General features: G+C 42.1%; 1 pseudogene; it reads left to right on the forward strand.

Annotated features, from left to right (window-relative positions):
• The first annotated feature begins 24,436 nt into the window (after positions 1-24,436).
• Positions 24,437-33,203, forward strand: LOC122674366 (annotated as a pseudogene).
• The last annotated feature ends 38,886 nt before the right edge of the window (positions 33,204-72,089 follow it).

The raw sequence follows: 72,089 nt of genomic DNA on the forward strand, positions 1-72,089 counted from the left end.
TGGGAGTTGGATGCCATGAATGTTGAGTATTTTTTTGTGAATAGTTTTTTGGATGTTGAGATTTAAGTCAATTTTTGCATCTCCTCTCATCAAGAGGCTCTTTAGTTCTTTGCATTCTGCCATTAGGTTGGTGTCATCTTCATATCTGTGGATGCTGATACCCAGCAATCTTGATTCCAGCTTGGAATTTATGTAGTCCAGCATATTGAATGATGTGTCCTACATAGAAGTTAAATAAAGGGAGTGACAATGTACACCTTGTCACGCTCCATTCCCAATTTTAAATCTTTCAGTTGTTTCGTGTCTGATTCTAACTGCCACTTTTTCGTCTACATACAGACTGTTCAGGAGACAGGTAAGGTGATCTGGTACTCTGCCAGGAGCCATTATGGGCGATTCCACCCATGACCAGGTCATGAGGAGAAGACCTGAAATGCAAGGCTGTTCAGGCTACAAGGGACCCTCCAGGTTGACCCCGGCCTCTAGCCCACCCTGTATCCTGCCCGTCTTGCTGTTGTCCTTGTTCATCCTGTTGCAGATCTTTGCGTTCCCTGATGAGAGCTCTCCTGTTCCTCTTTCACTCAATAAAGGCCAACATAGAACCGTAATTAATAAATCTCCTGGATGCTGGTTCCCTATGAAGGGGCCAGGAATGAAGGAAACGTTTCAATTAAAACCGTTTTGCTGGCAATCTGGCTTGTTCGGCAAATGTGTACTAATGCACATGACTGCTCACAACACCTTAATTCATGAACTGCATAAAGAACCTGACCACACAAAAGGCCCTGATAGGCCCAGAGCCCTTCAGGGGGTGAAAAAGCCCTATTAGAAAACACAAAAAATATAATTCTAAAGTGGTTATTGGATCAATGTTTTATTGCTGTTATTGTGCTGAGGTTGTGCAGTAGAAAGCATTGTTAATATAGTTAAGGATTTAGAAAAATTAGAGTTTAGCCCTAGTGTAGAAACAATAAGATAATTGTTAATTTTAATCAAGAGTGCTAAAACAGAGGCTGCCTCAACAGAGTGGCAGAGTCTTTGTGTGGCAAACTGTTTTAGATAAATTTAGCTGAAAACTTCTGCAAAAAGACTGACCTTTGTGTTAATAGGATTGTATTTCTACTATGTTGCAACCTGCTATACCATGGGACTGCAACTTTTCTGTTTTCTCCTAAACTCAAGGCAATATAGAACAATAAAGAATAGACTACAGAAAACAGCTTTGCCTTCACCTAGGTCATAAAATGTTAATAGGCCCCAAGGCTAGATGATAATGTACAAAGATCCACTATGAAAGAAGATGTTCATAAAAAAAAAATGCAGAAAACACCCTGGTTTCATAAAGGACAAACTGACATAATGTTAACCTAAACTTTGTATGCTTATCTTTCACCTCCCGTTAGAAATGTACTATATTTAGGGTATAAAAGCTATGGTAAAAATAAAGCAATGCCAGACCCAGCTGCACACACCCCAGTCTGATCTCTCTCTCTGTCTCTCTGTCTATCTGTCTCTCTCTCTCTCTCTCTCTCTCTGTCTCGCTGATGTCGTTTATCCTGAAAGTACCCCTGGATCCTGCTGAGGCTGGACCATGGCAGTACTCCCATTTCCTTAAGAATTTTCCACAGTTTGTTGTGGTCCATACACACAATGAAAGGCTTTAGCATAGTCAGTGAAGCAGACAGAAATGATTTTCTGGGATTCCATTGCTTTCTCTATGATCCAATGGATGTTGGCAATTTGTTCTCTGGTTCCTCAAACCAGTTTGTACATTTGGATGTTCTCAGTTCATGTACTGTTGAAACTTAGCTTGAAGGATTTCGAGCATTTCCTTGCTAGCAAGTGAGATGAGCACAATTGCATGATAGGTTGAACATTCTTTGAAATTGTCTTTCTTTAGGATTGGTTGAAAACTGACCTTTTCCTGCACTGTGGTCTCTGCTGAGTTTTCCAAATTGATGGCATATTGAATGCAGCAGTTTTAAAGCTTCATTCCTTAGGATGTTTTAAACAGCTCAGCTGGAATTCCATCACCTCCACTAGCTTTGTTTGTAGTGATGCTTCCTAAGGCCCACTTGACGTCATGCTCCAGTATATCTGGCTTTACAAGAGTGACCCAAGCATCATCCCTATCCCGAATTTATGACCATTTTTGTACAGATCCTCTTGGGATTCTTGCCACCTCCACTTACTCTCATTTGCTTCTAGTAGGTCTTTGACTTTGCTGTTCTTTATTGTGCCCAGATTGCAGGAAGTGTTCCTCTGGTAGCTCCAATTTTCCTGAAGAGTTCTATACTCTACAATTCTATTATTTTCCTCTAATTCTTGCACTGTTCACTTATGAAGACTTTCTTATCTCTCCTTGCTTTTCTCTGGAGGTCTGCATTCCACTGGGTATATCTTTGCCTTTCACTTTTCTCTTTAACATCTCTTTTTTTCTCAGCTATTTTTAAGGCCTCCTCAGGCAACCACTTTTCCTTCTTATATTTGTTTTCCTTGGGGATGGTTTTGGTGACTCCCTCCCATAGAATGTTACAAATCTCCATACATAGTTCTGCAGGCTACCAGATCTAACCCCTTGAATCTATTTTTCATCTCCACTATATAATCATGAGGGATTTGAAACGGGTCATAGCTGAATGTTCTAGTGGTTTTCATTACTTTCTTCAATTTAAGCCTGAATATTGCTTGCTTCTCCCTAAGCATTCTGCCAGATCACCACCAACCACTCCCAGTGGGTGTGGAGCAAAAACACACAAATTGAGGACTGGGTTTTTGCATGGCGATTCATGTGTATAGGTGTGTGAACTTGATCAACTCCCTTAAACTCAGTTTTCTCATCTGGAAAATGGGTGCCATGATGATAATTGCACCTTCTGGATTGCATGTGTGCCTGCTGAGAAAAAGTGGCACTGAGAGGGCTTTCTGGGTTCCTGAGTCTGGAACAAATATGAATTATTACCCCACCCGGGGAGAAGAGATTCTTCTGTTTAGAGGTTATGGCTGACATCCCCAAGGCTAAATATTTATTCAAATAAAATGACCTCTATTTCTGAAACATGACACAGAAGTCTGACTGAGTCGATGCTTCTGTTTTTTGGGCTCCAACAAGAGCTAATGATTACTGGCTCAGATTACTCCCTTACAGCCTTACCTGTCAGCATTTCCTTGCCAACTACTCCTAGCCTGAAATTGCAGTGCACAGAGAGTTTAAGGTTTTGGTATCTTGTCAGTTTCCCACATCTCCAGCATAACAAGTACCTGTTATGGCTACTTGTCATAGCAACAACTATGGCAAACTGTGCAATCCAATCTCAGCCAGTTAAAGGAAACTGTCCCCATTTGGCCCCTCATGTTGAAATTACCTACAGTTGCCTTAGAAACCTTCTTATGCTTGCAGTTTAACGAAGAAATATGTGTGGACCTCATCTCATTTTCTTTCCCAAGCATAATTCCAACCATGCAGTGAAGTAACCAGACACTGACTCATATAACTACCCACAGGAATTGACAAAAGCAAACCACCGATTGTGCATTTCTTGCTTGCCCCAAAACACCACTGAAGTAATCTGCTGCAACAAATGGATATGTAAGCATGTACACTCCAGAAGGGACACTTTTCCTGGATTTGTTTTCCACCTAGTGCACACCACATTCCTCGACCTCCAGAAGATGGTCACCTGCAATTTGCAGACTCAGCCCACTCCAGTTTCCTTCCACATCTCTCAGTAAAATCTAGAGCACAACGCCATCAAAGCTCTCACTCCTGCAAAAAAAACAGTTTCTTGTTTTTTTTAAAGAACAATGTTTGGTAACACATTCAATACCTTGTGCTCCTTACCTTGGATTCAAGGACATGCACCAGAGTATGGGAAACCTCCCCTTCCACCTAAATCTTTCTCCACTCCTACCAGGGCCAGAGGCTTCACTGGACCCTCTGTTCTCATTGGTATTGTTCAGTTGCTAAGCCATGTCTGACTCTTTGTGATTACATATTTGGCAACAGAACAGGCTTCCCTGTCTTTCACTATTTTGTGTAGTTTCCTCAAACTCATGTCCATTGAGTCGGTGATGCCAATGCACCATCTCATCCTTTTGACCCCGTTCCTTCTGCCTATAATCTTTCCCAGCATCAGGGTCTCTTCCAATGAGCTGGCTCTTCACATCAGTTGACCTAAGTGTTGGAGCTTCATCTTCAGCCTCAGTCCTTCCACTGAATATTGCTCTGCCACTTCCAAAAAAAAACTGATATTTCCAATCGTATAACAAAATTGAACATTGATAAAGTTTACTAGAAAAGGGATATTGTCCTCTGGGAAATCCCAGCATTGCTGCCCCACCTTTCTCTTACCATTCTCTTCACCTGGCATAGAATTGCTTCCCCACAGCTTCTCCAGCTTGAACCGGCCTGCCGACACATCATTGTCAGCTATCCAGGAATCGTTCCTTCCTCCTTCCCCAAAGACTTCTGCTGCTCCCTGATTGCCCTCTGTACATCAGTTCAGTTCAGTCTCTCAGTCATGTCCAACTCTTTGCTATATCATGGGGTGCAGCATGCTAGATTTCCCTGTCCATCACCAACTCCCACAGCTTGCTAAAACTCATGTTCATCAAGTTGGTGATGCCACCCAACAATTGCCTCTTCTGTCTTCCCCTTTGCCTCCTGCCTTTAAACTTTCCCATCATCAGGGTCTTTTCTAATGAGTCAGTTTTTCCCATCATGTGGTCAAAGTATTGGAGGATCAGCTTCAGCATTGTTCCTAACAAAGAATATTCAGGACTGATTTCCTTTAGGATGGACTGGTTGGATCTCCTTGCAGTTCAAGTGACTCTCAAGAGTCTTGTCCAACAGCACAGTTCAAAAGCATCAGTTCTTTGGTACTCAGCTTTATTTATGGTCCAACTCTCACATCCACCAATGACGTCCGGAAAAAGGCATAGTTTTGACTATACAGAGGTTTACTGGTAAAAGAATGTCTCTGTTTTTTAGTATGCTGTCAAGGTTTTTCATAGTTTATTTTCCAAGGAGCAAGTGTATTTTTTTTCACAGCTGCAGTAACTATGTGTGGTGATTATGTATCCCAGGAAAACAAAGTCTGTCACTGTTTTCATTGTTTCTCCAAGTATGTGTCATGAAGTAATGGAACTGGATGCAATTACCCTTGTTTTTTGATCTCTACCTACTACATCAAAGCCATCCACAAGAAAATGAAATGCAAAAAGGCAAAATGGTTGTCTGAGGAGACCTTACATGTAACTTAAAAAGAAGAGAAGCAAAAGTCAAAAGAGAAAAGAAAGACATACCTTGTGAATGTAGAGTTGCAAAGAAGAGCAAGAAGAGATTTTTAAAAAGCCTTCCTAAGTAATCAGTGCAAATAAATAGAGGAAAACAATAAAATGTGAAAGATTAGAGATCTGCTCAAGAAAATTCAGGTAGGGAAGGAACATTTCATGCAAGATGGGCCCATTGAAAGCCAGAAATGGCATGGATCTAGCAGAAGCAGAATATTATTAAGAAGAGGGTGAAAGAACATATAGATGAACTATACAAAAAAGATATTAATGACCCAGATAACCACGATGATGTGGTCACTCACCTAGGGCTAGACATCCTGAAATGTGAAGTCAATGGGGCCTTCAGAAGCACAACTGCAAGCAAAGTTAGTGGAGGTGATGGAATTGCAGTTGAGCTATTTGAAATCCTAAGATATGATGCTGTTAAAGTGCTGCACTCAATATGCCAGCAAATTTGGAAACCTCAGGAGTGGCCACAGGACTGGAAATGTCGTTTTGATTGCAATCCCAAAGAATGGCGATTTCAAAGAATGTTCAACTACCACACAGTTGCACTCATCTCACATTCTACCAAAGTGATTTATCCAAGCAAGTCTTCAGCAGTACATGAACTGTGAAATTCTATATGTTCAAGCTGGATTTAGGAAAGACAGGAACCAGGGATCAAATTGCCAACATCCAGTGGATCATAAAAGAAGCAAGAGAATTCTAGAAATACACCTAGTTCTGCTTTATTGACCATGCAAAAGCCTTTGACTCTGAATCACAACAAACTGTGGAAAACTTATGAGACTGGAATACCAGACCATCTTACCTGCCTTCTGAGATATCTGTATGCAAGTCAAGAAGCAACAGTTAGAACTGAACATGGAACAACAGACTGGTTCCAATTGGGAAAAGAGTACATAAAGGCTGTATATTGTTGAGAGAGTCAATTCCTAGGCAGATTGATAAGAAGTCCAGGGGTCCCCAAAGAGAGAGGAGTCTGGAATTCTCAAGGAGGAAGAAAGGACAAACTTCTTTTATCCCTCTACATTCCTTAGGATTATATAACAACAAAGTATCCTCCTTTGGGAAAGTCTATGGAAAAAAACCTTCTGGCTAATCCTGTTATATTAAGGTGTAAATTATGGGAGTAGGTCTATTGAGGTATTTACAATGTCCAGACATTATTTTGATTCACTGTAATAACTAATTAGCGAGTATATAACTCCATGGCTAACACTAGCAAGGGGGTACTCTTTCTGTCCACTTCTGATGCCTATGTCAGTAGCTTTCTCTATCTACTTTACACTTTAATAAAGCTTTATGACACAAAAGCTCTGAGCTAACAAGCCTCATCTGTGGCCCTGGATTGAATTCTTTGCCTCTGGAGGCCAAGAATCCCAGAATCACTGTGTGGTTCAGCAACAACTTTTTATTGTCACCTTTCTTATTTAAATTATATGCTGAGTACATCATGCAAAATGCCCAACTGGATGAAGCACAAGCTCAAATCACGATTGCTGGGAAAAGTATCAATAACATCAGATATGCAGGAGACTCACCCTCACGGCAGAAAGTGAAAAGGAACTGAAGAGTCACTTGATGAAAGTGAAAAAGGAGAGTGAAACATCAGGCTTAATCTCCACATTCAGAAAATGAAGATCATGGCATTTGGTCCCATCACTTCATAGCAAATAGATGGAGAAACAATGGAAACAGTGAGAGACTTTATTTGTGGGGGGTTCAAAAATCACTGCAGACGATGACTGCAGCCATGAAATTAAAAGATGCTTGCTCGTTTGAAGAAAATCTATGACAAAACTGGACAAAATTTTTAAAAGGAGAGACTACTTTGCTGAAAATGTTCAGTACAATCAAAGTTATGATTTTTTAAGTTTTCGTGTATGGATGTGTCAATTGGACCATGAAGAATGGTGGGTGATGAAGAATTGATGGTTTTGAACTGTGGTATTGGACAAGACTCTTGAGAATCCATTGGACTACAAGGAGATCCAACCAGTCAATGCTAAAGGAAAACAATCATGAATATTTGTTGGAAGGACTGATGCTGAAATTGAAGGTCCAATACTTAAGCCAACTGATGTGATGAACATACTCATTAGAAAAGTCCCTATTACTGGGAAAGATTGAAGGCAGGAGGAGAAGAATACGACAGAGGATGAGATGGTTAGATGTGCATCATGACTCGATGCACATGAGTTTGAACAAGCTCTAGGAGTTGGAGAAGGAAAGGGAGACCTGGCATGCTGCAGTCCATGGGGTTGCAAAGAGGCGGACATGACTGAGCGACTGAACTGAACTGAACATACCCCATAGCAAATGCTATTTGTAATTGGCATGTTTCTCCAGCAAGACTGGGTCTCCCCAAGGCCCCAAAACATATTCCCAATCAAGTCTGCACCCAGGCACAGAAGCCAGTACCTAGCATTCACAAGGCATTCAGTGAGTTCTGATTGCAGGGTGACCTCCATTTTAGTCGAAATAAAGAAATAAAGGAGACATTTATCCTCCTGTCTCAAACAACTCCAAAGTAGACAAATGAAAGAGCAGTTTGTTACATCAAACATCAGGCAGCAGAGAATGGATTCTTGAGTGGGGGAGCAAGCAAGGTGAGTTCTACAATTGCCCCAACTCTAGAAATTATTTCCAACACATCCATGAAAGTGGTATCTAGGCAGAGACAAACGGTCTCCCCAAGAAGAGAGATTTGAGACTCTAGATAGTTAGAGTTCACAGGAGAGAGCTACATACAGAGATCTGTGGCAGAGTACAGGGGATAGCCCTCCAGTTTTCAGCAGAGAGTTGATAGTACTGGTCAGTATTATAGGGAGCAATCCTTGAGTCTCAAATTGAACCAGGTCTAATTGTGTCCCCACCGACCAGCGTGCAAATTATTCATATTCCCATGATACCAGTATGGCCCTGAAGACAATATTGCCTTGCTAGTGGGGAAGAGTAAACCTGGTCTAAAGGCTGGTCTCATCTCAGCTAAAAAAAACAAACAAACAAACAAAAAAAAAACTGAACAGCAAGCCTTCAAAAATACAATTGTTTCCCAGAAATTAACGGTGTTTGCAAACAGTGCCAGGAGTAATTTATAAAAATTAAAAAATATCCAGCAACCAAATGGTAAAAATGACCATATCCAATATCCAATTTAAAATTTCCATATGAATTGTGAAAGTATTTGTCCTAGTCAATCACAATATTGTAAAGTAATTATCCTCTAAGATAAATAAAAACATTTAAAAAGAAAAAAAATTCTGATATACAAAGAAGCAAGAAACTATCTATAATGAGGGAAAATCAGTTAGTAAAAACACAGTTAAAATATACATTACATAATCAGCAGGGAAGGACATTAAAATGCTTACTAGAACAATAATCCTTATATTCATGAAGCTGAAGAATATTGAGTATGTTAAATAGAGACATGGAAAATAGGAATGGAAAGACTTTGGGAAAAAATTAACTGTCCATCACAGAGATCTAAAACTAAATATATGTAAAATATATATAAAGATTACTAAAATATATGTAAATGGAATCCCACATGAAGTGAAAGCAGAATAGAGAAAAGAACTTCATAACAACTGGCTGAAAATTTTGCAGATATGATGAAATTTTAAACCCATTCACACAGAAGCTCACTTAATTCAAGGACAAGAAATATGACAACTATTCAAAGGCACATCATAATTCATTGTTTAAAACAATCAACCAAAGAAATGTAACCAAAAGGAAAAACAGATGCAGTAGAATTAAAAAATGGGAATGACAGCAGATTAGGCATAGGAAACAATGTTAGCCAGAGGACAAGGGCACCACACTTTAGAGTGCTGAAACACATATAATTGACTCAGAATTGTATACCCAAGAAAAATACATATCAAAAACAAGACAAAATACTTTCTCAGACATACAATGACTACAAGACTGCATCACCACCAACAGACCAATCTAAAAGATGTTTTATAAGAGGTCTCTAGTCAGAAGGAATTTAAAAGGAAGTGGAAATCTGGATCTACAGGTGAATGAAGAGTACACAAAATGATAAACATGTAATATATATTAAAAGGTAAAAATAGGGACATCCTTGGTGGTCCAGTGGTTAAGGAACTGCTTTGCAATGCAGGGGATGCTGGTTTGTTCTTTTGCCAGAGAACTAAGATCTCACATGCCACTGAGTAACTAAGCCTTCATGTCTCAAATAGAGTTTACATGCTGCAAGTACTGAGCTTTCCCTCCTTCAATAGAGAGTCCTACCACAAGGAAGACCTGCATGCCATACTAAGACCCAACACAGCCAAAGAAATGACAAATAAATATATACTTTAATAATTATTCATAATTATCATAATTAAAAATAATAGATAGGCAAGGTAAAGATGCATACCATGGATCTTAAATCTATTTGAAAAACAGTTATTCTTAATAAGTGGCAAACGATAGAAAAGGGAATCACAAAACTACTCAGTCAGAAAGAAGTCAGGGATAAAAAGAGAAATGGAAAGAAAGATCATTTGACAAATTGAAGATAAAGAGCAAGATGATACAATTAAACCCATCTAGAGTTAACCGCTCAGATGTGAACCCAGACTGAAGATATAACCCAGGGCCCAGACGACAGCAGATCCCCATACACTGCAATCTGAAGCCGAAACAGAGCCTGCCAGTCTCCAGGGCCCCATGTGCCTGGGCACAGAACAGCCCCAAAGGTTTGTATGGGACAATAAATTAGAAGTCTTCCATCATACAAAGTATATGCTCTGTTTATAAAGAAATTGCATTAGAAATCAGTGTTCACTGGACAGAAGAAGAATTAGGTGATAGCATAGTGTGGACCTTCCCTCTTTTACTACTCTAATTCTTCTCAGGAGGGAGCAGATAAATTAACAGGACTTATGTCTCTTCAATATTACACATACTTTACCTGGGATACAGGTTGGATTTTCACGGTTCAGTCTCCTCTCTCTTCTCTTCTCTTGCTCATCTTGGGCAACTCATCTTGGGACTGCTCCCCTAAGCCACAGCTGAATCACCACAAACAACTCAGGATGATATTTGCCAAGTCTTTCACATACACCAGTGAAAACTCGTTTCCTCCTATTTTGCACCTCTGGATCTTTTCAACCAACCATGTCTCTTGTCCCACATCCTGATATCCATGTCCTCTCTCACTTGCAGTGATGTTCCCATACACAGGGCCTCAATTATACTCAATGGAATTCCTGCTCAGAGTGGCCATAATACATGGAAAAAGGGAAAGAAAAGGCAGCTCCTTACTCTCCTCTCTTGTTCCTTCACTACATACATTCACTGAAAACCTGTGTAGTGAGTCTGTTACATACAGACCTCCAAGTTGAAAACTTTCAAACATGTAAAAGTGCATTTGCATGTGCAATCCCATCAGTTAGTTCACAGATCTGACACACATTGTCGTGGGCACATCCCAGACAAGTGCGTGTGATTTGTGTACCTTATTTTACAGAAGATTATGGAGTACAATAGTGCAGTGTTTTTACTTCAAGCCTACGCTGTCTGGACAGAAGCATAAATGCAGTGGTGATGTAGATGGTACTACTACTCTAATATTAAAGCTGTGCTTAGTAGTTCAACTGCATCTGACTTTTGCAACCTATGGACTGTCGTCCGGCAGGCTCCTCTTGCCATGGGGATTATCCGAACAAGAATACTGATGTGGGTTTCCATGCCCTATCCAGGTACTGTTTGTTTTATTGTTTGTGTTTGTTTTTTGTGTATCATTTGTGTGAAAAGTGTCATAAAGCTATTAAACTACAGTAATACATAGCCAGTTTTCTTAGTTTGCTACCTAAGTAACTTTGCTGGACCTATGAAGAAATTGGGATTTTTGAACACCCTTTTGAAATGTAACTTGCTCATATACAGGGGACTTACTGTTCTGCTAATACCTATGGATGCAAAAGTGAATGCATCCCCACCAGGTGCAAGGAAGTCACATTCTTGTTTGGAATTTTATTTTTTATTTATTTTTTTTTTCTTTGTTGGGATTTTAGGGGAAACATGGCATCTCCATAACTCTAGCCATCTCAGTTCTTCAAAAGACCTTGATAAGAACAAACAAATACTAAAGTAGAAACTGTCATTGTGTTTCTACCCACTTTTAGAAAGTATTGCTAACTCCTCAGTACTAGAGCTTGCAATGCTGGTGGACTAGATGGAGAAGTGATGTGAACAGAAATAAGGAAAGTGAGACAGGTAGGTCAGAATGTGAGGTAACAAAGACAAGGTATTTAGAAGCTGAGAAACTGAGAGAGATTTGGGACCTGAGTTGGAAAAGCAGTTTTCAAAACTAATTGCGACACATGCCATGTATAATCCTCACTTAAGTCCTTAGAAGCTCTCTACTGCCAAGACTGTCTCTTTTTTCTGGAGCACAGTCCAGACCCATCTAGCTGTTTCTCATTGCTTCTTCTTCCTCCTGCTTCCCACACTGTGCCCAGCCATTCAGCCTCATCAACTCAGAAAAGGTTTGCTCTTTAAGGCATGTGCTTGTGGCTAGCTACAAAATGATCTATTTTCTGCTTCTCTTTCAAAACTGAAAATCGTTTGTTATATAGCTATGAGCCCAGTATGAGCCCTACTGGACTGCATTTCCTGCCCACCCATGCTCTTTGTCATGACCAGTGACTTTGAGATGCAAGCAGACCTAGAAGAGGGATTTCTTGGAAGACTGCTGTCAAGGAGCTGATTTAGCTGAGAGATGAGACTCTTCCCTTCCCCACCTATTTCCTAACTGTTGTCTGCATTTTAGTTGTGATAGCTGGAACTCCTGTAGTTGTATTGGACAGTCACGTAAGCTTGGAGATGGATACCACCCAAGTTCTGGCTGGACCACCTTCAGCTTTGTTTCAGTGGGAGAGAAAAATCAAGTTTATCTTGCTAAAGTTATGGTTGTTTCAGTTTTTGGCAATGTGCATCCAAAGTTAATCCTGATACTACTATGTGTTTAATATGATATAACTTTATTTTGTTGTGTTTAGGGAATATATTTATATTTTACATTTCTCATATTTTTTATTTTATAAATTGATTCATAAACCCCAGGTATACCTAAATTGCATAAATGCAAAATTATGATTACAAGCATGCTTTCCTATAGATTTTGCATTTTTATAGTTTCTTAGCTTCTTTCTTTTCTTGTTTTCTCCATATTTGTACAGCCTGTGCCATTTCCTCTCTTATAACCTCAACTGTATCCATATCTGTAGGCCAAAACAGACAGAGCTTTGTGTGAAAAACGAAAGAAGAACGAATTATGGGGATATGACTGAAGGATTATGGCCCATGTTACTCATCATGAATGCTCTGTAGTAGGATCACATTCCCCTGCCTTTCTGTGGACCACCACCTCCTGGTTTGCCATGACCATGCAAGATACTTTGGCCAGTGGAGTTTGAGTAGAGTTGATAAGTCACTTCCAAATGGAAGTAATATTTTCTGTCCCACGAGCTGGGATGCAGATGTAATGACAGGAGCTCGAGTAGCCATTTTAGACCAGAGGTAAGTAGCACAGGTGGAAGATGTGACAAGAAAGAAGTGGGCCCCCATCTCTCTGGAGAGACCTGCACTACTATTATATGAAAGAGAATAGAAATTGTAATCTATTTAAGACAATGTTATTTAGGGTTTGATTACAGTAGTTGAACCTGTAACCTGACACTCATAATAGAATAACTGATCTTTGTGTTAGCCTTGTCTTGACATTAGAGTCTGGTAAATTGAGACAAGATCTACTGACATATACTTACAAGTGAGTCAAGTGACAGCCCTGCCCTCTGGAAGCTGTGGTCTAGTGTGGGTTTCAGAAACTCAAGCAAGATCAAAGCCACATTGCAAGACAGTCAAGATGCTGTAGGAACACTTGGGAGGGGAACCTAAATCAGTCCTGGTCTCAGGACGTTGCTTGAAGCAGGGGACAATCCTTTATCAGTCTCCTCATAAATAGACCATGGATGCAAGTTTCATATAAAAGTGATGCATTTCAAATTCCTTCCAGAGTATTTTCCCTTTTGATCCAGTGCTTACAATATGTGTTTGAGACCTGATTGGGGAAGATTGCAAATGCCCCAGGGCAACTAAGCTGGTTGGCCAGAACTACTGAGTCTGAGTGCCATAGAGCCTGTGATCTGCTCAAGAGAAGCACAGGATTGAAAAACAGTGTGCTGAAATTACAGAGTACGCCCTGCATGCTGCAAATAGAGGAATCCTGAGAAACGGACATATTGCAACAAAAAAAGAAAAAGAAAATTTCTCCCAGAGAAACCAGTGTGGTCTCAGGGAAAGCAGGACATGACAAAGGATGAAATCAGTCTGGGTCTGATTTCATGCAAGTCATGGAGAAGGAAGCTACAGTCTCTTTTCACATGGAACTTGGGACATAAGTTGTGCCTCAAATGTGCCCCAACCCAAGGCTAGGGAGCTGGGATTTCACTCTCCTACTAGCATCTCCCTCTCTTCCTGAAACTACACCCAGCTGATGTCTCCAAGCCCTTGTATGAGATCCTCCAAAGACAAATCAAAGTTGACACTAGAAGCAGCAGACACCAAACCTATGGAAAATGAAACCTCAGATCATTTCTAGATGTCTGCACCCACTCTGCCATCTCCAGCATCATATCTGGAATCCTGCGTGTCTAAAGAACCCCATGGGTCTCTACAGGTAACATTGTTTTTCTAAATTGAGCTTTTAATTTATATAGGGGTATAGTGTATTTACAGTATTGTATTAATATAAACTGTATGGGAAATTAATTCCCTTATATATACATAATTTATCCATTCTTTCTTAGATTCTTTTTGCATACAGGATATTACAGATTACTAAGCAGAATTTTTGTGCTGTACAGGAGGTCGTTGTTGATTATCTTTGAAATATAGTAGTATACATATATTAATCTCAAAGTCTCAATTTATCCCTCTCCCACCTTTCCACTGTGGTAACTATAATTATCATTTTGACCGAGGGAATCGTCTAGGCACTTTTTGGATCAGAGTCTGTGCTTGTGAGAGTGCAGTGGCCAGGGAAAGCGAACCTGAGAGACACTCATTTGAGATGATGCTAAATGTTCAGAAGGACCCGGTCATGCAAAAAGCTGGGAGAAAAGCATTATAGATGTGGGAAGTAGCCACTGCTAAGAACCAAGGTAACCAAGCTTAATAAATAGCTACCCTTCCACTGCCAACCATCCTTCCATGCTTGGAACATGGCCGGCAGCTCAATCACCACGGCCTCATCCTGTACTTCAGTTGTGAGTTAGCAGCAATGAGCCATATCAACCTTCCCAAGAAGGAAGAACCTGGGGCTATCACAAGGCTGAATCCGCTCTGGACTCAGGGACATGTACACAAACTGGTTATCACGAGGAGCATCAGGTGCCAGGGGCACCACCAATGCCTTGACTATCTCCATGTAATTGTTCTCAGGCATAGAAACTCCAAGGAACTGATAGAGCAAAAAAAAAAAAAACCAATTTATCACTCTTGTTTCATCTTGCCCTGTGTGATGCCCACGGCCCTTTGACCACATTGCTCTCTTCCCAAAAACTTTTCCCTCTATTCCTTACACAAAGGTGGCTTGTGAATAATGTCAGCCCCTAACTCTGAAGCCTGGTGTGTGAAACTCAACTCACATTCAGCTGGACCCAGAGATATCCAACCTTGCCCTGTGTTTCTGTCCTTTGTCTCCAACCAGATTCATAAAGCAAAGTCCCTGAAAAACATAAATGTGATTGTAACCTACTCAAGGCATTTGATGCTCCAACGTCTCTTGGAACATCAAAGAGGGAACACATCCCCTTCATCCAGGCTAGTCAAACCCCAACTTCGCTCACCCAGGGGTCCCTGAGGAAACATAAGACACTTATCTAAGTTGCCAGAAGGATGAGAAGAGAATGCTTCTCTCTGTGAATGCAGGTTCATGTTACCCAGGCAGCCAAGGGTCTGTGTTGTGTGAATGAGGTGCAGGTGTTCTTTGGTTTCTAAGATGGGAGTGAGTCAGTCACCACATGCATGACTGCCTCCTGGGATCACTACAGCTGAGGTTTCCCCACTGTTCCTTGAACACAGTAGAGATAGCCCTGATATTGCTTTCATGCTGCTACACGGATGCCGGTCACTGATAAAATCAGAACCAGACTTGAGGGGAAATGGGAAAAGAACTTTCACTTGGTACTTGCAGACATCTGAGAACTCCCCAGTAGTGGAAGCAATTGAGTTTTCTCTCATCTTGCCCTTCCTGAAAGTCTCCTAGCCTAGAACCAGAGTTCTTGGGTCCCAAGTCTTCACTGACTATGACATGCCATCTGGGGCCACCCAAGACAGACGGGTCATGGTGGAGAGGTCTGACAGAATATGGTCCACTGGAGAAGTGAATGGCAAACCTCTTCAGTATTCTTGCCTTCAGAACCCCATGAACAGCATGATAAGGGGAAAAAGAAAGGACAGTGAAAGATGAACTCACCAGCTTGGTAGGTGCCCAATATGCTACTGGAGATCAGTGGAGACATAACTCCAGAAAGAATGAAGGGATGGAGCCAAAGCAAAGACAACACCCAGATATAGAATGGACTGGTGAAGGAAGCAAGATTCGATGCTGTAGAGAGCAATATTGCATAGGAACCTGGATTGTTAGGTCCATGAATCAAGGCAAATTGAAAGTGTTCAAACAGGAGATGACAAGAGTGAACATCAACATTCTAGGAATCAGCGAACTAAGATGGACTGGAATGGGTGAATTTCACTCAAATGACCACTATATCTACTACTGTGAGCAGGAATCCCTTAGAAGAAATGGAGTAGCCATCATAGTCAACAAAAGAGTCTGAAATGCAGTACTTGGATGCAATCTCAACAATGATAGAATGATCTCTGTTTGTTTCCAAGGCAAACCATTCAATATCACAGTAATCCAAGCCTATGCCCCGACCAGTAACCCTGAAGATGCTAAAGTTGAAGAGTTCTATGAAGACCTACACGAACTTCTAGTACTTACATCCAAAAAAGATACCCCTTTTCATTACAGGGGGCTGGAATGCAAAAGTCAGACGTCAAAAAACACCTGGAGTAACACACAAATTTGACCTTGGAATAGAGAAAGAAGCAGGGAAAAGGCTAATAGAGTTCTGCCAAGAGAACGCACTGGTAATAGCAAACACCTATTCCAACAACACAAGAGAAGACTCTACACATGGACATCACCAGATGGTCAACACCAAAATCAGATTGATTTTATACTCTTTTCAGCCAAAGATGGAGAAGCTCAATACAATCAGCAAAAACAAGACTGGGAGCTGACTGTGGCTTGGATCATGAACTCCTTATTGCCAAATTCAGACTGAAATTGAGGAAAGTGGAAAAAACCAATAGACCATTCAGGTATGACCTAAATCATATTCCTTATGACTATACAGTGGAACTGAGAAATAGATTTAAGGGACTATATCTAATAGACAGAGTGCCTGATGAACAATGGAGAGAGGTTCATGACATTGTACAGGAGATGAGAATCAAGATCATCCCCAAGAAAAAGAAATGAAAAAAGCAAAATGGCTGTCTGAGGAGGCCTTACAGATAGCTGTGAAAAGAAGGGAAGCAATATGCAAAGGAGAAAAGGAAAGATATACCCATTTGAATGCAGAGTTCCAAAGAATAGCAAGGACAGATAAGATAGCCGTCCTTAGCGATCACTGGAAAGCAATAGAGGAAAGCAATAGAATGGGAAAGACTAGAGATCACCTCAAGAAAACTAGAGATACCAAGGGAATATTTCATGCAAAGATGAGCCCAATAAAGGACAGAAATGACATGGACCTAAAAGAAGCAGAAGATATTAAGAAGAGGTGGCAAGAATACACAGAAGAACTGTACAAAAAGATCTTCATGACCCAGATAATCACGATGGTGTGATCACTCACCTAGAGCCAGACATCCTGAAATGTGAAGTCAAAAGGGCCTTAGGACACATCACTACAAACAAAGCTAGTGGAGGTGATGGAATTCCAGTTGAGCTCTTTCAAATCCTGAAAGATGATGCTGTGAAAGTGCTGCACTCAATATGCCAGCAAATTTGGGAAACTCAGCAGTGGCCACAGGACTGGAAAAGGTCAGTTTTCATCCCAATCCCAAAGAAAGGCAATCCCAAAGACTGCTCAGACTACCGCACTATTGCACTCATCTCACACGCTAGTAAAGAATTGCTTAAAATTCTTCAAGCCAGGCTTCAGCAACACATGAACTGTGAACTTCCAGATGGTCAAGCTGGTTTTAGAAAAGGCAGAGGAACAGAGGTCAAATTGCCAACATCTAATGGATCATCAAAAAAGCAAGATAATTCCAGAAAAACACATATTTCTGCTTTACTGACTATGCCAAAACCTTTGACTGTGTGTATCACAATAAAATGTGGAAAATTCTTCAAAAGATGGGAATACCAGACCATTTGACCTGCCTCTTGAAAAACCTGTATGCAGGTCAGGAAGCAACAGTTGGAACTGGACATGGTACAACAGACTGCTTCCAAATAAAAAAGCAGTACATCAAGGCTGTATATTATCACCCTGCTTATTTAACTTATATGCAGAGTACATCATGAAAACGCTGGGCTGGAGGAAGCACAGGCTGGAATCAAGATTGCCAAGAGAAATATCAATAACCTCAGATGTGCAGATGACACAACCCTTATGGCAGAAAGTGAGGAAGAACTAAAGAACCTCTTGATGAAGGTGAAAGAAGCAGGTGAAAATGTTGGCTTAATTCTCAACATTTAGAAAACTAACATCATGGCATCCTGTTCCACCACTTCATGGCAAATAGATGAGGAAACAGTGGAGACAGTGGTTGTCACCATTTCTATGGGCCCCATTATGACTGCAGATGGTAATTGGAGCCATGAAATTAAAAGATGCTTACACGTTGGAAGGAAAGTTGTGACCAACATAGACAGCATATTGAAAAGCAGAGAAATTACTATGTCACCAAAGGTCCATCTAGTCAAGGCTATGGTTTTTCCAGTGGTCATGCATGGATGTGAGAGTTGGACTATGAAGAAAGCTGAGATCCAAAGAATTGATGCTTTTGAACCATGGTGTTCAAGAAGACTCTTGAGCGTCCCTTGCACTGGAAGGAGATCCAACCAGTCCATCCTAAAGGAAATCAGTCCAGAACATTCACTGGAAGGACTGGTTCTGAGGCTGAAACTCCAATACTTTGGCCACCTCATGTGAACAACTGACTCATTTGAAAAGACCTTGATGCTGGGAAAGATTGAGGGCAGGAGGAGAAGTGGATGACAGAGAATGAGATGGTTGGATGGCATCACTGACTCAATGGACATGAGTTTGTGTGGACTCCACTAGTTGTTGATGGACAGGGAGTCCTTGCGAGCTGTGGTTCATGGGCTCACAAAGAGTTGGACACGACTGAGTGACTGAACTGAACTGAAGTTATTGAATATAGTTTCAGATTTCTTTCCTTTTTTTCTTTTGGTTTTCTTTGGTTTTGTTTTTGATAGGCAGTATTTTTGTTTTTCCTTAGAGGATATTCCATTCTGAATGTAGTCATAAGCCTGAATTTTAAAGCCACTTAAGTAACGTGTTGTTTTAGGCAACTAGTCACAAACTTGATGCCATTAGATTTATTAGTCTTTGTTATCAATTTGTTCAGTTCAGTTCAGTCCTTCAGTCGTGTCCGTCTGTTTGCAATGTCATGGACTGCAGCATGCCAGGTTTCCCTATGCATCACCAAAACCTGGAGCTTGCTCAAGCTCATGTCCATCGAGTTGGTGATGCCAACCAACCATCTCATCCTCTGTCTTCCCCTTCTCCTCCTGCCTTCACTCTTTCCTTACATCAGGGTCTTTTCCAGTGAGTCAGTTCTTCCCAACACGTGGGCAAATAATTGGAGCTTCAACTTCAGCATCAGTCCTTCCAGTGAATGTTCTGGACTGATTTCTTTTAGGATGGACTGGTTTGCTCTCCTTGCAGTCCAAGGGACTCTCAAAAGTCTTCTCCAACACCATAGTTCAAAGGGAATATATGTGTGTCATTTGTCAGTGATGTCATATTCCCCCTGTTGGGATTTAACCACCAAAACTGAATTTAAACAATATGCAAACATGAGGATTAAGTCACAGTGCCTCATCTATACACATGTGGCAACCAGGAGAGGCTCCTCTTGTATTCAATGGACAGGCATGGATAGATCTCATGCAAAAATAGGCCCTGGGAGTCCTAGATGAGCCATTAAACACCAATGTCTTTACTGTGGCTGCCACAGCTGTTTTGTCTTCTTTGATTGGGAAGACGTTTCAAAATTATTTTCTGTATGTTTGCTTTCAGAGAAAAAATTTTTCATGGCATAGACTATGGGGATATTATATCAGAAATATATCCGTGTATCTTGAGCAGTTAAATTTGTTGGTTTGTATGTCCCCACTAGTCTTTCTCTATAAATAGAAAGGAAAGAAACATGTTCAGTATGCATTCAGTCTATTTTTTTTTTTCATTTAATTTTATTAGTTGGAACCTTATTACTTTAGAGTACTGTAGGGTTTTTTGCCATACATTGACATGAATCAGACATGGGTTTACATGTATCCCCCATCCTGATCCCCCCTCCCACCTCCCTCTCCACCCGATCCCTCTGAGTGTTCGCAGTGCACCAGCCCTGAGCACTTGTCTCATGCAATCAACCTGGGCTGGTGATCTGTTTCACCCTTGATAATATACATGTTTTGATGCTGTTCTCTCTAAACATCCCACCCTCGCCTTCTCCCACAGAGTCCAAAATCTGTTTGATTCATGTGTGTCTATTTTTCTGTTTTGCATATAGGTTATCATTACCATCGTTCTAAATTACATACATATGCGTTAGTATACTGTATTGGTCTTTATCTTGCTGCCCCACTTCACTCTGTATAATGGGCTCCAGTTTCATCCATCTCATTAGAATGGATTCAAATGAATTCTTCTTATTGGCTGTGTAATATTCCATGGTGTATATGTACCACAGCTTCCTTATCCATTTTTCTGCTGATGGACATCTAGGTTGCTTCCATGTCCTGGTTATTATAAACAGTGCTGCGATGAACATTGGAGTACACGTGTCTCTTTCAGATCTGGTTTCCTCAGTGAGTATGCCCAGAAGTGGGATTGCTGGGTCATATGGCAGTTCTATTTCCAGTTTTTGAAGAAATCTCCACACTGTTCTCCATAGCGGCTGTACTAGTTTGCATTCCCACCAACAGGGTAAGAGGGTTCCCTTTTCTCCACACCCTCTCCAGCATTTATTGCTTGTAGACATTTGGATAGCAGCCATCCTGACTTGCGTGTAATGGTACCTCATTTGGTTTTGATCTGCATTTCTCTGATAATGAGTGATGTTGAACATCTTTTCATGTGTTTGTTAGCCATCTGTATGTCTTCTTTGGAGAAATGTCTGTTTAGTTCTTTGGCCCATTTTTTGATTGGGTCAATTATTTTTCTGGAATTGAGCTGCAGGAGTTGCTTGTATATTTTTGAGATTAAACTTTTTTCTCTTGCTTCATTTGCTCTTATTTTCTCCCAACCTGAGGGCTGTCTTTTCACCTTGCTTAGAGTTTCCTTTGTTGTGCAAAAGCTTTTAAATTTCACTAGGTCCCATTTGTTTATTTTTCCTTTTATTTCCAATATTCCAGAAGGAGGGTCATAGAGGATCCTGGTGTGATTTATGACAGAGTGTGTTTTGCCTATGTTCTCCTCTAGGAGTTTTATAGTTTCTGGTCTTACATTTAGATCTTTAATCCATTTTGAGTTTATTTTTGTGTATGGTGTTAGAAAGTGTTCTAGTTTCACTCTTTTACAAGTGGTTGACCAGTTTTCCCAGTACCACTTATTAAAGAGGTTGTCTTTTTTCCATTGTATATTCTTGCCTCCCTGTCGAAGATAAGGTGTCCATAGGTTTGAGGATTTATCTCTGGGCTTTCTATTTTGTTCCATTGATCTATATTTCTGTTTTGTGCCAGTACCATACTGTCTTGATGACTGTGGCTTTGTAGTATAGTCTGAAGTCAGGCAGGTTGATTCTTCTAGTTCCATTCTTCTTTCTCAAGATGACTTTGGCTATTTGAGGTATTTTGTATTTCCATACAAATTTTGAAATTATTTGTTCTAGTTGTGTTAAAAAATACCGTTGGTAGCTTAATAGGGATTGCATGGAGTCTATAGATTGCTTTGGGTAATATAGTCTTTTTGACAATATTGATTCTTCCAATCCATGAACATGGTATATTTCTCCATCTGTTAGTATCCACTTTGATTTCTTTCATCAGTGTTTTATAGTTTTCTATGTATAGGTCTTTTGTTTCTTTAGGTAAATATACTCCTAAGTATTTTATTCTTTTTGTTGCAGTGGTGAATGGTATTGTTTCCTTAATTTCTCTTTCTGTTTTCTGCTTGTTAGTGTATAGGAATGCAAGGGATTTCTGTGTGTTAATTTTATATCCTGCAAATTTACTATATTCATTGATTAGCTCTAGTAATTTTCTGGTAGAGTCTTTAGGGTTTTCTATATAGAAGATCATGTCATCTGCTAACAGTGAGAGTTTCACTTCTTTTCCTATCTGGATTCCTTTTTCTTCTTTTCCTTCTCTGATTGTTGTGGCCAACACTTTCAAAACTATGTTGAATAGTAGTGTTGAGAGTGGGCACCCTTGTCTTGGTCCTGATTTCAGCGGAAATGCTTTCGATTTTTCACCATTGATGGTAATGCTTGCTGTGGGTTTGACATATACAGCTTTAAATATCTTGAGGTATGTTCCTTCTATTCCTACTTTCTGGAGAGTTTTAATCATAAATGGATGTTGAATTTTGTCAAAGGCTTTTTCTGCATCTATTGAGATAATCATATGGTTTTTATCTTTCAATTTGTTAATGAGGTGTACTACATTGACTGATTTGTTTATATTAAAGAATCCTTGCATTCCTGGGTTAAAGCCCACTTGGTCATGATGTATGATTTTTTTAATATATTGTTGGTCCATTGTTTCCTTTTTTTGTGGCATCTTTTTCTGGTTTTGGAATTAGGGTGATGTTGGGCTCATAGAAACAGTTTGGAAATTTACCTTCTTCTGCAACTTTCTGGAAGAGTTTGAGTAAGATAGGTGTTGGTTCTTCTCTAAATTTTTGGTAGAATTCAGCTGTGAAGTCATCTGGTCCTGGGCTTTTGTTTGCTGGAAGATTTCTGATTACAGTTTTGATTTCTCTGCTTGTTATGGGTCTGTTTAGATCTTCTATTTCTCAAGGGCACATGGAACTTTCTCTAGAATAGATCACATCCTGGGCCATAAATCTAGCCTTTGGAAATTCAAAACAATTGAAATCATTCCAGTCATATTTTCTGACCACAGTGCAGTAAGATTAGATCTCAATTACAGGAAAAAAATTATTAAAAATTCAAATATATGGAGGCTAAATAACATGCTTCTAAATAACCAACAAATCATAGAAGAAATCAAAAAAGAAATCAAAATAAGCATACAAAAGAATGAAAATGAAAACACAACAACCCAAAACCTATGGAAAACTGTAAAACCAGTGCTAAGGGGAAGGTTCATAGCATTACAGGCTTACCTGAATAAACAAGAAAAAACTCAAATAAATCACATAATTCTACACCTAAAGCAACTAGAGAAGGAAGAAATGAAGAACCCCAGGGTTAATAGAAGGAAAGAAATCTTTAAAATTAGGGCAGAAATAAATGCAAAAGAAACGATAGAGACCATAGCAAACATCAACAAAGTTAAAAGCTGGTTTTTTGAAAAAATAAACAAAACTGACAAACCGTTAGCAAGACTCATTGAGAAACAAAGGGAGAAGAACCAAATTAACAAAATCACAAATGAAAATGGAGAGAACACAACAGACAACACTGAAATACAAAGGATCATAAGGGACTATTACCAGCAGCTCTATGCCAATTAAATGGACAACTTGGAAGAAATGGACAAATTCTTAGAAAAGTATAACTTCCCAAAAGTGAACCAGAAAGAAATAGAAGATCTTAACATTCTCTTTTTAGATCAACCAACTTAAATTCCTCTCTGTCCCCACTGCACTCCCAAGTCTAGGCCAGATATAAAATCCTGCAGAGACTGAAGGCTGATTCCAGCACATCTTTCTGGAGACTGTGTTACCACTGTTTTTAGGGAAAAGAAAATTATTTGCTAACACAAAATCAATAGATTGTATATAAATATCCAACCTTCTGATTCTCTTGAAACATGGCCAACTGGCCTGCTTTCCAGCATGGTTGAGGGGGACGAAAGGCTGCTCCCAGTGGGCAGGCCTGTGCTGCCCAGGATCCAGCATGGGCACCTAGTCCTACTATCATTTTTCTTGCCTCCTGGGGCCATGAGTTTGTGAGAACTAGACTGCTAGCTCTCTTATGATAAAGATTTCTTTTGTCTTTATCAACTTTGACTTTGAAGCCTTTAACCCAGAACCCAGAACACAGTTTTGCCTTGTATGTTTGTTACATGATATAAAATATCTTGCAGATGCATATGACATTTCTTCTGATACTGAAACCCATGCAAGTGATGTACAACTCTGCATAAATCTTTGATGCAGACTGGCATCTAATGATCTCTGCCATTAGACCCATTACCTAAGGCCAGTTGTATGTCCCTGGGCTGTCCCTGAAGTCTTCACTTTGCCATTTTACAACTTATTCCCCCAGCAATCTCGTCTCCAATGAAGACATCAGTGCATATCTCATGAAGTGGCTAGGAAGATGACATGAAACCATGAATGTCGAGTATGGCCCCTAGTTACCATTTTCATGATGTTCTTAGCAGATTTTTCTCCAAGTAGGCAAGGTTCGCCATCATCTTAGAAGTCCATGCAGATCAGTTTGATTTTCCAGCCAAGATTTAAGGAAGAGATTACAGTTCAATTGTCTGTATTCTGAGAAGCTTCAAAGACCACTCGCCAAGGGCACTGATGAAGGTACAGATTTAGCAAAAGCTTTGAATTTTTATCAGATCTATTAGTGGCATAAAGGGGAAAACTAGGGTAGGTCAGAGCATATATAACTTGGGGCTCCTGGTCACCACTACATGCTAAGAACCCGAACTTCCCTGAGTACTTGGAGCCAGGAAAGAGCGTGAAGTGGCTTGTGCTCCTCGGGCTGGTGGCCTTCTCAGACTGCATAGTCAAGTAAGTATGTGGACTGTAAGCTACATCATCTTCCTTTCTCGGATTTTTCTTTTCATCTGATTATTCTTCCAGCCATCAGGTTTAGATGGGAATGAATATTTCCCTGACAGTCTTAAAGTTCAACCCTTACTTATTGATAAGTACCTTGCTTTAGGAACTGGGGATCCCAAGGGTCTTGGTGTAGATTTGCATGGTTGCACAACTCTTGGGGTCCAGTCATGACCTACTGAAAATGCAACTCCTTACAACTGTTCAGTGCACAGTCTATGCAGATGTAGGTGTGGTCCTGTGGAATAGTACTTTTCTACATTTTATTCAACATGTCCTCTTTGTTCCCTGTCTACTTCATTGTGTATATGTCTGTGTCTGCATCTCTGTATCACTATCATTTACCTCTCCTTCTCTTTGGACATCTCTGTGAGTGTATTTCTCTCTGTGTTGTTTTCTTTTAATTTTTCACTTGACTCATTCTTCCTTCTTGAGCCTCTGAATTTCCCTTACTTGTTCCCTATCTCCTGGATTCTCCTTTCAACTCGCTCTTCTCTTTCGACTTGGAGAAAGATACACTGCTTTACATACAGTTTTATATCTGATAAGCAGTGTGACCACAGCAAATTCAGTAACCTCTTGCATTTCAAATTGCTCCCTTGTAAAAGAGCATAAGAGTCCCCCTTCTACCTCTTCCTTGAGGTTCTATGAGAAGGATACAGTGGGATGGCAACAGCAATGCTAATGCCTGTCATTGTTGAGATCTTCCTATTTATCAGGTACCTTATATCCATCACTTCACTTATCCCCAAGAAATTCTATTTGGAGGGTTTGTATTGTTACATTTCACCATATTACCAAGGGGGAGATTGAACACCACATGGTCATATGTCTTATCCCAGATTGCAGAACAGAACCTGTAACCAAACCTATGTCTTTGCCATGGTATATGCATGAAATTCTGATAATAATATGCCTCATAAAAATGATTAGAAAATACACAGGGCCATTACAAAGACAGTTATACATGAACACTGACAGCTAATTGTAGCTTCTTCTTTGTCAAATGCTTGGTAAAGTATGCCTCTAACCAGAGGGAAGATCATGAGAAAAACCCTCAGTGAAGAAAACATGCTGAACAATTTCGTGAAGGAACATGCTTACAGACTGTACCAGACTTCTTCTCCTGGCTCAAATATAGCTACACACCCCCTGAGAAACATGGAGGATGTGAGTATTTGGCGGTGATGGTGCTTCACAGCGCCCCCTGGTGCTCTAGCCTACCACCGGGGCTCATCTGGAAGTGCCAGGTGGGATGTGGGGTTGGGGTTCGTGTAGGAGGCAGAAACACTGGAAAACGGTGACCCAATCCAGAGGAGAAGACACTCTCATCCTCAACTGTTGGTCTTTGTGACTGGGCCCGGCAATTACCAGGTGGCAAGTATATATCCATTTCTGTGTCAAAGATGTGTCATTAGTTTGAGGGAGATTGTTCCTTCTGAAATAAGTGAGTCAGTCAGTTACAGATGAAGAGTGAACTGTCACTGATCAATTGATAGAACCAAAGGCAAAGCAATTGTCAATCCCCAGGCAGAGAAATTCAGGTTCCACAGATGCAAGAACCACAGCTGTAAAAAGTTCCTGAACCTGTATTCCGTGTAAGGCCATAAGTATTTAACACTGTGGTTACTGTTTTTAGATTAGAGAAAGGGCTTATTTAGTCTTCAAGAATGCTCATGCCAGCCTGAGAGACAGGCATATTAGTAATAGATGTAAAATGAAAAGGTCACCTGTGTGCTGTTGATTGGATGTGTTCTGAGTTTAGAGGGAGTGGCTGAGGTTGATCAAGAAGGACGTCCTGGAGAAGGGGGTGTTAAGCCTATGTTTGAGAGACTACAGAGCTTCTCAAATGAAGGCACCAGGACTTCCCTGGGTGTCTAGTGGTCCTGGAGGTCCAGTGGTTATGCCTCTGTTCTTCCAAAGCAGGTTGTACCACTTCAAGACCTGGTCATAGTCAATATCCTGCATACCACGTAGCACAGGAAAAATATATCAAATGCAGGCACCTCTGTGACCAACGTCAGTGAGCTGCATGGTGGTTAGAAAGTGATCTCAAGTGATAGTGACATCCAGAGGGAGGCCTGAGTGTGGGAATAGAGGGTAGCCACTTCTGCACTAACCTACTCCCTCCTTTCCCCTGTAGATGCTCTAAGTGGGTGACATCACCATTGGAACACCCCCTCAGGAATTCCAGATGGTCTTTGACTCAGCCTCATTTGACTTGTGGGTGCCATCCGTCTTTTGCACCAGCCCAACCTGTTGTGAGTACAGACACCCCTTACCCGGACCATCTTTCCCTTGCCCTGCCACCCTGTTTTGCACCCTTGGCACCTGATGACACTTATCTCTTGTGTCTGCAGCCTCACACGTTATGATCAGACATATTGAGTCTTCCATCTTATGGCCTATCAGAAACACCTTCAGCATAGAATACTGTTCTGGGAGTATGAAGGGAGTTCATGCTCCTGACAACGTTCGGGTAACAGTGTAACAAATGCTGAGTCAGGTCTGGCTGTGGGGTGACCACTGCTTGCAAAACTGATGCAGGACCATTGGCAGGACGTTCCTAGCCTCAATCCGTAGACTGGCCATCTTACCCACAGGATCCTGTCCCTGGGGAGGCAGTGCCCATGGGGACACACAAGCACATATTTTAGCGAACCCAGAGAGTGGCTTGAGATGGGGACTTGCAGCTTCTCTGCCCATGAGCACGTCAAGGTTCATTTTGCTGGGAATCAGAAGAGGGGACAAAAGCACCCACTTTCATATTCACAGACTCTTCCAGGCACTTTCAGGTGCTAACTGGTTTAGTTCTGCAACAACCCCACACAGCAGTTACTCTGATTAGTTCATGTGGCATATTAGGAAACTGAAGTACAGACATCAAGGGCCTTGCTGAGGACACACATGTGGTAAACACTGGAGCTCGACTGGCTTTTCAGGACTGAAGTTGCAGTGGGGTGTTTGGGGACAGAATAAAACTGATCTGGGTACGCTCGGGGCAGTCAAGGGCTTCAGGTATCCAGACTGGGAAACTGGAGGCCTGAGAAGTTAGGGGGCCTCATAAATGAGTTCTCACTCTAGGGGGCCTTTGAGAGTCTAATAAAACCTATGGCCTGCCTCCCCCAAAGTACTTGAGTAGTTCCCCTCTCTCTCTTTTTCTCTCATATACACTCACACAAAGACACACATATCCCGAAAAGTGAATTCCCCAGGCAGTAATTTCATAGATCCCTGCAAGCAAGATTGTGTTTTCGGCTTTTGTCTTCCTGGACAGACGCAGAATCCACAGTACCTTACAGAGAGGGCAGTCCATTCCTGTCATTAGGTCACAGTGATGCCAAAGAGAAGGCTACCTTACTCTCGGCTCATTTTGTCCACAAGGGGGAACCGATGGGACCTGGCCTGACTCTTAGTTGCCCCACCTGTACAGAAGCCACCAGGCCAAATTGACTCACTCAGTTGGTGTTTTTCAGAGGGGCAGATGTTTTAAAATTCATAGCCTCTCTCAAATGGAACCCAAATCCCCCTCCCAGCATGGTCTAACTGTCTGAGTTCCACCGAAGACACAGCCCAACCTCAATTCTTCTCTGAGGATCTAATGGCAATGCATCCCAGCCCAGTCCTAGCCTCACCTCACGTATCTGTAAGTGGGATCACTCTTCTCTCCCACAGATTGGGGACCTTGTAAGGACTGACCAGCAATTCGGCCTAAGCATGGAGCAATCCGGGTTTGAGGGAATACCTTTTGATGGTGTCTTGTGATTGAACTACCCCAACTTATCTTTCACTGGAGGCATCCCCATCCTTGACAACCTGAAGAATCAAGGTGCCGTTTCTGAGCCTGTTTTTGCCTTCTACCTGAGCAAGTAAGTCTGAGATGGACAATCCATTTCTCCAAATTAGCTGTAATTTGCTTTCAGTTGCATGAAATTTATAGAACACTTGAGAAAGAAGTATGCTGAGAGATAATCTAATCCAAGATAACTATGGCCCCAGGGCCCTACCTGGCTTCACCACCTGCTTTTATAAATAACGTTTTATTGGAACATAACCCTGCTCCTGGGCTCAAGATCAATAACTTGGTCTAGGGGGATGAGTGAGGAGGGAGACTAATGAGAAGCAACAGGAAACAAGTTGAAGGAAAAGTCATTAGGATTTGACTATGAATTTGATAAGGAAGGAGAATGATGGTGGATAGCTTTCCTTCCTCATTAGCATTTTACTGGTAATGAAGGACCACTTACCCAATTTGCAAGAGCCAGTGAAAAATAAAAGTGTGGGACACAAAACAAAAGTGTGGGACCCCTTGTTCATGAAATATTAGGCATTTCAAGACACAAGAGCAGAGGTGGGGTTGCTTCTGAGTGTGGGGCCCTTTGGACAGTAGAGGTCACAGGCTAGTGGAGCCAGCTCTGGGTGACCTGATCCCACACCCTTAGCACTCCCAGGCCTTGATTTTCCTGAAAAAATGACAAAGTGGACAAGGGGAAAGCCAAAATGCTTCAGCACCCTGTCCTCTGAGGGTGTCTGAGCACTCATGTCACAGGAGGTCCAGGGCATCTTCAGCAGATATAGTGGGTAGAGCCCAGCCAGGTGACTCAGCTTCTAACCTCCTCTGTGCCACTCATTAGCCAGTAACCGACCTCCGTCTGGTTCCCAGTCGCTCCTAGCCTCGATTCCTGCATCTGTCGAGGAGGACATTATTAGGGCCTTGATGGGTGGAGAAGCAAAGCTCTCAGACAGTGCTGTTGTTACCGTCCTCCAAGGATCCCCCCCACTGTCTTCTCTCTACAGGAGCAAGCTGGAGGGCAGTGTGGTGATGTTTGGTGGGGTGGACCACCGCTACTACCAGGGATGGCTCAACTGGCTACCATTGACCCAAGCGGGCTACTGGCATGTCCACATGGACCGGTGAGCCTCTCTCTCTGAGGGTCAGCCCAAGGGATGCTCCACATCTGTACATGGACACAGGCAGATACTCACAAATGGATTCTCAAACACACAGTCACACAAATATATACACCATCCTCAATGACACAGACAGACACACAGACATATGGAAACACACAAGCAGACACATATACACATACACAGAGACACATATAAACATGCATAACTAGTCAGAGACACAGAAGCACACACAGCGACACATACAAACACACATACAAACAAACACACAAGCACATAGATACACAAACAGCCCATGGATTCATAATCCCCAGGCCTCCTGACGAGCGCTCTGACCAGGGTCCTCACAGGGTCCAGAGAGGTCTGTGCAGCTGGGAGAGCGCTGCACCCGCTGCCCTGTGAGGCGGGGAGCACGGTCAGAGGACTCTGCAGTGTGGTGAACAGGATCAGGGAGGATTTCCCTAGCCTGGACAGTGCTATAAGATGACCAACTGTGCAGGGCCACCTGGGGCCAAGCAAGTTCTCAGTACAGATAAGTCTCAGTTTGCAAACAGGGAAAGTCCTCAGCAAATGGGGAAAACTGGTCTCCTTATGGAGAAGCTACCCAGCAGTGGAAAGAGGTTGGCTGCAGTCTTAAGGCGTGAAAGCAACTAATAAAAAGGACACCCCATGTACCTGGGCATACAGTGGGGCAGGGGCTATAACAGAAAATCAGAAAGGTGGGATCCAGGAGTGACCTGAGGAAAAGAGGTTTCTGTCCTCTTGGATAGGATTCTGTGTGATACCCTCAGACAAAAGCTGACCTGTTCTTTTGAGTTTCTGTGGGCTAGTCATGTATTTCCTGGCCAGGGTCTCAGGGTCTGAGCTGGCTGTAGGAGCAGTGCTGGGAGACACCCTCTCCCAGAGCAGCCCCTCTCTCCCTCCACTATGAGAATCTGCTGCCCCTGTGAATCTCCATCTTCACTCTGTTTGACCCATTATTTGTTCCACACCGGATATAGCTCTCTGGATGTATCTCATTATTTTCACAGTTTTCATTCACTCATTCAACACACAAACATTGGGCACCACTGTGTGCCGGCACTGAATGGAGGCAATGAGAATAAAACTTGCCCTCACATCTAAGAAGGCAGATACACAGAAATGACACACACACTTAGTGAATTGTGACTTTGGTACGTGCTAGATGTGAGGAAGGGTCTACAGAGAGTGGCCAAGAGAGGAGACTGATAAACACCACAGGAAAGACTTCCATGAATCCATGACAATTAAGCTGGAATCTGGAAGATGAGAAGAAATTTGCTAGTGAAGGAGGAGAGAAGTCTTCTAGGAAGGAAGACCAGCTTGTGTCAAGGTACAAAAGATCCTGGTGTATTCAAGTACTGCATTCAAGGATGTCAAAGGAGGTGCTGTGTCGAGAGCAGATAAAAAGAGTCAGGGCAAGAGACAAAGGGCTGTTTAGGAGACAGTCAGGAAGGGGGCAGCTCTGGGGAGACTCAGAGTGACCTTGATGCCCATTTTCTTACACTGTCTCTCAGCATCTCCATGAAAAGTCAGGTTATTGCTTGTTCTGGAGGCTGAGCCCCTTGTGGACACTGGGACATCACTGACCCTTGGCCCAAGAAGACTGGTCAATAATATCCTGAGGCTCATTGGCGCCACACCACGGGGTTCCGAGGTGAAAGGTCATGCCCTAGCGTCACTCCCAGTCTCCACACACAAGTATCTCCAGGGACAGCCTCTCTCCCTCTCACTCTAGCAGCACTATGCTTCATGTTTTGTGGTCCATAACCTGTCCTCTATTATCTTCTATCAATGGCATCAACTACTAACTGCCATCTCAAGCCTACACCATTAAGGTGAGGGGACAGTACTGAGGGTTGGTTCTCAAACTGGAGCTTGCGGGAACCTTTGGACTGCTGCTGGGAGGAGGGCGACATCTGCAGGCCATGTCACACCATTGCAGATGCCTCTGAGCCTTGTGGCTGGGCCAGTGCCTTCCACAGAACCAATGACTTGAGAGTAAAGGGCCGTCTGGGACACTGATCATCCTGAAATAAATGTGGACACGCCACACCATGCTGCATGGTGGGAGTCACAAGGCGAGGGGAACACTGAGGCCCTCAGTCCTCAGAGAGCTTCGGTTCAATCTGAACACTTAGGTGCATGAACATGAATGTGAGTGCTAGCAGTCCCTGAAATAGGCCATGTTACAAGGAGAATGTCTGGGGACAATCCCAGTGTGATGTCCCAGCATAAATTAACAGTCTCCCTTCCCTTCTCAAAGTATTTCTGCTTTGGATGATAAATTACATGGTCACCATAGTTCTCGGCTGCTTCTTCCTCTTGCTCTTACCAGATGCTCCCTTTGTGAGTTGGGGTACCCAACCACTACTCGGACTGGGGATGTTGAATACTAAGGTGAATAAAGGGTGCACAGTGACTGCTCACCTGGAACAGGGTGGAGGCTTCATGTCAGCTCCCTGTGGGAGTACATAGCAGGCTGATGGGCTCAGAGAAGGCTTTGAGGAACAGAAGGAATGTCAGGAATTCTAAAACCACAAACTCATGGAGCCATATGGAGGGTTGCTTGGTTCTAGGCAACACTGCACTGGATTCCATGCAAATGGCATCCGAAGGTGCTCTGTATTGGGGCACTGGGGACTTGCTAAAGGTGATGACGGCTACTGACTGACCGGTGGGAATGGGAAACCAGAATAAGTTACCCAATCAAGCCTGGAGTGGCCAAAGAGGGTGAGTGTGGGCCAAAGGAGGCTTCCCACAGTTACTGAATTAAGTCTTCAAGAACGTGTTGTGGGCACTGCTATATTTAAGATGGATAACCAACAATGAGTTACTGTGCAGCACAGGGAACTCTGCTCAGTTATGACAGCCAGGATGGGAGGGGTATCTCCGGGTCCAGGAGACAAAGGTACATACAGTTGAGTCCATTTACTGTCCACCTGAAACTCAGAATATTGTTAATCAGCTATACTCCAATACAAAATAAAATTATTTAATAAAGGTTGGATTGTGGGGATGCCAGAGGAGGACCTGCATTCTCTATAGAGAAAACAAATAGCAGGAGTCAGAAGGAAAGAAACAGGGAGTGAGGAGAACCAGGGGACACTCCTGTTCTTTTCTAATAATTGTACTGAAGTGTGGCTGATCTTCAGTGTCACCTTAAGTTCTGCTGCATAGCAATGTGACTCATTTATACACATAAAAAATATATATTTTTCCTCTTATTCTTTTTCATGTGGTTTATCACTGCATATTGAATACAGTTCCTTATTCTCTACAGTAGGACTTTGTTGTTTATCATTCCACTGTTTCCTGAACTCCCAGTCCTCCACTCACCACACCCTTCCTCATGGCAGCCACATGTATGGGCCCTTTTTGGTTTTGGATGAACTCTCACATGCCCTGAAGCTCATAAAACCACTTGATACTTACCAAAAGAGGAAAATAAAACCAAGAACGCTGCTTGGTCTCGATATTGGGGGGAGTTGCTGATAAGGATTCAGGCTGACTGATGTGTGTCTCTGACTCCCCCAGGATTCTAGCGGCGACTGCTATACCACCTTTAAAGAGAACACAGCGAGTGCATCTGCAGAGACCTGGATCCTGGGTGACGTCTTCCTGAGGCAGTACTTCTCGGTCTTTGATCGAGGAAATGACAGAATTGGCCTGGCACAGGCAGTGTAAACGCTTGGGGTGATTCAGCAATCAGTAAGGCCACTCCTAACACACACTCACTCACACTTAGGACACTCCTGCCCAGGATGGTGATGAACTGCATTTGGTGGTCTGCACACCCTATTCTCAGTAAAGAATGAAGTGTTTCACTCATAATGGTGCTGAAACAAATGGGTGCCTCTGTTTGTGTCTGGGAGTGAAGGATCTAGTACCAAGTCTGAATCAAAATTGAGAGGAGCCCACTCCAACTGACTTCAAGGAAAAGGGAGACTCATTGAAATGATTCTGGGAATCCAGGACACAAGAATCAAGAGTAAATACAAAGATCTGTGACTGGACCCAAGAAATCAGAAGTCATGAGTTCTCTCTTTCTCACCCTCGCTCTTTCCCTTCCCTCTCCTTTGGGGGTCTTAGCCTGACAACTTTCTTCCTTAAGGCTTCTACACCTAGTGAGGGACTCCAAGCTACCTGCCTTAGTATTTTGTATACACAAGGCATCACCTAGTAAGAAAAGAAGCTTGGGGATATCAGAGTTCAATGGTGTTCTCTGAATGACCCACCTCAGATCACCTGAACAACCCCAGATCAGCCATCCTGGCAGGGCCATGGGGTCCTATGACTGGCTTTACATGGTCATTGGCCCTGAACCAGCAGCACACAGTATTCTCAGTTTCCTTCAGAACTACATGCATGAAGCTGGGGAGAGGCAGCCCCAAGGATAGCGACTGGGGAATGGTCTAAGCCATGGAAGAGTTCATGATGACCCACCAACTCCACCACCTCCTCATTCAGAGGAATTCTAAGGGGTAATGAAATAGACTCTCTTCGTCCCATCTCAGATGATCTTATCACTGGGCTTCTCCTCCAGGGGAGTTTGGGTGAGGTAGTTCCCGCAGAGCTGGTTCCCTCTTGTTCCCACACTCCACTCACCAGCTCTCTGCCACATACGCCTGCTCTGTCCTTTCCAGTCCTACTTGGTAAGTGATGGCCCCAGGGGATCCCTGAGCCATCCCCCTCCTCCAGGGCCCAGAATGCCCCTTCCTTGGCCTCCAGTGCTGCTGGGGAGAATGCAACATATGTTTTGGGGCCCCCAGGGTACACAGAGCCTTCAGCCTTTTTGAGCTTCCTCCAGGGGTGGAGCTACAAGTTCTTTGCTTGGAACTGCCAGGTTAGGCACTTTTGCAGTGGAAGCATCCATTCTTTCCACCTGGAGGCCCTCAGTAGATGCCTCAGCTGAGACAGCAGGGGTCAGAGGTTGATTTCCTTTCAGAATGACTGGCTTAATCTTCTTGTTGTATAAGGGACTCTCAAGAATCTTCTCAAGCACCACAGTTCAAAAGCTTAATTTTTTGGCATTCACTCTCTTTTTGTCCAGATCGTACACCTATGCATGATTCCAGGAAAAAGTCATATCTTTGACACTACAGACTTCTGTAGCAAAGTGAGTCTCTGCTTTTATTACACTGTTCAGGTTTTTCATAGCCGTGCTTCCTTCCAAGGAGCAAATATATTTTAATTTTGTGGCTGCAGTCAAGATCCATAGTGATTTTGGAGCCAAGAAAATAAAATCTGCCACTGTTTCCACTTTTCCTCATCTATATGCCAAGAATTGTGGGACTGAATGCCATGACTGTTGAGTATTATTTTGAGAATAGTTTTTTGAATCTTGAGTTTTAAGCCACTTTTTGCATCTCCTCTCCTCATCAAGAGGCTCTTTATTTCTTCTTTGCTTTCTGCCATTAGGGAGGTGTCATCTTCATATCTGTGGCTGTTGATAATTCTCCCAGCAATCTTGATTCCAGCTTGAGATTCATCAAGTTTGGCATATTGAATAATGTATCCTACATATAAGTTCAATAACCAGAGTGACAATGTATACCATTTCATGCTCCTTTCCTGATTTTAAATCTTTCAATTGCTCCATGTCTGATTCTAACGGCCACTTTTTGACCTACACACAGACTTTCAGGGGACAGGTAAGGTGATCCTCTACTCCCATTCCCTTAAGAATTTGCCACAGTTAGTCGTGGTCCACACAAAGAAAGGCTTTGACATGGTCAGTGAAACAGATGAAAAGGTTTTTCTGGGATTCCCTTGCTTTCTCTATGATCATGGATGTTGGCAATTTGATCTCTGGTTCCTCAATCCATTTTTTACATTTGAAACTTCTCAGTTCATGTACTGCTGAGCTTACCTTGAAGGACTTTGAGCATTACCTTGCTAGCAAGTGAGATGAGCGCAATTGCATGATAGTTTGCACATTCTTTGAAAATGCCTTTCTTTTGGATTGGTTGAAAACTGACCTTTTCCTGTACTGTGGCCACTGCTGAGTTTTGCAAACTGCTGGCATATTGAATGCAGCAGTTTTATAGCCTCATTCCTTAGAATGTTTTAAACAGCTTATCTGGAATTCCATCACCTCCACAAGCTTTGTTTGTAGTAATGCTTCCTAAGGCCCACTTGACTTCATACTCCAGTATATCGGGCTTTACAAGAGTGAACCAAGCATCATCCCTATCCCGAATTTATGACCATTTTTGTACAGTTCATCTTGGCATTCTTGCCACCTCCTCTTAATCTCATCTGCTTCTGGTATGCCTTTGACTTTGCTGTCCTTTATTCTGCCCATCTTTGCATGAAGTGTTCCTCTGGTAGCTCCAATTTTCCTGAAGAGTTCTATACTATTTACAATTCTATTATTTTCCTCTAATTCTTGCACTTTTCACTTACGAAGACTTTCTTATCTCTCCTTGTTTTTCTCTGGAGATCTGCATTCCATTGGGTATATCTTTCCCTTTCTCCTTTGCCTTTCACTTCTCTTATTTTCTCAGCTGTTTTTAAGACCTCCTCAGGCAACAACTTTTCCTTCTCACATTTGTTTTTCTTGGGGATGGTTTTGGTGACCGCCTCCATACAATGTTACAAACCTCCATCCATAGTTCTTCAGACTACCAGACCTAATCCCTTGAATCTATTTTTCATCTCCGCTATATAATCATAAGGATTTGATTCAGGTCATAGTGGTTTTCCTTACATTCTTCAGTTTAAGCCTGAACATGGCATGCTTCTGCCTAAGCATTCTGCCAGATCACCACCAACCACTCCCAGTGGGTGTGGAGCAAAAACACGCAAATTGAGGACTATTGCCCTGGGGTTTTGCTTGACGATTCACGTGTATAGGTGTGTGAACTTGATCAAATCCCTTAACCTCAGTTTTCTCATCTGGAAAATGGGCGCCATGATGATATTTCCACCTTCTAGATTGCAGGTGTGCCTGCTAAGAACAAGTGGTGCTGAGAGGGCTTTCTGGGTTCCTGAGTCTGGAACAAATATGAATTATCTTCCCACCCGGGGAGAAGGAAATCTTCTGTTTAGAGGCTATGGCTGCCATCCCCAAGGCTAAATATTGATTCAAGCCAAATGACCTCTGTTTTTGAACCATGATACAAAATTCTGACTGAGCCGATGCTTCTGTTTTCTGGGCTCCAACAAGAGCTAATGACTACTGGCTCAGATTACTCCCTTCCCAGCCTTACCTGTCAGCCTTTCCTTGCCAATGACTTCTAGCCTGAAATTGCATTGCAAAGAGAGCTGTAAGGCTTTAGATGTCTTGTCAGTTTCCCACATCTCCAGCATAGCAACAAGTAGCTGTTATGGCTACTTCTCATAGCAACAACTATGGCAACCTGTGCAATCCAATCTCAGCCTGTTAAATGAAACTGTCCCCATTTGGCCCCTCATGTTGAAATTACCTACAGTTGTTTTAGAAACCTTCCTATCCTTACTGTTTAATGATGAAATATATGTGGACCTCATCTAGTTTTCTTTCCCAAGCATAATTCCAACCATTCAGTGAAGTAACGAGACACTGACTCATCTAACTACCCACAGAAATTGATAAAAGCAATCCAACCACCATGCATTTCTCGCTTGCCCCAAAACACCACTGAAGTGATCTGCCTCAACAAAGGGATATGTTGGCATGTACACTGCAGAAGAGACACTTTTTCTGGATTCCTTTTCCACCTAGTGCAGAATGTTTACCACATGCCTCGCCCTCCAACACCTGATCACCTGCTTTTTGCAGACTCAGCCCACTCCAGTTTCCTTCCACATCCCTCAGTAAAATCTAGAGCACAAACTCAGTCAAAGCTCTCACTCCTACAGATAATGTGTTTTTTTTGTTTCTTTAGAAAACAATATTTGGTAACACATTCAATATCTTGTGCTCCTTGCCTTGGATTCAAGGACATGCACCAGAGAATGGGAAGCCTCCCCTTCCACCTAAATCTTTCTCCACTCCTACCAGGGCCAGAGGCTTCACTGGATCCTCTGTTCTCATTGGTGTTATTCAGTTGCTAAGTCATGTCTGACACTTTGTGATTACATGTATAGCAACAGAACAGGCTTCCCTATCTTTCATTATTTTGTGTAGTTTCCTCAAACTCATGTCCATTGAGTCAGTGATGCTGTCTCAACATCTAATCCCTTTGATCCCTCTCCTTCTGTCTACAGTCTTTCCCAACATCAGGGCCTCTTCCAATGAGCTGGCTCTTCACATCGGATGGCCTAAATGTTGGAGCTTCATCTTCAGCATCAGTTCTTCCACTCTATATTGCTCTGCCACTTCCAGAACAAAACTCATATTTCCAATCATCTAACAAAATTGAGCACTGATAAAGTTTAATGGAAAAGGGATATTGTCCTCTGGGAAATCCCAGCATTGCTGCCCTGCCTTTCTCTTACCATTCTCTTCACCTGGCATAGAATTGCTTCCCTACAGCTTCTCTAGCTTGAACCGGCCAGCCGACCCATCATTGTCAGCTATCCAGGAATCGTTCCTTCCTCCTTCCCCAAAGACTTCTGCTGCTCCCTGATTGCCATCTGTACATCAGTCAGTTCAGTCTCTCAGTCATGTCCAACTCTTTGCTATATCATGAGATGCAGCATGCCAAGTTTCCCTGTCCATCACCAACTCCCACAGCTTGCTTAAACTCGTGTTCATCAAGTTGGTGATGCCACCCAACAATTTCGTTTCCTGTCTTCCCCTTTGCCTCATGCCTTTAAACTTTCCCAGCATCAGGGTCTTTATTTTCTAATGAGTCAATTCTTCCCATCGGGTGGCCAAGTATTGGAGGTTCAGTTCAACATTTGTCATTAAAAAGAATATTTAGGACTGATTTCCTTTAGGATGGACTGGTTGGATCTCTTTCCAGTTCAAGGGACTCTCAAGAGTCTTATCCAACACCACAGTTTGATAGCATCAGTTCTTTGGTACTGAGCTTTCTTTATGGTCCAACTTACATCCACTCCCGAATTCCAGAAAAACCATAGCTTTGCCCCTACAGACGTTTAGTTGTAAAGGAATGCCTCTGCTTTTTAGTATGCTTTCAAGGTTTTTCATAGCTTTTTTTTTTTTTTAAAGGAGCAAGTGTCCCTTTTTTCACAGCTGCAGTCATTATCTGCAGTGATTTGAATCCCAGGAAAATAAAGTCTCTCACTTTTTTCATTGCTTCTCCACGTATTTGCCATGAAGCAATGAAACTGGCTGCAATTAACTTTGGTTTTGATCTGTAAATACCACATCAAGGCCATCTGCAAGAAAATGAAATGCAAAAATGCAAAATGGTTGTCTGAGGAGATTTTACCAATAACTTAAGAAAGAAGAGAAGCACAAGTCAAAGGAGAAAAGAAAGACATACGCATGTGATTATACAGTTTCAAACAAAAGCAAGAAGAGATTAAGAAAAAGCCTTCCTAAGTGATCAGTACCAAAAAAAAAAAAAAAAGAGGAAAACAATAGAATGGGAAAGACCAGATATCTGCTCAAGAAAATTAAAGGTAGGGAAGGAACATTTCATGCAAAGATGGGCCCAATGAAAGCCAGAAATGGCATGGATCTAGCAGAGGCAGAATATGTTAAGAAGAGGTTGAAAGAATATATAGACGAACTATACAAAAAAGATATTAATGACTGAGATAGCCACGATGATGTGATCACTCACCTAGGGCTAACATCCTGAAATGCAAAGTCAAGGGGGCCTTCAGAAGCATAACTATGAGCAAAGCTAGTGGAGGTGATGGAATTGCAGTTGAGCTATTTGAAATCCTAAAAGATGATGCTGTTAAAGTGCTGCAATCAATATGCCACCAATTTGGAGAACACAGCAGAGGGCACAGGACTGGAAAGGTCATTTTCATTGCAATCCCAATAGAAGCTAGATGGAGGTCTAGCTTCAAGAGCATCTCTGAGGCTGAAGGTTACTCAGATTGGAACTACAAGGGATTCCCCCCCACCCTTCGGTAAAGCTGGCTCTTAGTGGAACAGAGGAAACACTTATACTGGTGTGGTGATGCTTAGGAGGCTCTTATATTGATGTGGTGAGGCTTGGAAAGAACATCTCAGTTTTATGTTAGTATCAGTCGTATTGTGGTCAAGAATATACTCAGGGTCGTGCCCAGGAACTCAGGTGATGAGAATATTTCCCCCAGTGGTTAAGCCTGGGAAGCATTCTGGAAGGTTACTCTGATTGCACCCTGGGTGGCATCAGAGGCAAGCAAGGTTTTAATGGAGAGGATCTGGACATCAATCAGGGATGCCATGAGGTCTACCCCTGGTGCATCTCCACCCCATCTAAGTGGTAGACCCAGGAGGGACGAGTAGGGTCGCCTGCGTCGGTAAGTGACAGACAAAGTTCAACCAGGAAAGAAAAACTTTGGTGTAAAATCTGTCTATATCACCAGGGATGCCTCCGGTAGAAAGAGGGTGCTGGTTGCTTTTTTTTTTTTTTTTTTCTCTCTCTCTCTCTTACACACGGGACCTAAGAATTCCAGCCTCACTACTTTGAGCTGTATCCTGATAAACTGGGATAGACTTGATCCCCAGGGCTTAAAAAAGACACACCTGGTCTTCCTATGTGATCCTGCATGGCCACAGTATCCATTAGAAGACAGTGAACCATGGCCAGTTGGAGGGTCTCTTAAGTATAATACTGTTTTACAATTAGATCAGTTCTGTAGAAAACAAGGAAACTGGGTAGAAGTAGCATATGTGTTGCCCTTTTTCTCTCTGTGAAATATGCCAGACTTAGGTCCTAAGGGTATAGATTTGGGTGTGAAACCTTCAGCTCCCTCCTGTCCTCCTACTTTGCTAGATGAGATGGAGGACAGGAGACAAAGAGATAAAGAAAAGCAGGTTCCTCTAATCTATCCCTGGGATCATATGCACAGAGCAGCCAGAGAGACTGAGGAACAGCCACACAAGCTGTTGCCTCTTCATGAAGCACCCAGCAGGAGAAATAATCAGTCTATGAGAGTTAACAACCCTTTTTCTTATCAAGAAATACAAAAAGCCAAGGAGGATCTGGGAGACTATTTAGACGACCCAGAAAAATATATTAGAGCTTTTAAAGGTGTTACTCTGCTTTATGACCTTACTTGGAAGGATGTGATGTATGTCTTGGGACAAACACTGGCTCCCGACTCAAAGAGTCGAGTTTTGGGGAAAGTGGTTGCTTATGGAAATGAATGGTTTGGTAATGACTCAGTAGGGAAGAGGGAGGATGAGATAACCTCCCTCCCCACTGGAAATCAGATGGTCCCAACTACAGAACCAGACTGGGACTACAACACAGCTAAAGGAGGATGGGATCAGAGTCATTTTGTCAGATGTGTTCTTGAAGGACTCAGGCAGGCATGTGCTAAGCCTTTCAGTTCAGTACAGTTCAGTTCAGTTTAAAATGTGCCTTCTATTCAGGGCCTCTGGCAGAGGAAATTCAATTTCTACTTGCCTTTGAGGAGCCTACACAGCCAGCTTCTCAGTTAACCTGCACAGTTTTGCCCAGGGATCTCATGATAGTCCTCACTTATTTGGAGAAAGTTTGTCATGGGATCTTCAAAACTTTAATACCTTCAAAGAGTGGTGTTACAATTTGTAGATGATATTTTGCTTGGTGCTGAGACAGAGAAAGTTTATTCAAGAGCCTCAGAAGACTTCTTAAACTTTCTGGCAGGCTGCGGTTATAAGGCATCAAGAGAAAAGGCTCAGCTTTCTCAACAATCTCTTAGATATCTGGGCTTAATCATGTCACAAGGGACTAGGGCCATAGACCCCAGGAGAATTAAACCTATACTAAACCATTCCCTACCTATGACTTTAACACAATTGAGAGGAATTTGGGGAATCACTGGCTACTCTCACATTTGAATTCTGGCTTATGGGGTACATGCCTGGCTTTTAAATTAACTTATAACTGAAACTCAACCGGCCCAAACTGACAAACTGGTTTGGTCTCAAGATACACAAAAGGCTTTTAAGATTCTTCAGATTGCCCTCCTGAAAGCTCCTGCTCTGAGCTTGCCCACAGGGTCAGAATTTAATTTGTCACTGAAAGAAAAGTTGTGTCCTTGGGAGTTTTGACACAACCCCAAGGGCCTCAACAGCAACCTATTGCTTATCTAAGCAGAGAATTAGATGTAATTTCATGTGGGTGGCCCCACTGCCAAAGAGTAATTGGGGCAGTGGCTTTATTAGTGCCTGAAGCTTTAAAAATAGTTAATGGTGAAACCTTACTGCACTGACTTCTCATGATGTGAGCGGAATCTTAAATTCTAAGGTTAATATTTGGATGACAGACAGTAGCCTTCTTACACATCAGTCATTGTTGTTAGAGGACCAGTGACTAAGCTTAAGTTTGTGGAAATTTAAATCCTGACACTTTCCTTCCTGAGAAGGAAAATGAAACACCTGATCACGATGGTTCCCAATTCCTAACTTTAAACTATTCAGCTCGGGAGGGTCTAATGGATACTCCATTAGACAATCCTGACATGGAAATATTTACTGATGGCAGTTCTTTTCTTCAGAATGGAGAGTGTAAAGCAGGTTATGCCATGGTGACTGCTGAACAGATTTTAGAAGCAAAATCTCTCCCCCAGAGAACCAGTGCTCAGTTAGTGGAGCTTGTGGCTCTGACCCGAGCTCTAGAGTTAAGCAAAGGGCAGCGGGTAAATATCTACACTGATTCTAAGTATGCTTATTTTATTTTACATGCTCATGCTGCAATATGAAAAGAAAGACAGTTTAAAACAGCATAGGAGAACTTATTAAACATTTCAGAGAGATTGAGAGACTTTTACCTGCTATATATCATCCTAAAGAAGTAGCTCTTATGCATTGGAAAGGACACAACAGGGATGGGAATAAAGTAGCTGAAGGTAATCAGCTGACTGACTGTCAAGCCAGAAAAGTGGCACTTTATGAAACCTCCTCACTACAGATGCCTTTGATCTGGACAGGTCCTGTGGAACAGGAAAAACCACAAAATACTGAGGGAGAATTAGAAAGATATGAGAAAAGAGGAACAAAGATTACTGATAAAGGATGGTTACAGTCTGAGGATGGATGATTAATTTTTCCTGAAAGTGCTCAATGGAGAATTCTTAAGGGTTTACACCAGAGTTTTCATTTGGGTGCAGAGAGTACTTACCAGATGACTTTTCATTTGTTTGAAGGTAAAAATGTAATGAAAACTTTAAAGAACATTATCAAAAGGTGTGAGGTATGTCAGAAAAATAACCCAAAGTCTAAAAAGCTAGCAAAATCTGGTTTACAGCAAAGTGGAAAGAATCCTGAGGACTGGAAAATTGATTTTACTCATATGCGAAAAGTTAACAGATATTCTTGCTTACAAGTTTCGGTGGAATCTTTTACTGGATGGATTGTGTCTTTTGCATGTCATAGTGAACAAGCTAAGAAGGATATAAAGATTTCAATCCATGAAATTATCCCCAGGTTTGGAGCCTTCAGACTGACAATGGCTCCGCCTTTAAAGCTGCTGTAACTCAGGGGTTGTCTAAAGCTCTGGGAATAGAATATCACTTACACTGTTCCTGGAGACCCCAATCCTCAGGAAAGGTTGAAAAAGCTAATGACATTATCAAAAGACATCTGTGCAAATTAACTCAAGAGATGCAGAACAATTGGATTAAAGTCCTACCCATAGCTTTAATGAGGGCTCAAACTGCCCCCAAAAAGGACGGACTGTCCCCCTTTGAATGTATTCATGGAAGGCCTTTCTTATACACAGACACTGTTATAGACCCTGAAGCCTTGGATTTAACTAGTTATGTAACTCAGCTCTCAGTTTTTTAACAGGCGTTAATAGAACTCTGGGAGACAACTCCTGACCCAGCCTCTGAGTCAAGCAAGCCTCTATTTGAGCCAGAAACCGAGGTCCCCATTAAAACATTGGGACCTAGGGGCTCATCCCTCGAGCCCTGCTGGGAAGACTTTTACCAGGTTATTCTTTCTTCTCCCACAGCTGTCAACGTGCCAGGAATTGATCCGTGGGTACATCACACTAGAGTTAAGATGTGGCACCCTTACCAGAACTAAGTGACTTCATTTTATGTCTTTACTTTCTATGCTCTGACTTTGTACTTTTCAAATGATCCTGATAATCTATGTGAGTCTACTTATGCTGACTCCAAAATTCCTGAGTCTGCCGTTTGATCCTCAAGACAATGCCTTCCTGTCCTGGGCTCACTCCTAGGCAGCATTTCACAATCAGTCTAACTGCTGAGTCTGTGGAGCACTCCCTCCTCACCAATGGAAGGCTTCCGATGGTGGACATCTCCACATCAAGGAAATACTTTCTCCAAGTCTGCGAATACCTTCGACAACAATCATATGTGATGCCTCTTCTTTATCTGAAGACATATAAAGGTCCTAAAATGGACTGGTGCAACACATTGTACTTTAACTATGGATATAATGTGACTTTTAATTTTGCTTATACATTGTCTCTGTTCAATGACGATTTTGCTACATATAAGGCAAATAGGTCTAGATATAATGGTTTTTTACCTGACGTTTATCAAATATGGAATGAGGTTATATAATTAATTCCTGAGAAAGGACGTCTAATATCTACTGCCCCAATATGCTGGGAACAAAGAGAGCCATCCCCTGAAGTTAGTCGGCAAATAATTATAGTGATTGGAAACACTTATGATTTTTGCCTCAGGAAATACACAATATAATCATTCCCGTGTGTCCCAACTACAATTCAAGTCCTCCATTTGTCTGGCCAGGCACATTGGGACTGGATATCTCAGTCACACTGGCTTGCTCCTATCAGACTTATTGGATATGTGGCTCTTACCTATGGGCATGGTTTCCCCTGGTTGGATAAGGAGATGCACCCTAGGCCTAGCCTTTACTCACGACTTTATATTTTCAGAGCGTCTGGAAAAACCTGCTAATTTACCCCACCTTAAAACTCGGTGGACAAGGTCTGTATTTCACTGGTATGATTATTTGGCTGCAGTGTTTGTTCCCTCTTTGGGAACTACAGATGTTATGCTATGAGTGAATGCTTTGACTAATTTTACCGAACAGGCATTACAAGATTCTCAAAAAGCTATTTCACTCTTAATGTTGAACAAGCACAAATTAGAAAGATGGTTTTACAAAAAAGATTAGCTTTAGATATTCTGCCACCTGTGCAAGGAGGAACTTGTGCCATTATTCATACCCAATGCTGTACTTATATACCTGATATGAGCACTAATGTTACTCATTTTACTAAACGCATGATCACAATGATTGGGGCTATGGAGACTCCTGAAACCTCATTTGCCTCACTTTGAGAGACAGTAACTAGTTCCCCATGGAGGAAAACTATCTTGATGACAATAATTCTGATTGTTCTATTTTTGCTGTTTGTTCCCTGCATCTGTAACTACATAACTGGACTTGTTTCTACTCGAATGAAGGCTTTTAAGTTACAAATGGTAGTCTGAGCTCCTATGAGTGCCACAACCTCCTCCAACTATCACTTGGGGTCCCTGGATCAGAGACCCTCAATATGAGGGTAGGAGAATATGTTGCCTTAGCAATTTAGGGACCATGCCCCTAGACAGTAGGAAGTAGTTATGAAATGAAAACAAAGGTCCTTTCCCTTGGCAACATAATTCTTCTAAAAGAAAAGGGGGTATGAGAGAGTCAATTCCTAGGCAGATTGATAAGAAGTCCAGGGGACCCCAAGGAGAGAGCAGTCTGGAATTCTCAAGAAGGAAGAAAGGATAAACTTATTTTTCCCTCTGCATTCCTCAGGATTATATAAGAATCATGTATCCTGCTTGAGGACAGTCTCTGGAAAAAACCTTCTGCCTAATCCCGGTATCTTAAGGTGTAATTTATGGGAGTAGGCCTAGTGAGGTCTTTACAACCTGCAGACATTCTTTTGATCTACTGTAATAACTAATTAGAGAGTATATAACTCCATGGGTAACACTAGCAAGGGGGTACTCTTTCTGCCCCCTGCTGATGCCTATGTCAGAAGCTTTCTCTATCTCCTTTATACTTCAACAAAACTTTCTTACACAAAACCTCTAGGTGAGCAAGCCACATCTCTGGCCCCAGATTGAATTCTTCTCCTCCGGAGGCCAAGAATCCAGGCATCTTTGTGTGGTTGACCAGCAATGTTTCATTTTCACCTTGCTTATTTAAATTATATGCTGAGTATATCATGCGAAATGCCCAACTGGATGAAGCACAAGCTGAAATCACGATTGCTGGAAGAAATGTCAGTAACCTCAAACATGCATAAGACACCACCTTCACAGCAGAAAGTGAAGAGGAACTAAAAAGTCACTTGATGAAAGTGAAAGAGGAGAGTGAAACATCAGGCTTAAACTCCACATTCAGAAAATGAAGATCATGGCATTAGGTCCCATCACTTCATGGAAAATAGATGGGGAAACAATGGAAACAGTGAGAGACTTTATTTTGGGGGGCTCCAAAATCACTGCAGACAATGACTGCAGCCATGAAATTAAAAGATGCTTGCTCGTTTGAAGAAAAGCTATGACAAACCTAGACAAAATTTTTGAAAGAAGAGACATTACTTTGCTGAAAATATTCAGTATGATCAAAGCTATGATTTTTCCAGTTATCGTGTATGGATGTGACAATTGGATCATAAAAAAATGTGAGAGATGAAGAATTGATGGTTTTGAACTGTGGTGTTGGACAAGACTCTTGAGAATCCATTGGACTACAAGGAGTTTCAACCAGTCAATGCTAAAGGAAAACAATCGTGAATATTTATTGGAAGGACCAATGCTGAAGTTGAAACTCCAATACTTTGATCAACTGATGTGAAGAACATACTCATTAGAAAAGACCCTATTGCTGGGAAAGATTGAAGGCAGGAGGAGAAGAATATGACAGAGAATGAGATGGTTGGATGGCATCACCAATTCGGTGCACATGAGTTTGAACAAGCTCCAGGAGTTGGTGAAGGACAGGGAGACCTGGCATGCTGCAGTCCATGGGGTTCCAAAGAGGCGGACATGACTGAGCGACTGAACTGAACTGAACACACCCCATAGCAAATGCTATTTGTAATTGGCATGTTTCTTCAGCAAGACTGGGTCTCCCCAAGGCCCCAAAACATATTCCCAATCAAGTCTGCACCCAAGCACAGAAGTCAGTGCCTGGCATTCACAAGGCATTCAGTGAGTTCTGAATGCAGGGGGAACTCCATTTTAGTCAACATAAAGAAATAAAGGAGACATTTATCCTCCTGTCTCAAACAACTCCAAAGTAGACAAGATAAATGAAAGAGCAGTTTGTTACATCAAACATCAGGCAGCAGAGAATGGATTCTTGAGTGTGGGAGCAAGCAAGGTGAGTTCTACAATTGCCCCAACTCTAGAAATAATTTCCAACACATCCATGGAAGTGGTAACCAGGCAGAGACAAATGGTCTCCCCAAGAAGAGAGATTTGAGACTCTAGATAGTTAAAGTTCACAGGAGAGAGCTACACAGAGAGATCTGTGGCAGTGTACAGGGGATACCCCTCCAGGCTTCAGCAGAGTGTTGATAGTACTGGTCAGTGTTATAGGGAGCAATCCTTGAGTCTCAAATTGAGCCAGGTCTGCCTGTGTCTCCACCCACCAGTGTGCAAATTATTCATAACTCCCATGATACCAGTATGGCCCTGAAGACAATATTGCCTTGCTAGTGGGGAACAGTACACCTGGTCTAAAGGCTGCTCTCATCTCAGCTAAAAAAAAGTGGACAGCAAGCCTTCAAAAAGTACAATTGTTTCCAAGAAATTAACAGTGTTTGCAAACAGTGCCAAGAGTAATTATAAAAATTAAAAAATATCCAGGATCCAAAGGGTAGAAGTGACCATATCCAATATTCAATTAAAATTTCATTATGAATTGTCAAAGTATTTGTCCTAGGTCAGTCACAATATTTTAAAATAATTATCCTCTAATTAAGATAAATAAAGACATTTTAAAAAAATTCCGATGTGCAAAGAAGCAAGAAAATATCCATCATGACGGAAAAATCAATTAGTAAAAACACAGTTAAAATATACATTACATAATTAGCAGGGAAGGACATTAAAATGCTTACCAGAACAATAATCTGTATATTCATGAAGCTGAAGAATATAGAGTATGTTAAATGGAGGCATGGAAAACAGGAATGGAAAGACTTTGGGAAAAAACTAATTGTCCATCACAGAGACTTGAAACGAAATATATGTAAAATATATGTAAAGGCTACTAACATATATGTAAATGGAATCCCACAGGAAGTGAAAGGAGAATAGAGAAAAGAACTTCGTAACAACTGGCTGAAAATTTTGCAGATATGATGAAATTTTTATTTTTTTTTCATTTATTTTTATTAGTTAGAGGCTAGTTAATTTACAATATTTTAGTGGTTTTGGCCATGCATTCACATGAATCAGCCAAGAATTGACATTTATTTCACATCCTGATCCCCCCTCCCGCCTCCCTTCCCACCTCTTCGCTCTGGGTCTTCCCAGTGCACCAGCCCCGAGCACTTGCCTCATGCATCCCACCTGGGCTGGTGATCTGTTTCACCCTTGATAATATACATGTTTCAATACTGTTCTCTCAAAACATCACACCCTCGCCTTCTCCCACAGAGTCCAAAAGTCCATTCTCTACATCTGTGTCTCTTTTTCTGTTTTGCATATAGAGTTATCATCACCATCTTTCTAAATTCCATATATATGTGTTATATACTGTATTGGTGTTTATCTTTCTGGCTTATTTCACTCTGTATAATGGGCTCCAGTTTCATCCATCTCATTAGAACTGATTCAAATGAATTCTTTTTAATGGCTGAGTAATATTCCATAGTGTATATGTAGCACAGCTTCCTTATCCATTCCTCTGCTGATGGGCATCTAGGTTGCTTCCATGCCCTGGCTATTATAAACAGTGCTGTGATGAACATTGGGGTACAAGTGTCTCTTTCAGATTTGTATTCCTCCGTGTGTGTGCCCAGAAGTGGGATTGCTAGGTCATATGGCAGTTCTATTTCCAGTTTTTGAAGAGATCTCCACACTGTTCTCCATAGCGGCTGTACTAGTTTGCATTCCCACCAACAGTATAAGAGGGTTCCCTTTTCGCCACACCCTCTCCAGCATTTGTTGCTTGTAGACTTTTGGATAGTAGCCATCCTGACTTGCGTGTAATGGTATCTCATTGTGGCTTGATTTGCATTTCTCTGATAATGAGTGATGTTGAGCATCTTTTCAAGTGTTTGTTAGCCATCTGTATGTCTTCTTTGGAGAAAGGTCTGTTTAGTTCTTTGACCCATTTTTTTTTGATTGGGTCATTTATTTTTCTGGAATTGACCTGCAGGAGTTGCTTGTATATTTTTGAGATTAATCCTTTGTCTGTTGCTTCATTTGCTATTATTTTCTCCCATTCTGAAGTCTGTCTTTTCACCTTGTGTATAGTTTCCTTTGTTGTGCAAAAGCTTTTAAGTTTCATTAGGTCCCATTTGTTTATTTTTGCTTTTATATCTACTATTCTGGGAGGTGGGTCATAGAGGATCCTGCTGTGGTTTATGTCGGAGAGTGTTTTGCCTATGTTCTCCTCTAGGAGTTACATAGTCTCTGGTCTTACATTTAGATCTTTAATCCATTTTGAGTTTATTTTTGTGTATGGTGTCAGAGAGTGTTCTAGTTTCATTCTGTTACAAGTGGTTGACCAGTTTTCCCAGCACCACTTGTTAAAGAGGCTGTCTTTTTTCCATTGTATATCTTTGCCTCCTTTGTCAAAGATAAGGTGTCCATAGGTACTGCATCACCACCAACAGGCCAATATAATAAATGTTTTTAAAAAGGTCTCAAGTCAGAAGGAATTTAAAAGGAAGTGGAAATCTGGATCTGCAGGAGAATGAACAGTACCCAAAATGACAAACATGTAATATATATTAAAAGGTAAATATAGGGACTTCCTTGGTGGTCCAATGGTTAAGGAACTGCTTTGCAATGCAGGGGATGCTGGTTTGTTCCTTTGCCAGAGAAATGAGATCCCACATGCCACTGAGTAACTAAGCCTGCATGTCTCAAACAGAGTTTACATGCTGCAAGTACTGAGCTTGCCCTCCTTCAATAGACAGTCCCTTCCACGAGGAAGACCTGCATGCCAGACTAAGATCCAACACAGCCAAAGAAATGACAAATAAATATATGATTTAATAATTATTGATAATTATCATATTAATAATGATAGATGGGCAAGTTAAAGATGCATACCATGGATCTTAAAACTATTTTAAAAAAACAGTTATTGTTAATAAATGACAAAGGATCTATAAGGGAATCACAAAAACTACTCAGTCACAAAGAAGTAAAAAGAGAAATGGAAAGAAAGAACTTGGGACAAATGGAAGATAAAGAGCAAGATGATATAATTAAACCCAACTAGAGTTGACCACTGAGATGTGAACCCAGACTGAAGATATAACCCAGGGCCCAGATGACAGCAGATCCCCATACACTGCACTCTGAAGTCGAAAGAGAGCCTGCCAGTCTCCAGAGCTCCATGTGCATGGGCACAAAACAGCCCCAAAGGTTTGTATGGGACAATAAATTAGAAGTCTTCCATCATACAAAGTATATGCTCTGTTTAAAAAGAAACTGCATTAGAAATCAATGTTCACTTGACAGAAGAAGAATTAGGTGATAGCATAGAATGGACCTTCCCTCTTTTACTAATCTAATTCTTCTCAGGAGGGAGCAGACAAATTGACAGGACTTATGTCTCTTCAATACTAGACATACTTGACCTGGGATACATGTTTGATTTTCATGGTTCAGTCTCCTCTCTCTTCTCTTCTCTTCTCTTTCTCATCCTAGGCAACAGGGACTGATCCCCTAAACCACAGCTCTATCACTACAAACAAATCCAGATGATATTTGCCAAGTTTTTCACAAACAGCAGTGAAAACTCGTTTCCTCCTATTTTGCACCTCTGGATCTTTTCAAACAACCATGTCTCTTGTACCCTATCCTGGGATCATTATCTTCTCTTACTTGCAGTGATATTCCCATACACAGGGCCTCAATGATACCCAATGGAATTTCTGCTCAGAGTGACCATAATGCATGGAAAAAGGGAAAGAAGAGGCAGCTCCTTATTCTCCTCTCTTGTTCCTTCACTACATACATTCACTGAAAACCTGTGTAGCAAGTCTGTTACAAACAAACCTTCAAGTTGAAAACTTTCAAACATGTAAAAGTGCATTTGCATGTGCAATCCCATCAGTTAGTTCACAGATCTGACACACATTGTTGTGGGCACATCCCAGACAGGTGGGTGTGCTTTGTGTACTTTATTGTACAGAAGTGTATGGAGGACAATAGTGCAGTGTTTTTATTTCAAGCCTACGCTGTCTGAATGGAAGCATAAATGCAGTGGTGATGTAGATGGTAGGACTACTCTATTTTTAAAGGTGAGCTTAGTTTCTCAGCTGTATTTGACTTTTGCAACCTATGGACTGTAGTTCACCAGGCTCCTCTTCCCATGGGGATTCTTCATAAAAGAATACTGAAGTGGGTTTCCATACCCTATCCAGGTACTGTTTGTTTTATTGTCTGTGCTTGTTTTTTATGTATTCTTTTGTGAAAAGTATCATAAAGCTATTAAACTACAATAGTATATAGGCAATTGCCTTAGTTGGCTACCTAAGTAACTTTGCTGGACTTATTAAGAAATTGGGATTTTTTTAACAACCTTTTGAAATGTAACTTGCTCATATACTGGGGAATTACTGTTCTGCTAAGACCTGTGGATGTGAAAGTGAACACATCCACTCCAGGGCCAAGGAAGTCACATTCTTGCTTGGGATTTTAGAGGAAACATGAAATCTCCATAATTCTCGCCATCTCAGTCCTTCAAAAGACCTTGATCAGGACAAACAAATACCAAAGTAGAAATAGTAATCATGTTTCTACCCACTTCTAGAAACTATAGCTAACTTCTTAGTACTGGATCTTGCAATGCTGGTGGACAAGATGCAGAAGTGATGTGAACAGAAATAAGGGAGGTGAGACAGTTAGGTCAGAATGTGAGGTAACAAAGACAAGGTATTTAAAAGTGGAAGAATTGAGAGAGATTTGGGACCTGAGTTGGAAAAGCAGTTTTCAAAACAATTTGGGTCACATGGCATGTATAATCCTCATCTCAGTCCTTAGAAGATCTCTACTCACCAATCTGTCTCTTTTTTCTGGAGCACAGTCCAGATCCATCTAGCTGTTTCTCATTGTTTCTCCTTCCTCCTGGCTCCCACACTGTGCCCATCCATTTAACCTCATCCATTCTGAAAAGGTTTGTTCTTTAAGGCAGGTGCTTGTGGCTACCTACAAAATGATCTATTCTATGCTTCTCTTTCAAAACTGAAAATCGTTTGTTATATAGCTATGAGCCCAGTAGCTACAGGACTGCATTTCCTGCCCACCCGTGCTCTTAGTCATGGATGGTGTGTTTGAGATGTAAGCAGAGCTAGAAGAGGGATTTCTTGGAAGACTGCTTTCAAGGAGCTGACTTAGCTGAGAGATGAGACTCTTCCCTTCCCCACCTATTTCCTACCTGTTGTCTGCATTTTAGTTCTGATGGCTGGAACTCCTGTAGTTGTATTGGACAATCATGTAACCTTGGAGATGGATACCACCCAAGCTGTGGCTGGCCCACCTCCAGCTTTGTTTCAGTGGGAGAGAAAAATCAAGTTTATCTTGCTAAAGTTTTGGTTGTTTTAGTTCTTTGCAATGTGTATCCAAACTTAATCCTGATACTACTATGTGTTTAATATGATATAGCCTTATGTTGTTGTGTTTAGTGAATATACTTATATTTTACATTTCTCATATTTTTTATTTTATAAATTGATTCATATACCCCATGTATACCTAAATTGCATAAATACAAAATTATTATTACAAGCATGCTTTCCTATAGATTTTGCATTTTTATAGTTTCTTAGCTTCTTTCTTTTCTTGTTTTCTCCATATTTGTACAGCCTGGGCCATTTCCTCTCTTATAGCCTCATCCATATCCTTATCTGCAGGCCAAGATAGACTGAGAGCTGTGTGGGGAGAACCAAAGAAGAATGAATTACAGTGATATGACTGAAGGATGGTGGTCCTTGATACTCATCATGAATGTTCTGTAGTAGGATCACATTCCCCTGCCTTTGCTGGACCCACCAGCTCCAGGATTGCCATGACCGTGGAAGATATTTCAGCCATTGGAATTTGAGTAGAGTTGATAAGTCACTTCCATATGGAAGAATTATTTTCTGTCCCACTAGCTGGGATGTAGATGTAATGACAGGAACTGGAATAGCCATTTTAGACCAGAGGTTAGTAACCCAGATGGAAGATGTGACAAGAAAGAAGTAGGTCCCCATCTCTGTGGAGAGACCTGCACAAATATTATATGAAAGAGAATTTAAATTGTATTCTATTTAAGACAATGTTATTTAGGGTTTGTTTACAGTAGATGAACCTATAACGAAACACTCATAATAGAATGACTGATCTTGGTGTTATCCCTGTCTTGGCATGAGAGTCTGAATGAGACAAGATCTACTGACGTATACTTACAAGTGAGTCAAGTGACAGCCCTGACCTCTAGAAGCTATAGTCTAGGGTGTGTTTCAGAAACTCAAGCAAGAACAAAGCCACATGGCAGGACAGTCAAGATGCTGTAGGAATACTTGGGAGGGGAACCTAAATCAGTCCTTGTCTCAGGAGGTTGCTTGAAGCAGGGGACAATCCTCTATCAGTCTCCTCACTAATAGGCCATGGTGGCAAGTTTCATGTAAAAGTGATGCATTTCAAATTCCTTCCAGAGTGTTTTTTCTTTTGATCCAGTACTTAAGATATGCCTTTGAGACCTGGTTGGGGAAGATTGCAAATGCCTCAAGGCAACTAAGCTGGTGGGCCACAACTACTGAGCCTGAGTGCCCGAGAGCCTGTGATCCCCTCAAGAGAAGGACAGGACTGAAAACCAGTGTGCTGCAATTGCATAGTAACTCCTGCTTTCTGCAAATAGAGAAGACCTCAGTAGAAATGAAGACATAATTCAGCCAAAATTAAAAAGAAAACAATTCTCCCAGAGAAACCAGTGTGGTCTCAGGGGAAGCAGGATATGACAAAGGACAAAAGCCGTCTGGGTCTGATGTCATTCAAGTCGTGGAGAGGGAAGCTACAGTCTGTCTTCACATGGAACTTGGGACATAAGATGTGCCTCAAACGTGCCCCAACACAATGCTAGAGAGTTGAGATTTCACTCTACTACTAACATCTCCCACTCATCCTCCAACTGCACCCAGCTAGTGTCTCCAAGCCCTTGGGTTAGATACTCCAAAGATACACAAAAGGTGACACTAGAACAAAAAGACATCAAAGCTCACAAAAATGAAACCTCAGATCATAACTAGATTTCTGCACCCAATCTGACATCTCTACGATCATATCTGGAATCCTGTATCTCTAAAGAACAAGATGGGTGTATACAGTAATCTTTTTTTTTTAAATGAGCTTTTAATTTAAATAGGATTATAGTGTATATAGAGTATTGTATTATATATTAGATGTATGGAAAATTAATACCCTTATATATACATATGTATCCATTCTTTCTTAGATTTGTTTCCAATACAGGATGTTACAGACTACTGAGCAGAATTCCTGTGCTATATGTCAGGTCTTTGTTCATTATCTATGAAATATAACAGTATACATATATTAATCTCAAAGTTTCAATTGATCCCTCTCCCACCTTGCCACTGTGGTAACTGCAATTATTGTTTTGACCGAGGAAAGTGTCTAGGCACTTTTTGGATCAGAGTCTGTGCTTGTGCGAGTGCAGGGGCCAGAGAAAGCAAACCTGAGAGGCACTCATTTGAGATGATGCTAAATAATGAGAAGGGCCCGGCCATGCAAAAAGCTGGGAGAAAAGCATTCTAGAGGTGGGAAATAGCCACTGCTAGGAACCAAGGTGACCAAGCTTAATAAATGACTACCCTTCCACTGCCAACCCTTCCTTCCATGCTTGGAATACGGCTGGCAGCTCAATCACCCCGGCCTCATCCCGTACTTCAGTTGTGAGTTAGCAGCAATGAGCCATATCAACCTTCCCAAGAAGGAAGAACCTGGGGCTATCACAAGGCTGAATCAGCTCTGGACTCAGGGACGTGTACACACACTGGTTATCACAGGGAGCATCAGGTGCCAGGGACACCACCAATGCCTTGACTATCTCCATGTACTTCTTCTCAGGCGTAGAAACTCCAAGGAACTGATAGAGCAAAGAAACAAGTAATCACTCTTGTTTCATCTTGCCCTGCGTGATTCCCATGGCCCTTTGACCACACTGCTCTCTGCCCAAAAACCTTTTCCTCTGTTTCTTCTTCAAAGGAGTCTTGGGAATAATATCAGCCCCTGACTCTGAAGCCTGCTGGCTGAAACAACTCACAATCAGCTGGGACCCAGAAATGTCCAGCCTTGTCCTGTGTTTCTGTCCTTTGTCTCCAACCAGATTCATCAAGCAAAGTCCCTGAAAAACATACATGTGATCCTATCCAACTGAAGGCCTTTGATGCTCCAAGGTCTCTTGGAGCCTCAGAGAGGGAACACATCCCCTTCATCATGGCTAGTCTCAAACCCCAACTTCGCTCAGCCTGGGGTTCCCTGTGGAAACATGAGACACTTCTCTAAGTTGCCAGGAGGCTGAGAAGAGAATGTTTCTCGCTGTGAATGCAGGTCCATGTTAGTCAGGCAGCCAAGGATCTGTCTTGGGTGCATGAGGAGCAGGAGCTCTTTGGATTCTGAGTTGGGAGTGAGTCAGTAACCACATTCATGACTGCCTCCTGGAGTCATTACATCCGGGGTTTCCCCACTGTGCCTTGAACACAGAAGAAACAGCCCTGAATATTGCTTTCCTGCTGCTACATGGAGGTAGGTCTGCTGATAAAATTGGAGCCAGGCTTGAGGGGCGACGGGAAAGAAACTTCCACTCTATTGCTGGCAAATATCTGAGAGCTCCCCAGCAGTGGATGCAAGTGAGCTCTCTCTCATCTTGCCATTATTGGAAGTCTCCTAGACTGGGAAACAGAGTTCCTTGGTCCCAAGTCTTCACTAACTTACCTGCAGCCTTAAGCTGAGTCATCCACCCCAGGGTTCCGTTTCCCATCTCTTCGATGAGGGAGACTGGACTTCCTCCAGAACACTTGTCCCAGACTGAAGCTCAGTGCCAATCAGCGGACAAATGGCTCAGAGTTGTGTGTTGCTGACGATGCTGAGGCTGCCTCTGGTGGGCCAGTGGCTGTAACTGTCTGGTGATATTCCAGGATCCTGGGCTCAGGACTGGGAGTGATAGACCACTTGGCACAGAGCTGCTGTGACACCGAGGACCTTAAAGGCCTTGCCCACTGGAACTTACCATCCCTTGGGTTCTGAGAGATGAGATCAGGTCATTATAAGTCAAAAGTTACCAACGGGGAAGCTTGTAGATTCTTCAGTGGAAACCCAAATTAGTCTGACGAATCCTCTCTCCTAAAAAATACTGGGAACAAGATACGCAAGGACTCTTAGACAAATTTTGTAGTATTTTAAATACTGTTTCAAGTAGGTCAACTTTTGGATGACCTGCCATTTGCTCTCTGGATTGGGAGGATACCCACACTTAGATGGAATCAAAGGGCCTCTGGGGGAGGCTGTCTCTCTCCCTGTGACACATCGGCAATGAGGACACCTCTATCCCCTGCATATCTGGAGTCAAAGTTCCAGCAGGAAGGACGTGACCTCCAAGTTTACCCAGAAGACTCAGGTAGGTCTGGCCCTCTGGTAGGCACTATTCTCTTCCAAGTGCTTCTTCCTTTCCACCTGGGGCCTGGGCAAGCTGCCCACCTCCTGGTTGCTGTCTTCTGAATTCCTCCTCCCTTCTCTTGCAGATATCTATGCAGTCCCACTTGAGGCTCACTCCCTGCCCAGGCCCTATCCCTCACCTGAAGCTGGCACTAAAGAAGGGATAACCAAGGAGGGGCCTGCCCAGTTCATTGTTTCTAAAACTGTCTCCATCCTTTCTGCTTCCAGACCCTTTCCTGAATCAACATCTCCAACTAGATGACTCAGAAACCACTCTGGGTCTGATGTCATTCAAGTCGTGCCGAGGGAAGCTACAGTCTGTTTTCACATGGAACTTGGGGCATAAGTTGTGCCTCAAACGTGTCCCAACCCATGCCTAGGGTGCTGGGATTTCACTCTCCTACTAGCACCTCCCTCTCATCCTGCAACTACACCCAGCTGGGGTCTCCAAGCCCTTGTATTAGATACTCTGAAGACAAAGTAAAAGTGACACTAGAAGCAACAGACACCAAAGCTCAGGAAACTGCAACCGCAGATCGTGTCTAGATTTCTGAACCCACTCTGCCATCTCCAGCATCATATCTGGAATCCTGCATCTCTAAAGAAACCTATGGGTCTCTACAGGTAACCTTTTATTTCTAAATTCAGCATCTAATTTATTGAGGAGATAAGTGGATTTAAGGTATTGTATTAATATTAGTTGTATGGGAAATTAATACCCTGAAACATACACATGTATCCATTCTTGCTTAGATTCGTTTCCCATACAGGATATTACAGACTACTGAGCAGAATTCCTATGCTATATGTTAGGTCTTTGTTCATTATCTATGAAATATAATAGTATACATATATTGGACATTATTACTGGGCGCCTCTGCGCGTGCGGGAAGATGGCTGAGCAGGTAACATCTGTCAATCACCCATCACAGAAGCGGTTTTCAGGAAACTTGTAACTGACCAAAACATTTCAGATAATTGGGTCATTGACAATGGCGCTGTTTCTGACTGAAACATGGGCCGGTCACCAGATCCAAGAGCTGTGAGCTGCCTAAGAAATCATGGCATTAACACAGCCCATAAAGCAAGACAGGTTACCAAAGAAGACTTTGCCACTTTTGATTATATACTATGTATGGATGAGAGCAATCTGAGAAATTTGAATAGAAAAAGTAATCAAGTTAAAAACTGCAGAGGGAAAATCAAACTACTCGGGAGCTATGATCCACAAAAACAACTTATCATTGAAGATCCCTATTATGGCAACGACGCGGACTTTGAGACCATCTACCAGCACTGCGTGCGGTGCTGCAGGGCCTTCCTGAAGAAGGTCCACTGACCAGGCCATCCTGCTGTGGCCTAGGCTCGTCCCCCCAGGCCATGTGTCAACTGTCAACAGTGTCCCTTCTGAGCCAAGGCTGCAGCCCTCCCTTCAGCTTACTTGCTGTTTCTCACCTGAGAAAATAATTGTAGATGGAAATCAGTCTTTGTGTTTAGCAAAAGAGTAAAGAAAAAATCTTTAATTCAGATAGTTTATGGAGTAAGAGTTCCTTAGACTAGCTAAACCTCCCACTTTGCCCCAGTTACAAAAACAGTGGAACAGTGGAAATAGTGGAGCAGCACAGTAGAACATGATGAAGTGAATAAGACGTCCCTCCAGGAACCCGCACTACCTCTCCCTCGGGACGGGCCCCTGCCTGCCAGGGCCTGGCATCCAGTGACGCTGGTCGAGTGTCCCGTGCTCACAGTGCCCACGCGTGTATTTTCAGGACAGGAAGGAGGGAGATTTGTGGGATTCACCTTTAGCACCTTCACTCCTTCTTAGTTTGTGTCTGTGTAGCTTGTTTCATAAGGAAGTCAACTTATTTGTTCCCATTTGAACCCCTTTGCCTCTGGAAATGTAATTATATCCAGGAGAACTGTGTGCTGGTTTATCTTATGGTCAGTTTGGGGACTGTGTCTGCTTCTACTGCATATAATTGCCTGAATGCCAATTATAGACACCTTGTGTGGGAAAAAGTATTAAGGTGGAAGAAGTCCTTTTATGTTGGAATACTTAAATATCGATATATTAAGTATTCTTTTGTCAGTGCAGGTTGTAGGGAAATATACATAATTTGTGCGCACTTTGAAATAACTGATCTAAAATTCATATGAATGTATGTCAGACAAAATTGTTCTCAAATAAACTGGGGAAATTAGAAAAATAAAAAAAAATTTTTAAAGAAATATAATAGTATACATATATTAATCTCAAAGTTTCAATTGATCCCTCTTCCACCTTGCCACTGTAGTAACAGTAATTATTGTTTTGGCCGAGGTAAGTGTCTAGGCACTTTTTGGATCAGAGTCTGTGCTTGTGCAAGTGCAGTGGCCAGGGAAAGAAAACCTGAGAGGCACTCATTTAGGACGATGCTAAATGATGAGAAGGGTCTAGCCATGCAAAAAGCTGGGAGAAAAGCATTCTAGATGTGCGAAGTAGCCACTGCTAAGAACCAAGGTAACCAAGCTTAATAAATGGCTACCTTCCACTGCCAACCCTTCCTTCCATACTTGGAACTTGCCTGCACCTCAATCACCAAGGCCTCATCCCGTACTTCAGTTGTGAGTTAGCAGCAATGAGCCATATCAACCTTCCCAAGAAGGAAGAACCTGGGGCTATCACAAGGCTGAATCACCCCTGGAATCAGGGACATGTACACACACTGGTTATCTCCATTAGCACCAGGTGCCAGGGGTACCACCAATGCCTTGACTATCTCCATGTACTTCTTCTCAGGTGTAGATACTCCAAGGAACTGATAGAGCAAAGAAACAAGTAATCACTCTTGTCTCATCTTGCCCTGCATGATTCCCAAGGCCCTTTGACCACACTGCTCTCTGCCCAAAAACGTTTTCCTCTGTTTCTTCTTCAAAGGAGTCTTGGGAATAATATCAGCCCCTGACTCTGAAGCCTGCTGGCTGAAACAACTCACAATCAGCTGGGACCCAGAAATGTCCAGCCTTGTCCTGTGTTTCTGTCCTTTGTCTCCAACCAGATTCATCAAGCAAAGTCCCTGAAAAACATACATGTGATCCTAACCAACTGAAGGCCTTTGATGCTCCAAGGTCTCTTGGAGCCTCAGAGAGTGAACACATCCCCTTCACCATGGCTAGTCTCAAACCCCAAGTTCGCTCAGCCAGGGGCTCCCTGTGGAAACATAAGACACTTCTCTAAGTTGCCAGGAGACTAAGAACAGAATGTTTCTCGCTGTGAATGCAGGTCCATGTTAGTCAGGCAGCCAAGGGTCTGTCTTGGGTGATCAAGGAGCAGGAGCTCTTTGGATTCTGAGTTGGGAGTGAGTCAGTAACCACATTCATGACTACCTCCTGGGGTCACAACATCTGGAGTTTCCTCACTGTGCCTTGAACACAGAAAAAACAGCCCTGAATATTGCTTTCCTGCTGCCACATGGAGGTAGGCCTGCTGATAAAATCAGAGCCAGGCTTGAGGGGCGATGGGAGAGAAACTTCCACTCTGGTGCTTGCAAACATCTCAGAGCTCCCCAGCAGTGGATGCAAGTGAGCTCTCTCTCATCTTGCCATTCTTGGAAGCCTCCTAGCCTGGGAATCAGAGTACCTGGTTCCCAAGTCTTCACTAACTTACCTGCAGCCTTAAGCTGAGTCATCCACCCCAGGGTTCCGTTTCCCATCTCTTCGATGAGGGAGACTGGACTTCCTCCAGAACACTTGTTCCAGACTGAAGCTCAATGCCAATCAGCAGACAAATGGCTCAGAGGTGTGTGTTGCTGACGATGCTGAGGCCAACTCTGGTGGACCGGGGGCTCTGTCTGGTGAGGTTCCAGGATCCTGGGCTCAGGACTGGGAGTGATAGACCACTTGGCACACAGCTGCTGTGATGCTGAGGACCTTAGAGGCCTTGCCCACTGGAACTTACCATCACTTGGGTTCTGAGAGATGAGATCCGGTCGTTATAAGTCAGAATTTACCAATGGGGAAGCTTGTAGATTCTTCAGCAGAAACCCAAAGTAGTCTGACGAATCCTCTCTCCTTAAAAACACTGGGATCAAGATATGCAAGGACTCTTAGACAAATTTTGTACTACTTTAAATACTGTTTCAAGTAGGTCATCTTTTGTATGACCTGCCATTTTCTGTCTGTCTTGTAAGGAAACTCACCTTTAGAGTGGAATCAACAGGCCTCTGGGGGAGGCTGTCCATCTCCCCGTGACTCCATTTCAGTTAGTACAGCTCTATCCCCTCCACATCTGCAGTAAGAATTCCAGCAGGAAGGACGTGACCTCCAAGTTTTACCAGAGGACTCATGTAGGTCTGGCCCTCTGTTAGGCGCTATTCTTTCCCAAGTGCTTTTTCCTTTCTTCCTGGGTCCTGTGCAAGCTGCCCACCTCCTGGTTACTGGCTTCTGATTTCCTCCTCCCTTCACTTGCAGATATATATAGAGTCCCACTTGTGGCTTACTCCTTACACAGGCCCAATCCCTCTCCTGAAGATGGCACTAAAGAAGGGAAAACCAAGGAGGTGTCTGTCCCGTTCATTCTTTCTTAAAATATCTGTGTTCCTTCTGCTTCCAGATCCTGTCCTGAAACAACATCTCCAGCTAGATGACTCAGCTTAGCAGAAAAATGGTGATGCAGGTGGTGGGAAGGGGCAGTGGGCAGGGCCGGGGGAGAGGGCCGGTAAAGTCTCACATGTGGGAGACAGTTTTCAGATGACAAGTGATGAGTTGGAGTAAGGAGCATGTGGTCCTCCAATCACTCAGTCATTGGGAACCTGCCTCAATTTGCTTTCTTGGGCTCCTCCATGTATCATTAAGACAGAAATTTCAAAATGGACCTTCTATAAACTTCTTACTACTAAACAATTTCACACATAAATATAAGAAAGAGAGTGTCATGAACAATATATTTCATCATTTGACATCTATAACTACAAAACTAACCTCTTAGTCCCACAGCTTGTCATAGACTGGAGACTATCTCAGTAAAGACATTCTGGACTTGCATCAGGCCTTTCTCTTCTTGCTATGTTCACACATGTGGTGGGGGAAGGGAAGGAGGAAGAGCGAGAATAAGAAAGAAAAAGAGGGAGAGGCTAATCCCATCATGAGGGACCACCATCAAATCCCCATGTCAACCTGTGCTCCTCCCAAAGACCCTATTTCCTAAGTCCATCACATTGGGAGTCAAGGATGGACAGAATTCAATCCATAGCAGCTATGCAGATCTGTTTTTAAATCAAGACAGATCCTGATTTGCTTCTCTCTTTTACTCCGTATTCATTTTTACTGAAGTATTTTAGGGACCAGATGAACATTTCACAAAATATGCATAATGAGTATTTGGGATAAAATCATAAGATGTGAAAAAATTGCTCTTTTGATCCCAAAGAAGTGAACATCTTATATCCAGTCCATATGCAAATTTCCCTGATTCTCACAAAGCAGTGGTCTTTTCAAAGTTTATTGAAAGAATGTACACATTTGTTGCACTTGGTTGTTCTCTTTAAGACAAAATAACTGCTCCTCTTCCAAATTTAATGCCACTTACTTGTTCAGAAACTGGGAGAAAGTAGGGTGGTTGCTTATAGAATGTCCCACTATCAAGTTTAGAGCAGGAGTCCACAATACCAGCACAGTGGGCCAGGACCAGTACCAGTCCTTGTTCTACTAGGAACCAGACCTCCAAAGCAGGACGTGAGCTGAAGGTCAGTGAGTGAGGCTTCATCTGTATTATAGCTGATTCCCACCACTCTCACATCACCCCCAGAAGGGACAGTCTAGCTTGTTTTCCTGGAACTGTTTTTAGTTACATAACATATGCTTAATAGAAAAGAAATAGCATACATATTTATGATTATTTCCTTTCTCAGTGTTCAGAATGCTGAGTTGGTGCCCTAGCAGTTTATCACAGTGACAAATTAGATGTTGCCTTTTTATATTTGGACACATTCAACCAGCTTAAAATTAATATTAGAACACTCTGATCATGGGATCCAGCCCCATCCTTCAAGACAAATAGAAGGAGAAAAGGTGGATGCAGTGACAGTTTTCTTCATCTTATCCTATAAAACCACTGTGGATGGTGACTGCAGCCATGAAATCAGAAGAAGTTTGCTTCTTGGGAGGAAAGCTATGACAAACGTAAACAGCTGATTGAGAAGCAGAAACATCATTCTGCCCAATAAACTTGTAGATGGTTGGCCTTTTCATTTCGATTCCTAAACTTTCTGTCCAGTCTCCACTGGTCTTTGAAGTCCCTCAGGGTCCTGTAATTCAAAATTCCCAAGATTATTTTGTGCATTTCTTGACCAGTCCTGAAATCAGCCATCACTTGAAGATCATCTGATTTGAAATGGCTTTAGAAGCTACAGGTCAGATCTCAGAACACTCACTGTTATCATGTTGTCTTGCCTCTAGATTTACAGTGTTCACAGGAGGAAGTATATATTTTCCTTAGAAAATAAAATAAAATGGAATATATTCAGTTGGTACAAACTTATGCTTTCAGTTCAAGATTTAAGACAGCAGGGTTTTAATTAAACTTCTTTATGCTATGTGTGAACCTCTTTTTCTAGCCACTGAAAGGCTTACATCAGAACATTCGTTTCAATTATTGTCTTGATATTAATGATTAACACACATATGAATCTGTCACAATAACAGAAACAATATCAGGAAGAATAAGTTGTCGAATTATTGTGAGCCACAGCTGCGATGGTGGTGCAGAAGTGTGGCAGATGCAAGGGCAGTACAGAAGCGCATTGGAGAGGAACTAGCCCACATCCAAGGTCAGGGGCGGCAGCAGAGAAGAGCTACCCTACTTCCAAGGTAAGGAGCAGCGGCTGCGCTTTGCTGGCGCAGCCGTGAGGACGGGCCCCACGTCCAAGGTAAGAGAAACCCAAGTAAGATAGCAGGCACCGAGAGAAGGCATCAGAGGGCTGACAGATTGAAACCACAATCACAGACAACTAGCCAATCTGTCACATGGACCACAGCCTTGTCTAACTCAATGAAACTAAGCCATGTTGTGTGGGGTGACCCAAGACAGGCGGGTCATGGTGGAGAGGTCTGACAGAATGTGGTCCACTGGAGAAGGGAATGGCAAACCTCTTCAGTATTCTTGCCTTGAGAACCCCAAGAGCAGTATGATAAGGGAAAAAGAAAGGACAGTGAAAGGTGAACTCCCCATGTTGGTAGGTGCCCAATATGCTACTGGAGATCAGTGGAGACATAACTCCAGAAAGAATGAAGGGATGGAGCCAAAGCAAAGACAACACCCAGCTGTGGATAGGACTGGTGATAGAAGGAAGATTCGATGCTGTAGAGAGCAATATTGCATAGGAACCTGGATTGTTAGGTCCATGAATAAAGGCAAATTGGAACTGTTCAAACAGGAGATGACAAGAGTGAACATCAACATTCTAGGAATCAGTGAACTAAGATGGACTGGAATGGGTGAATTTCACTCAGGTGACCACTATATCTACTACTGTGGTCAGGAATCTCTTAGAAGAAATGGAGTAGCCATCATAGTCAACAAAAAGAGTCCGAAATGCAGTACTTGGATGCAATCTCAACAATGATAAAATGATCTCTGTTTGTTTCCAAGGCAAACCACTCAATATCACAGTAATCCAAGTCTATGCTCCAACCAGTAACGCTGAAGATGCTAAATTTGAACAGTTTTTTGAAGACCTACAAGACCTTCTAGTACTAACACCCCAAAAAGATGTCCTTTCTTATAGGGGACTGGAATGCAAAAGTAGGACATCAAGAAACACCTGGAGTAACACACAAATTTGGCCTTGGATTACAGAATGAAGCAGGCAAAGGCTACTAGAGTTCTGCCAAGAGAATGCACTGGTCATAGCAAACACCCTCTTGCAGAAACACAAGAGAAGACTCTACACCTGGACATCACCAGATGGTCGACACTGAAATCAGATTGATTATATTCTTTGCAGCCAAAGATGGAGAAGCTCTATAGAGTCAGCAAAGACAAGACCAGGAGCTGACTGTGGCTCAGCTCATGAACTCCTTATTGCCAAATTCAGACTAAACTTGAACAAAGTGGTAAAAACCAATAGACCATTCAGGTATGACCTAAATCAAATCCCTTATGAATATACAGTGGAAGTGAGGAATAGATTTAAGGGACTAGATATAATAGTACATGAGACAGGAATCAAGATCATCCCCAAGAAAAAGAAATGCAAAAAAGCAAAATGGCTGTCTGAGGAGGCCTTACAGATAGCTGTGGAAAGAAGGGAAGCAATAAGCAAAGGAGAAAAGGAAAGATATTCCCATTTGAATGCAGAGTTGGAAAGAATAGCAAGGAGAGATCAGAAAGCCTTCCTTAGTGATCAATGCAAAGAAATAGAGGAAAACAATAGAATGGGAAAGACTAGAGATCTCTTCAAGAAAACTAGAGATACCAAGGGAATATTTCATGCAAAGATGAGCTCAATAAAGGACAGAAGTGATATGGCCCTAACAGAAGCAGAAGATATTAAGAAGAGGTGGCAAGAATACACAGAAGAACTGTACAAAAAGATCTTCACAACCCAGGTAATCACGATGGTGTGATTACTCACCTAGAGCCAGACATCCTGAAATGTGAAGTCAAATGGGCCTTAGGAAGCATCACTATGAACAAAGCTAGTGGAGGTGATGGAATTCCAGTTGAGCTATATCAAATCCTGAAGGATTATGCTGTTATAGTGCTGCACTCAATATGACAGCAATTTTAGAAAACTCAGCAGTGGCCACAGGACTGGAAAAGATAGTTTTCATTTCAATCACAAAGAAAGGCAATCTCACAGAATGCTCAAACTACCACACAATTGCACTCATATCACACGCTAGTAAAGTATTGCTTAAAATTCTCCAAGCCAGGCTTCAGCAATACGTGAACCGTGAACTTCCAGATGTTCAAGCTGGTTTTAGAAAAGGCAAAGGAACCAGAGATCATATCACCAACATCCAATGGATCATCAAAAAAGGAAAAGAATTCCAAAAAAACACATACTTCTGCTTTACTGACTATGCCAAAGCCTTTGACTGTGTGGATCACAATAAAATGTGGAAAATTCTGAAAGAGATGGGAATATCAGACCACCTGATTTGCCTCTTGAAAAACCTGTATGCAGGTCAGGAAACAACAGTTAGAACTGGACATGGTACAACAGACTGGTTCCAAATAAGAAAGGAGTACATCAAGGCTGTATATTGTCACCCTGCTTATTTAACTTATATGAAGAGTACATCGTGAAAATGCTGGGCTGGATGAAGCATAGGCTGGATTCAAGATTGCCAAGAGAAATATCAATAACCTCAGATGTGCAGAGGACACAACCCTTATGGAAGAAAGTGAAGAAGAGGTAAAGAACCTCTTGATGAAGGTGAAAGAGGAGGGTGAAAACGTTGTCTTAAAGCTCAAAATTTAGAAAACTAAGATCATGGCATCTATTCGATCACTTCATGGCAAATAGATGAGGAAACAGTGGAGACAGTGGTTGACTTTATTTTTATGGGCTCCAATATGACTGCAGATGGTGATTGGAGCCATGAAATTAAAAGACACTTACACCTTGCAAGGAAAGTTGTGCACAACCTAGTCAGCATATTGAAAAGCAGAGAAATTACTATGTCACCAAAGGTCCATCTAGTCAAGGCTATGGTTTTTCCAGTGGTCATGTATGGATGTAGAGTTGGACTATAAAGAAAGCTGAGACCCGAAGAATTGATGCTTTTGAACCATGGTGTTCGAGAAGACTCTTGAGCGTCACTTGGACTGCAAGGGGATCCAACCAGTCCATCCTAAAGGAAATCAGTCCTGAATGTTCACTGGAAGGACTGGTGCTGAAGCTGAAACTCCAATACTCTGGCCACCTCATGCAACGAGCTGACGCATTTGAAAAGACCCTGATGTTGGGAAAGATTGAGGGCAGGAAGAGAAGGGGATGATAGAGGATGAGATGGTTGTACGGCATCACCGACTCAATGGATGTGAGTGTGTGGACTCCACTAGTTGTTGATGGACAGGGAGTCCTGGGGAGCTGCGGTTCATGGGCTCACAAAGATTTGGACACAACTGAGTGACTGAACTGAACTGAAGTTCTTGAATATAGTTTCAGATTTCTTTCTTTCTTCTTTTGGTTTTCTTTGTCTTTGATTTTCATGGACAGTATATTTGTTTTTCCTTAGAAGATATTCCACTCTAAATGTAGTCAGAAGCCTGAATTTTAAAGCCACTTAAGTAACGTGTTTTTATACGCATCTAGTCACCAACTTGTTGCAATTAGATTTATTAGTGTTTGTTCTCAATTTGTTCAGTTCAGTTCAGTCCTTCAGTCGTGTCCGTCTGTTTGCAACGCCATGGACTGCAGCATGCCAGGCTTCCCTATCCATCACCAACTCCCGGAGCTTGCTCAAACTCATGTCCATCGAGTTGGTGATGCCATCCAACCATCTCATCCTCTTTCTTCCCCTTCTCCTCCTGCCTTCAATCTTTCCTTTCATCAGGGTCTTTTCCAATGAGTCAGTGCTTCCCAACATGTGGGCAAAATATTGGAGGTTCAAATTCAGCATCAGTCCTTCCAGTGAATATGCTGGACTGATTTCATTTAGGATGGACTGGTTTGATCTCCTTGCAGTCCAAGGGAATCTCAAGAGTCTTCTCCAGGGGGGAGGAGCTAAGATGGCACAAGAATAGGAAGGGGAGACCACTTTCTCCCCCACAAATTCATCAAAAGATCATTTGAATGCTGAGCATACTCCACAAAACAACTTCTGATCACTAGCAGAGGACATCAGACAGCCAGAAAAGCAGCCTGTTGTCTTCGAAAGGAGGTAGGACAAAATATAAAATATAAAAAGAGAAACAATAGAGTAGGGAATGGAGATCCCTCCCGGGAAGGGAGATTTAATAAAGGAAGTTTCCAAACACCTGGAAACCCTCTCACTGGTGGGTCTGGAGTAAGTTTTTGAATCTCAGAAAGCAACCTAACAGGGAGGAAAAATAAATAAAACCCACTGATTGCATGCCTAAAACCAACACCCAGCAGAAAAGTACTCCAGACGCTCTCATCTGCCACCAGCATGTGGGTGCTGAACGGAGAGTAGTGGGTGGCGGCATTGCTTAGGGTAAGGAGAGGTCCTGAAAGCCCTGAGGGCAACCTGAGGGAGCTAACAAGAGATAGCAACTTAAACTGTGGGATAGCAGGAGAGAGAGAATTAACCTGGGAAAAGCCCTAAACTTAGGCACTACTCACCCGTTCCCACAACAAAAGACTGAGCGAATACCAGAGAAGAGCTAGCTGGCTGCAGATTGGCCCATCCCCCACCAGAGGCAGGAGGGAGGGGAAAGGGGCAAACTCGGCCCCAGAGGTGGCATCCCCTGCCAAACCGCAAACAGATTCCAGTCTCTAACCAAAGACTTCCTGAGATTCTGGATGGTTGACATCTGCTGGGAGGGTCGCAGCCAGAAATCAGCTCCCCAGAAGAGACAAAAGGCGCACCTTACCAGCATGCCCGAAAAGCGAGGCTAGGACCGCAGAGGGAATAAGGCACGCTACACACAGGTAGAGTGAGCTCGTCAAGCTCCTGGTTGTCTGAGCTGCTCCAACAGGGAAGGCGCAAAACGCAGGCCCAACGGAGTCTGGGCCTTTGTGGATTACTCAAGAACCTGAACCTGAGTGGCTTAGGCCTGGGAAGTGCACGCAACTCAGGTTTTGCTCCCTGAAGAGCATACTGGAGCCTGGGCAGTGTAGACAGGGAAAGCACACATGTCATGAGCAGGGGCAAACCCAGTGTGGCCGGAACACTGCGAGTACTCCCCACACACGCCAGTGATACTTGTCTGCAGTGCCCCTCCCTCCCCACAGCACAACTGAACTAGGGAACCTAAACAAGAGACCACCTCCGCCTACTTGTGTCAGGGTGGATATTGGACACTGAAGAGACCTGAACACAGAAGCCAAATGAACAAAGGGAACCGCCTCAGAAGTGACAGGTACAATGGATTAAACTCCCTGTAGTTAACACTGACTACACTGGAAGGGGCCTATAGATATTGAAAAGTGTAAGCTGGAACAAGGAGCTGTCTGAAACTGAACTTAACCCACACTGCTGTAACAACTCCAGAGAAATTCCTCGATATATTTTAACTATTATTATTACTATTAATTAAAAATTTTTTTCTTTATTTTTTTAAAGTCCTCTATTGCTCCTCAATTTTCATTTTTATAACCCACTATAACCTGGCCCCACAAAAAAAAAATTAATTAATTAAAAGGACACTATTTTTAAGAAAACTTCATATATTTATTAAATTTTTTGTTTTTGTTCTTTTTAATATTGTATTTTAATAGTCTAACCTCTACTCTAGATTTTTAATCTTTGTTTTTCAGTATTTCATATCAATTTTAGACATTTAAGAAGCCAACCTTCAATACCCATTTTTACTCAGGAGTGTGATTACTGGTTTGATCACTCTCTCCAACTTTTAACTCTCCTTTTTCTCCCCCAGATCACCTCTTTTTCTTCCCTCCCCGCTTCTCTTCTCAATCCAATTCTGTGAATCTCTTTGGGTGTTCTGGGCTGTGAAGAACACTTAGGGAACAGAGTACTGCCTAGATCTGTCTCTCTTCTCTTGAATCCCCCCTTTTCTCCTCCTGCTCACTTCTATCTCCTTCCTCCCTCTCCTTTTCTTCATGTAACTCTGTTGAACATCTCTGAATGTTCCTCACTGTGGAGAATCCTTTCACCATTAAACTAGAAGTTTTATTATCAGTGCTGTATGGATGGAGAAGTCTTGAGGCTACTGGAAGAATAAGACTGAAATCCAGAGGCAAGAGGCTTAAACCCAAAACCTAGAACACCAGAGAACTCCTGACTACAGGGAACATTAATTAATAAGAGATCATCCAAAAGCCTCCATACCTACACTGAAACCACCACCACCCAATAGCCAATAAGTTCCAGAGCAAGACATACCACTCAAATTCTCCACCAATGCAGGAACATAGCCTTTAGCAGCAATATAGAGGGTGCCCAAAGTCACACCAAACCCATAGACCCATCTCAAAACTCACTACTCAACACTCCATTGCACTCCAGAGAGAAGAAACCCAGGTCCACTCACCAGAACACCAATGCAAGCTTTCCTCACTGGCAAACCTCGACAAGCCAAACATCAAGCACCACCCACTGGGAGAAACCTCCACAATAAAAAGGAATCACAGACTACCAGAATACAGAAAAGCAACCCAAACACAGCTTTCTAAATAAGATGAAAAGGCAGAGAACTACCCAGCAGGTAAAGGAACATGAAAAATGCCCACCAAGCCAAACAAAACAGGAGGAGAAGGGGAACCTACCTGGAAAAGAATTTAGAATAATGATAATAAAAATGATCCAAAATCTTGAAAACAAAATAGAGTTAAAGATAAATAGCATGGAGACAAGGATTGAGAAGACACAAGAAATGTTTAACAAGGACCTAGAAAAAATTTAAAAAAGAGTCAATTAAAAATGAATAATGCAATGCTGCTGCTGCTTCTATGTCACATCAATCGTGTCCAACCCTGTGCGACCCCATAGATGGCAGCCCACCACACTCCCCTGTCCCTGGGATTCTCAAGGCAAGAACACTGCAGTGGGTTGCTATTTTCTTATTCAAAGTGTGAAAGTGAAAAGTAAAAGTGAAGTCGTTCACTCGTGTCCAACTTGTAGCGACTCCAGGGACTGCACCCTACCAGGCTCCTCCATCCATGGGATTTTCCAGGCAAGAGTACTGGAGTGGGGTGCCATTGGCTTCTCCTGAATAATGCAATGAATGAGATAAAAAACACTCTGGAGGGAACCAACAGTAGAATAAAGGGGGCAGAAGATAGGATAAGTCAGGTAGAAGATAAAATGGTGGAAATAAATGAAGCAGAGAGGAAAAAAGAATAATAAAAAAACAAGGGCATCCTCATGGACATCTGGGGCAATGAGAAACGCCCCAACATCCGAATTATAGGAGTCCCAGAAGAAGAAGACAAAAAGAAAGGCTATGAGAAAATACTCGAGGGGATAATAGGTGAAAACTTCCCCAAAATGGGGAAGGAAATAGTGACACAAGTCCAAAAATCCCAGAGAGTCCCAAACAGGATAAACCCAAGGCGAAACACCCCAAGACACATATTAATCAAATTAATAAAGATCAAACACAAAGAACAAATATTAAAAGCAGCAAGGGAGAAATAACAAAGAACACACAAGAGGATTCCCATAAGGATAACAGCTGATATACCAATAGAAACTCTTCAGACCAGAAGGGAATGGCAGGACATACTTAAAGTAATGAAAGAGAATAACCTACAACCCAGATTATTGTACCCAGCAAGGATCTCATTCAGATATGAAGGAGAATTCAAGAGCTTTACAGACAAGCAAAAGTTGAGAGAATTCAGCACCACCAAACCAGCTCTTCAACAAATACTAAAGGATCTTCTCTAGGCAGTAAACACAGAAAGGTTGTATGATCGCGAACCCAAAACAACAAAGCAAATGGCAACGGGACCATACCTATCAATAATTACCTTAAATGTAAATGGGTTGAATGCCCCAACCAAAAGACAAAGACTGGCTGAATGGATACAAAAGCAAGGCCCCTATATATCCTGTCTAAAACAGACCCACCTCAAAACAAGGACACATACAGACTGAAAGTGAAGGGCTGGAAAAAAATATTTCACGCAAACGGACACCAAAAGAAATCAGGGGTCGCAATACTCATATCAGATAAAATCGACTTTAAAATAAAGGTTGTGAAAAGAGACAAAGAAGGACACTTCATAATGATCAAAGGATCAATCCAAGAAGAAGATATAACAACTATACATATATATGCACCCAACATAGGAACACCACAATATGTAAGGCAAATGCTAACAAGAATGAAAGGGGAAATTAACAACAATACAATGATAGTGGGAGACTTTAATAACCCACTCACACGTATGGGTAGATCAACTTAACAGAAAATTAACAAGGAAACAAAAACTTTAAAAGACACAATGGACCAGGTAGACCTAATTGATATCTATAGGACATTTCACCCCAAAACAATTAATTTCACCTTTTTCTCAAGTGCACACAGAACCTTCTCCAGGATAGATCACATCCTAGGTCATAAATCTAGCCTTGGTAAATTCAAAAAAATTGAAATCATTCTAGTCATCTTTTCTGACCACAATGCAGTAAGATGAGATCTCAATTACAGGGAAAAAAAAAACTATTAAAATAGCCAACATAAGGAGGCTAAATAACATGCTTCAGAATAACCAGGAAATCATAGAAGAAATCAAAAAAGAAATCAAAATATGCATAGAAATGAATGAAAATGAAAACACAACAACCCAAAACCTATGGGACACTGTAAAAGCAGTCCTAAGGGGAAGGTTCAAAGCAATACAAGCTTACCTCAAGAAACAAGAAAAAAGTCAAATAAATAACCTAACTCTACACCTAAAGCAACTGAGAAGGAAGAAATGGAGAACCCCAGGGTTAGTAGAAGGAAAGAAATCTTAAAAACTAGGGCAGAAATAAATGCAAAAGAAACAAAAGAGACTATAGCAAAAATCAACAAAGCTAAAAGCTGGTTTTTTGAAA

This window comes from Cervus elaphus, chromosome 2, assembly GCF_910594005.1.
Source record: "Cervus elaphus chromosome 2, mCerEla1.1, whole genome shotgun sequence".
In the NCBI taxonomy this organism is placed as follows: Eukaryota; Metazoa; Chordata; class Mammalia; order Artiodactyla; family Cervidae; genus Cervus; species Cervus elaphus.